At 33.3% G+C, this 53401-nt stretch overlaps 4 protein-coding genes and 2 long non-coding RNA genes across 6 annotated transcripts; 4 read left to right on the top strand and 2 right to left on the bottom strand.

Annotated features, from left to right (window-relative positions):
• The first annotated feature begins 24403 nt into the window (after window positions 1–24403).
• Window positions 24404–29752, top strand: LOC132030503 (probable LRR receptor-like serine/threonine-protein kinase At1g63430). The gene is made up of 13 exons (XM_059420156.1): window positions 24404–25093; window positions 25418–25556; window positions 25965–26036; window positions 26119–26262; window positions 26360–26509; window positions 26727–26843; window positions 27018–27082; window positions 27181–27432; window positions 27638–27843; window positions 27927–28059; window positions 28145–28302; window positions 28913–29128; window positions 29215–29752. The coding sequence occupies exons 1-13, from the start codon at window positions 25009–25011 to the stop codon at window positions 29458–29460; spliced, it is 1983 nt and encodes a 660-aa protein (XP_059276139.1). The 5' UTR covers window positions 24404–25008; the 3' UTR covers window positions 29461–29752.
• Window positions 29753–31282: 1530 nt separating this feature from the next.
• On the bottom strand, window positions 31283–32160 carry LOC132030504 (uncharacterized). Its single transcript, XR_009408058.1, has 4 exons — window positions 32011–32160; window positions 31835–31888; window positions 31567–31706; window positions 31283–31434 (listed from the first exon to the last, which is right to left on the bottom strand). It is a non-coding gene; the product is annotated as an uncharacterized LOC132030504 (long non-coding RNA).
• Window positions 32161–32617: 457 nt separating this feature from the next.
• On the bottom strand, window positions 32618–33527 carry LOC132031857 (uncharacterized). Its single transcript, XM_059421742.1, has 3 exons — window positions 33470–33527; window positions 33185–33349; window positions 32618–32821 (listed from the first exon to the last, which is right to left on the bottom strand). Exons 1-3 carry the CDS (start codon window positions 33485–33487, stop codon window positions 32618–32620), a joined length of 387 nt encoding a protein of 128 aa, XP_059277725.1. The 5' UTR covers window positions 33488–33527.
• A 6903-nt stretch (window positions 33528–40430) lies between these two features.
• LOC132031856 (protein neprosin-like) lies at window positions 40431–43249 on the top strand. Its single transcript, XM_059421741.1, has 5 exons — window positions 40431–40660; window positions 41198–41290; window positions 41402–41596; window positions 42445–42498; window positions 42617–43249. Exons 1-5 carry the CDS (start codon window positions 40475–40477, stop codon window positions 43247–43249), a joined length of 1161 nt encoding a protein of 386 aa, XP_059277724.1. The 5' UTR covers window positions 40431–40474.
• A 904-nt stretch (window positions 43250–44153) lies between these two features.
• LOC132069465 (uncharacterized) lies at window positions 44154–46398 on the top strand. The gene is made up of 4 exons (XR_009417788.1): window positions 44154–44483; window positions 45144–45188; window positions 46013–46082; window positions 46187–46398. It is a non-coding gene; the product is annotated as an uncharacterized LOC132069465 (long non-coding RNA).
• A 4439-nt stretch (window positions 46399–50837) lies between these two features.
• Window positions 50838–51604, top strand: LOC132069464 (protein neprosin-like). Its single transcript, XM_059462809.1, has 2 exons — window positions 50838–50993; window positions 51174–51604. Exons 1-2 carry the CDS (start codon window positions 50925–50927, stop codon window positions 51549–51551), a joined length of 447 nt encoding a protein of 148 aa, XP_059318792.1. The 5' UTR covers window positions 50838–50924; the 3' UTR covers window positions 51552–51604.
• Window positions 51605–53401: the final 1797 nt, after the last annotated feature.

The raw sequence follows: 53401 nt of genomic DNA, 5'->3' as shown, positions 1-53401 counted from the left end.
ACTCTTCTATAATAGTGAAAATAAGGAACAATAAAGGGTTGTTTGTTTGGTGAGATAAGGATAATAATCTCATGATGAAATGTGCGTGGGATTAATTTATTTTGCGTTTGATATAGGTATTAGTTAGTCCTAGAATTACTTTACCCCCACCATTTGTACTAAAATGGTGGAATATTTAGCTATTCCATATAGAAAGTGAGATGATTAATTCCTTGAGATATTCTTGTCTATCTCATTCCACCAACCAAAAAACCCCTAAAGATCTCTTAGATTATAAATAGCTACGCAGACAATTAGAAATACTCTCTCCGTCCCAAAATAAGCGTCAGCTTAGCAAAAACAATTGGTCCCAGAATAAGTGTCACCTTAGGAATTCAAGACAAATACTATGCCCTTAGCATTAAAGAAGTAGTTCTCTTTAAGATTGCTCAATTCTCAAAAAAGACATCTAATAAATTAGGGTAATTTATTAAACTCCACATTGTATTTATTGATTTCTTAATGAACGTGAAATTTTTTAAAGTGGCACTTACTTTGAGATGGAGGGATTACAAAACAACAAATTAACTTTTACATCAGATAATGCAGCCTTTATCATGTAAACTAGATGGCGTATGCCAGTGCTGGGCACGGGCCCAACACTTTAGATTATAGTGTATCTATGTGTATGTAGTTGTGTTTGGGTAGTGATAATATATATATATATATATATATATATATATATATTATATTGCTAATAAACATACATAAGTTTGCACTGTTTTTATGCACACACACGCGCGCGCGCGCGCGCGCACACACACACACACACACATATATATATATATAGTATATTCAAAACATGATTAATATAACATTATAGCTTGTCCTCCGTATCCAAAACTTTATTATATTAGTGTTTGCTAAGAATACAAAGTTTGCAAAAAATTATTAATACTTTTTAAAACAGAAGACTTGTTTAAAAGGAAACTGTTTTCCTCTCTTTGAGACAAAACAATAGTAATATTTAAGCATCAGTTGATATTTTGAATTTTAATTCGATTAATTTAAAGGTGTAAAATATTTTATTGTTAATGTATGTATGGACCTAAACAATACTTATTATTTAAATTAGTTTTAAATGTTTAAAGCGAAACAAAGTAGAAATTTGATTTTCTATTTAAACGAAGAACTACCATTTTTTAATTTTTAGTGAATGTTCTTGGTTTAGCTCATTTTACTTGTCATGTTGTCCTTTGCACATTTTTTTTAAGGAAATTTCAATTAGAATTATAATTTGACTAATTTACCTTATTTATTATTTGATCTCCATTTAATATTATTTTTTCTTTTCGATATTAATCTCTTTTCACATTTATTATAGTAAATATATATATATATATATATATATATATATATATATATATATATATATATTTGGAGCAAATACAACGTTAAATACCTCCACTCATGCTTCTAATATAGTAAAAAAAAACTATATTAATAGTAACTCAATATTATGTTGACTCTATTGGTAATCTATGTCAAATTGTTCTCTTGGATTTTACTTGAAAATGAGCAAAAAACATTTATTAAAATAGAACTTTTTTAGATTCTGTCAATCATGCTTCAGAAGATTACATTAATCTAATATTACGTTTAATGGTCAGTTTAAAATTTTACTAATATATAGTATCTTTTTTAACATGAGCTTGGAGGTGTTAAGAAAACTTTTTTTTTTTTTAGCTCTCATAATAACATGAGTTGGATGGGCTTAAAATAAGCATTCTAATATAGTAAAAAAATATATTAATAGTAACTCAGTATTATTTTTTTGGTAATCTATATAATTGTTCTCTTTTTTACTTGAAAATGAGCAAAAAATTTATTAAATAGTTAACTTTTTTAGATTCTGTCAATCATTTCAGAAGATTACATTAATCTAATATTACAAAATCAGCTTTAAATTTTACTAATATATAATATCTTCCTCATACTAGCAAAGGCGAGGTGTTAAGAAAACTTTAGCTCTCATATATAGTAAATCAAGTAAGTTCACCACTTAATGCTTTCATGCTCATGCTTTAGCTAATTTCAATTAGAAATAAGTTTGTTCTTTCATGTTGGGTAAATTAATTTTGTTGCTTAAGTAATGTTGTATTCACATTTATCCTGAGTCCTGACATCTATGCCTGTGAAATTAAATTAATGTATTTAGGCAATGTTGATGCATCAAAGAATTATTCGATAATCTTTGCTGGTACTGTATTTGCTTATGAGTTATGACGGGATTCGAGGAAAAACAATGCTATCTAAATTGGAGGACTTAGAGTTGGAGGAGCAACTTAAACTTCTCAACAAGCCATCAATCAAAACAATTAAAGTATGTATTTTGGACAAAAAGTCATTATATTCATAAGTCTTGTGAATGATTATTGTACTCATATGCTAATATCACTTGTAACAGAAATAATTATTCTTCCATCCCATAATTAATTTTTTAAAATATCTCCTTTGCTCACCCTCCCTAACGGTAAAATCAGCCCTCTCCTCCCAACCCCCAACCCGCCACCCCGACCGGCAACAGTACCTCCCCTCCGCACTCTTCTCTGTCGCTAACGCCAACAACCACCGGCGGTATGTTTTCCGGCCAGCCAAATCTCCTTCTCTCCTCTTTTTTTTTTCCTTTCTCTCTTTCCTCCTCTACCCTGCACCCGAAAACCCTTCCCCAGCAGGTTTCTGTTTAGGTCGGCGCAGGTACACAAGTCTCCCGCAGAGTACGGCGGTGAACAGTGATTCCGGCAACAAAAATTTTCGGCGGCGAACTGGAATTTTCGGCGGTGTGAGGTTCTTTTTACCTTGAGCTGGTATTCCGTATCAAAAATCGTTTAGCTTTACAAATTTTACCTTTCTACTTTACTATATATTTGTTTCACTTTGTTGCCTTTAGCTCTAACTGGTGCTTTAGTATTGACCTATATTTGTCTTTGATAAAGCTTTGACTAGTGTTTATTTGTTTTAGTGTCTTTAGTGAGGGATCGTAGACTACCGTCATGTTCTCAATCGGGGACTAGGGGCGGGGGGGTTAAGGGAGCTTTCCCCAGAGTTGAGAGTAGGGTCTTGAACATTGGGACTTTAACGGGGAAATTCCATAGAGCTAGTTAAGATTCTTAAGAAGAGAGGATGATTGCTTGCGTCCAAGAGACTAAATGGGTAGGACCTAAAGCTAAGAATGTGGACGGGTATAAGCTTTGGTTCTCAGGTAAGTCGGGAGACATGAATGGGGTAGGCATCTTAGTTGATAGTGAGCTAAGGGATCAGGTGGTAGAGGTTAGAAGCTTTGACGGGATGATTTAATTTGTTTTGGAGGGTGTCATTATTAGTGCTTACGCACGCGTAAAGGGGCTTGGATGAGGAGGAAAAGAGGCATTTCTCAATGGATGGTGGTGAGAGATGTACCACCTCCGAGGGTGGAGAATTTCATGGACATATTAGGGTTTTCAAGGTTGTGATGATGTGCGTGGGGTTTTGGCTTCAGAGACAGGAAAGGAGGAGGAGTCTCACTTCTGGATTTCGCTAAGGCTTTTGATTTGGTGGTAGCCAACTCGAATTTCCCTAAGAAGGAGGAGCACTTAGTAACCTTGGAGCTACGTTAAGACTTTTTGCTCCTTAGAAAGGATGATAAATGTCTTTGTAAAGACTGCAACGTCATTCCAAGTAAGAATCGTACGATCCAACATAATCTATTGGTGATGGATTTGGAGATTAAGAGGAAGAAGAAGAAGAAGAAGAAGAAGAAGAAGAAGAAGAAGAAGAAGAAGAAGGGTTGGAGTACCGGCGAGATCTCGTTGAGTTTGACTATGTCTAGTGGAAATTAAGGGAGGTGATGGCATCTGGGAGATCTAGGGAGATGAGCAAGATGTGATAGGATGGGGCCGCAGCATTAGGTAGAGGAGTTAGGGGTCGAGGTCGCCGTGGTGGGCAACGATGATGGGTGGTTATATTGAAGTCCGTTGGAGCAAAGGTTCATGAACATTATTAGAGGATGACGAAGAAGAAGCGGACGAATAGGGAAAAGTATAAGATGGCGAGAAAGGAAGCGAAGTTGGCGAGTGTCGGGGAGAAAATGAGACTTTTGAATGGTGTGGAATTTGGGCTAAGGTTGTTCGAAGCTTGCCCGAAGCGGAGAGAGATTTCGTGGACTTGATCAAGTGAAGTAGGATCAAGGACCGATGGCAAAGTGTTGTGAGGAGCTCTGTGATGGAGATGGCGGTCATACTTCATAAACTTTACGAAGAAGGGGACATAGACATTGTGTTGGGGACAGTACTGGAGAGTCGATTGGTTCTATAGGGTATAAGGGTCATGAGGTTTTGGTGTTGTTCGTAGGATGTGCAGGGGAAGAGCGACCAGACCTGATGAGATTCCTGGGGAATTTTGAAAGAGGAGCACTTGGTCGATCGTGGGTTATTTAATGTCATTTTCAAGACGATGAAGATGCCCGAAGAATGGAAGTGGAGTACAATGATTCCTTTGTACAAGAACAAGGGTGACATTCAAGTAAGAATCATACTATAGAGGCATCAAATCCGTGGTAAAGATGAGGGTGAGGATTCTGGAGAAGTTCGGATTCGCGCGATGCGTTCCTACAGAAGAAGATTCATATTGCTCCTGGTAGTAGAAGAAGATGAGAAAAGGGACTTGCACATGGTATTCATCGACTAAAGAATGCTTACGGTCGAGATTCATGGAGATCTTAAGAGGCTGTACTGTGTGTCCAAGCGATTAAGGACATGTATGATGGAGCCAAGAGGATTAGGAGACATTGATGGGTTTGCATTAGGGATCGTCTTAGCCTATTTTTATTTGCCTTGGTAATGGATGGATTGAGCACAAGTGTGAGGTGCCATGATGTATGTTGTTCATTAGATGAGGATCTTAATTGACAAGACTCGTATGGAGTTTTATTTGAGATTGGTCTCAAGTTGAGTAGGACCAAGACAGTACTTGGAGTACGGAGTTCGGTGGCGCCTTGAGGCTAACGTGGAGGATGGGTATGGTCATCCAAAAGAAAGGAAATTTCAAGTATCTTGGGTCTATTTTACAAGAAAATGGGGTATTGACGATAATTTCACATATCGTATTTGTGTAGGATGGTTGAAATGGAGGCTCGCCTCCCGAGTGCTGTGTGACAAGAAAGTGCCACCAAAACTCAAGGGCAAGTTCTACAAAGTGGTGGTTGGGCGACTACTATTATATGGGGTAAAAGTACCAAGAACTCTCACGTGCGAGAAAATGAAAGTCGCGGAAATCGAGATGCCGCGATGGATCGTGTGGGCACACTAGGAGAGATAGGATCTGAATGAGGACATGCTCAGACAAGATGGGAGGGCATCAATGGAGGACAAGGCGTGTAAAGGCTAAGATGGTTTGGGCATGTGAAGAGAGAGAGACATTGATGCCCCGAGGCGGAGGTGTGAGAGGTTGGCTATGAACGGTTTTAGGAGAGGTAGAGGAAGGCCAAAAAGAAATATTGGGAAAGGTGATTATCGGGACATGACACGATTTCAAATTACCGAGGACATGACCTTAGATAGGAGGTTGTGGAGGACTCAGATTAGGATAGAAGGCTAGTAATTAGTCTCACTTTTCTTTCGCACAAGTAGGCGTAATTTTGCTCTACTGTTTATTGCTCTTTGATTCATGCTTTTATGTGTTGGGTCTTGTCTTTCCATGTTGTTTTATCATGACTTTTTTGTTCTTGTTATTTCTCATTTTTCACATTGCTTTGATTTGCTTGTCTGTATCTGACTCTTTTCCCTTGTTTTCTTTTGAGCCGAAGGTCTTTAGGAAACATCCTCCCTACCTTCCAAGGTGGGGGTAAGATCTGCGTACACTTAACACTCCCCAGACCCCACACTCACTACTAAAAAAAAGGGCGTTTTCGACCACATTTTTGGTCGAAAAAAAAATCGACCACTCGCGGTCGAAAAATCAACAATTTAATTTTTATTTTATTTTCGTAGAATTTCGACCACACGGGGTCGATTTTTTAAAATGAAAATATAATTTCGACCACGTGTGGTCGAAATTAAATTTTGTATAAATAATAAATGGGAAACGTTTAAATTTAAAATAAAAAAAATAAACAATAAAAAACCAATTTTCGACCACATGTGGTCGAAAATTGGAAAACATTTATCTGACCACACGTACATCAAATATCTGCCACTGGCTGGTCTTTACTTTAATTTGGTCCTTTCTTTTAATTTCTCTCTCTCTCTCTTTCCTCTCTCCCTCTCCTCTCTCTACCAACACACACCACCTCTCTCCCTCTCCTCTCTACCCACACCACCAGCCCACCGCCCCACCAGCCTGCACTTTCAACCCGCGCCTTCCGACCACCGCGTACCGTCGGCTGTTTGCATTAAGAAATTCTTACATTTTCAGGTACGTTTTTCATTTTTTTTTTTCCAATGTCATGAACACTTACCAATGCATAATAATCTCATGTTATTAGCTATATTACCTTCTATATTTAGTAGATTTGATAACTTTATTTAGTGTCCAATATTTGTTTTAGGTTTATTTTAGGTTTTTTTTTTTGGATTTTGAGTTGAAATTGAATGTTATTTTTGGGCCGTTTTGGTCCTTTTTTTGGGATTATTTTGATTCTTTATTTATGTGCTATTTATTTATTTTTTGGTTCTTTATTTATATGCTCTTTATTTATTTTATGTGCTCTTTATTTATTTTTTTTTGCCCAATATTATATTTTTTTGAAGTAATATCAATAGTTTAAGTCCTTAATAAGGCAAGAGAAAATTCATCACTTTATATGAACCACATAGTGCTAATCATGATCAACCATTATTTTGTTGGTTTATCTCTTGGTTATCTAGATTTAGACACAATTAATTAGCTCTTCTTTACTAATTGTTTTTCCCTAGTTGGTTATGTATTCTCCATCATTTCGTATGTCAATGGAAAAAAATAGAAGTATATTTCAGTAGCAAAGTTTAAGTTGTCATTCTTTTTGGGCGCTTAAGTTGTCAATTAGCAAAGTTTTTGGGCTGTTTTGGTCCATTTTTTTGGGAGTATTTTGGTTCATTTGGAGATTCACACTACTAAAAAATGGGGCATGTCCGAGAGCATCTTATGAACACTGGCTAATGTTGGTACGAAGGTATACAAGGGTAATTAATAGGGACTTTATTCAAAGGTATGGTATTTTATACATCTTGGTCTCATAATCATACTCGTATAAATCATGATAATGTGGCAGGGAGGTTTCCTAGGAAACCATAATTATAGTGGTCCATCCATAATGAAGTTGAATATACAAAAAGTTATTCTTTATCCATTTAAGTTCCAACTTGAGCTATCAGAATGTGAATTTGAGATGCCATTGGAAGTTGCTGACTGTAAAGCACTATTTGAGATGCCATAATTTAGTGTTTTGTGCTGTTTTTTTTATTCTTCATACATAAGTTAAAGAAACTTTGAGTGTAGAAAAAAAGACACTTTCTTTTTCATAAGTGGATTTGTGTTTTGATCATTATAAAAATTATCCACTAATGTCGGTTTAATTAGACATAGACTAATAACTTGATTATAAGTTGAAAACTTTGACTTCTCATTCTAGATGCCTCTTCTATTAGAAATTTAATATGAAGTTCAGAAAATGAAATTGAAAATTGAAAATTGCTAAATTTTGTAACTTGCTCCATATGATGAATCTTTAAAGAAATGAATCGAAGTATATCGTATCACATATATATTGTAAGATTCTTGATACAGAAACTAGTTCAATCTCTATGCTTGTTTAGTATGTGGTTTGTCAAAAAAGGGGTCAAGATGAGATCTTCAAGATTACTTACACGAGGAAGGAGAAGAACGCCGATGGTGGGGACATGGGTTGAGACAAGGGCTGAGCGAACTTGGGTAAGTCATTAGTAACCAATAATAATCTATTTTTTGTACTAAATTAGACTACTAACATTGTATCCTTCAATTTCAGAACGAATTTCAACAACACTTTGGGGAGTTTCGAGCCACTCAGCCAAGTAGCACACCGATGACCGAAGAGGTAATACAAAGAAGAATAAAGTGGATTGAGAAGCATCAAGTTGTTCAAATTAACAAGAACACTTAATTCCTCGAGGCTAGGATGTTGGGTATGCAAGCCCAAATTAATAGTTTATGATGGATATGTTTAAATGGATATGTATATTATCTTTAAGGGTTTGAATGTAGTTTTCAAATTAGAAGTACTTTTAAGTTTATAATGTTTAAGTGTTTGAATGATGTTTATAAGTGTTTGAATGGATAATGTGTTCAAGTGTTTGAACATTGTTTATGGTTGTTGTGTTGCATTGTTGATGAATTGATGGTCTGTTTTGGTTGATGAATTTGGTTATTTGGAAAAAGGTGTGGGTCGCCAAAAGTTAGGCAAATGCCGGAAAAAATATTCATTTTCGACCACGTGGTCGAAAAACAGCCAAGATATTTGATTCGACCACATTATGTCGAAATTGTACCTTAAAAATTCAATTTCGACCGCACGTGGTACGAAATTTATCAATTTACAATTTCGACCACATGTGGTCGAAATTGTGAAAATAAATTTCTTTTAATAGTTAAATATATATAATGTTTTCGACCACACGTTGTCAAAAAAGTTAAATATAATTTAATATAAAAATAATTTTTCGACCACATGTGGTCGAAAACAATTTTCCCTTAATTTTGTGAGAATGTGATTTCACCAAGTGTGGTCGACTTTTTTTTCGACTCCCGTTATCGACCTACTCGTGGTCGAAAAATTGGTCGAAATAAAGGCTTTTTCGACCTCGTGTGGTCGAAATTTTTGGTCTAAAATCCCTGTTTTTTTAGTAGTGACTGTGGGATTCAACTGGGTATGTTGTTGTTGTTGTTGTTATCCATCCCATATTTTTTGTCCATGAAGATCTTTATAATCTCACTATTTTTTTGTTATTTGACTTAATCTCACTATTTTTTTGTTATTTGACTTTATCATTTTTTAAAACTTAATGTTGTAATTAAAAGTTATGAGTTTTCTCTCCATCTAGCACTTCTAATGTAATTACTGATATTTACCTTGAATAGTTAAGAAAAGCATAACAATAAATTTGATAAAAGGCTATTTAATTTGACCTTTGAAACTTAAATGCCAATAACTATGTAAAGATTGGAATAGTGTTTATTGACAATCTACTTACTTTTCTTTTACTTTTCCTTTTCGTAAACATTTTATGCATAACAGAAGTTACATATTGGATAACTAGATATTGTAACTAAGATTACTTATTTTATTAAGTTTTTATTTTCAAAGAAATCCGGAGATATATACAATTGGAGATTTAGAAAAGTGTTTACAATCTACAGACTTTTCGTTTTCTATTCCTTTTTGTAGTCATTTATGTATAACAAAAGTTACTTATTGGATAACAAGACAGTGCAACCAAGATTACTTATTTCATATTGGTTCTTAGAGTAAATATGGAGATATATATAATTATGTTGATTTCTACGAACAACCAGCATTTGATCATCCCTTATTAAAGAATCACAATTTTCATCCAAAGGCATGTGTCTACTTTCTCTCTCCACTTTACTTTCAACTTTGTAATAATTATATTATTTGTTAATACACAATTAGGTTTTTGATGGACAGATGAAACCTACTTTAGCTAGGCAAAAACGGAATTCAAGTACCTTTGAAGCTAATTGGTCGTCGAGGGTATGGTCCAAAGATGGTGGTTGTCCTTTTGGAACGGTTCCCATTAAAAGAATTACAAGAAGATCTTGTTAGACAAAGAAGTATGCCACCGCGTAAGATGTTTTAACTGACACTGAGTTGACAACTACGATAAGATAATGCTACATTAATTCTCTACTTTGCCTTTAATAATATAATCATGATTTCATTTAATCCTATATGTTAAGCATCACTAAATATATCATTATAAAAAAGAGGTCACATAAAAATTAATATTCATCCATCATTGCAAACAAATCTCAAACATTTTATTGCTTCTACACAGATTAACAACAAAAGTGACTCGAAAGGAAGATACATATCTTCGCAAGCATACAAGGTATATAAATATAACAATTTTATCATCACTTTAATTTTCTAGTTTTTGTGAGATTTCACTGAGTATGTTGTTGTTGTTGTTGTTTAATTTTCTAGTTTTATATTTTTTTTTTACTCAATGACCAAGCAAAGGACCAGTGGTTCAAAAAAGTAGTTTATAATTATTTTATGTTGTTTGAATGACAAATGCAAGATTTGTAATTCTTAAACCTAATAATGGACTTCTTAGGTATTGCATATCAAATTGTACTTCAATGTTCTCTACTTTTGCCTCTTTGAGCTTAGGTGCATTATATAGAATTTGTTAAATAAATAGATATTGGAATTTGGAAAAACTTTTTTGGTTGTTTATATCACCTCTCTTATACAATTATAAAATATGCAAGGATCAAATTCTATCTTGAGCTCTCCTTTTCCCACTATTTCTAATGCTCCTCTTTGTTGTTAATGAAAAAATGAAAATTACTTTAAGAGGTGTAAAAACGTTAATTTTGATATATCCAGTCATGATTTAACAAATATTTTTATTTTATATTCAGCTTGCAATAGTTCGAATTCTAAAAAATCAAAATAACAAGTTTGGGGGAGCTGGAATGGCTACTAATATATATAATCCTCATGTCGAATGTCAGCAACATAGTGTATGTCGATTGAAAATTCAGAAAGGATCAGACATTTTACAAGTTGGTTGGAGAGTAAGTTTAATATCTTGTTCATTGATAATTTTTTTTTTTTTTTTTTTAACTTATGATAGCTTTTTTTATTTGAAGTTTAATTTTTAGATGGGCAGATAGGGGGAAGGGAAATGGAAGAGAGGGGGGGGGGTGGGGGGGGGGGGGATTAGAGAATTGAATATTACACCTCTAAGAAGCAAGTTATAATGAATATATATCGATGAAATTGTGATACACTATTAACCCTATTTATTTTGTTCATTATTAAAATGAATTGAATATCTATTTCTTATTTCAGGTGGATCCAACTCTATATAGACAATAAGACTAGGCTTTTTATACATTTTCAGATATGGTATCTTATTTACTCTACTGATTTTCATTTTGCTTTCATGAAATTAATATTTCCTTCAGCTAGTTATTTACGTCAATTGAGAAGAGTTCATGTTTACTTTACATTTATTAGGCTAGCAATAAACATTGTTTCAACATACTATGCCCGGGATTTGTACTAGTAAACAATGAGATACCTATTGATATGGTTCTCGATAAGATTTCACGCCATGGAGATAGGGGTTCATGGGAGTTCACAACGTTCATCGATCGGGTACATTTATTTCTTTATGTGAAATATTTTTCTAATTTTTAAAGTTATGAATCCTAATGTAGACCTTTTTGCTTCTGAATAAAAGGATCTAGTCAATGGAAATTGGTGGCTTATACTTGCCAAAAGATACGTTCAGATTGGTTTTTGGCCTCAAAAGATCTTCACTAGCTTGGCAAGCTTTGCTAATAACATTGAGTGGGGAGGTGTTGCGTATAGCCCACCAGGTGTGCCTAAACCTCCAATGGGCTCAAGTTTTTTCCTATTTCACAAAGCAATTATGATGCTTATTGTAGGGGACTTGGCGTTTTAAATGATAAAGGAGCTACAATAGACGTCGATGAAACGACAATATATGTTGACAATCCTAAGTTGTTTCAAGTTTTGGATTATCCACATGCAGCACCTGGAAAGTTTCAACATTGGGTATTTTATGGGGGGCCGGGAGAGAGTCATCAACTCTAAATGTGATGCTATTTACTTTCTATGTCAAAAATATATGAAGTATGGTTCAGAGCAAATATCACTTGTTATGATAAAGGGATAAGTGTATAAATATTTGATTTTAGGTCACCGTTTAAGTTGTAGTCGAAGTTAAAGTTCTTTTGCAAATATACCACTGCGGAACAACTTTAGACATACGAGAGTGAAACTTTAAAAAAAACGTATTTGAAGTTTGCAAAATTCAGACATGTTTTTGCCAAAAGTGTGGGCTTTTGAAGGCCAAACTTCGAACATTTTTGTCCGAAGTTTGGTTTGACTTGCCAGGGCCAACTTCAAACATTTTATTGATGAAGTGACTTTGCATATGTGTGTATGTACACATTTTGGGAAGCATCTTTAAATTAATTTTAGTGGAAAAAAGAAAGGGAACGCAATTCGAAATCACCTAAGCTGAAGCCAAACCCAAACCCAAAGATTAAGGTATTTTGGGCCCTTCGCTCTGAGATCTGAAGGCCCAACACCAGGCCCAACAAACCCCAACCGACCGAATCACTTCTCGCTCCATTCTTTCAACTTTCTATCATGCTTGGCCCATTTATGCTATTTGATTATAAGTTGACATTGCAAACAAAACATATTTTACACCATTTGTTTTTTTTATAGTACCTGATTTGCCACTATTATTTTCCAAGTTGCCTATCAATACTGAATAAAATGCTTCTTTGTATTTGCTTTTTACAAAGTGGTAAATTGTGTAGGTATTTGTGCATAAAATTAAAATTTCTGATTATTAATTGATACATGTATTCTAAATTGTCCGTTTCTTAATACAACTCAGCTAAAGCAAATTTACAATAATTAACATAATGTTGAACTTAAATTTTTATTCATGAATATTTATCCATTACAGTATTACATAAGAAACAATACACATACTTCTTAAGCCTCTAAGTGATGACTATAATCACGACGGCATTCTGGGCACGTCATGTTCCTAGTCATCCATTTGACTAGACAAGCCATGGTGATACAATGGCTGCAGGAGAGGACTCGTACGAACTCATTCTGTTTGAATTCATTCAAACAGATGTGGTACGTACCGTCCGTAAAGTTAATTCCCTCTTGTACCGAATAATGTACCCGAGGGGATAACTTCACTATGCGCCTAATTGATTTCGTGGAGGCATACCGTCTAATCCTATGGCGTGCCTCCAAAAAAAATATTACAATTAAAATAACTAAAAGTACAACCAACCCCCCCCCCCCAACATATAAAATAAAATTTTCTATTTGGCTTTAAGATTATACCAACAAGACAAAAAGAAGTTTAAAATTCAAACTTTCCTTAACTAACTTAAGTTTCAGGTTTACATCCAAATGTCTGATTTCATTAAGGTTAATCACTTACAATATTACCTTTGAATTCAACAAAAATAAAGACTCAAACTTTAAGCAAATAATAAGGAGTCAAACTACTGCCTCTAAACAAAGTTTCAAGATTACCTCTAATGGTGAAGCTCAAATATGATTAAGCTTAACTCACTATGACTAACAACATTACATAGGAATCCAGAAAACAAAAAGTAAGTTAAAAAAATTCAAATTTTTCTTTTCTAACTTAAGTTTCAGGTTTACCTCCCAAAATCTGATTTGATTAAGCTAATCACTTGCAATATTGCCTTTGAATTCAACAAAATTAAAACAAAAGATTCAGGCTATTCTTGTTGAAGTAACGTTGAAGATTACCTCTAATATGGTAATTTTTTTCTGGTGTGTTAGGGTCTAGTTCGTTTAGAAAAATATCTCCGTGACTTTAAAAAAATAAGTCTACCCATTTTTTTAATAGGATTTGTCTTTAAGCCAAAAGATTAAATAAAACAAAAGACAGCTTGCATCGAGTATGAGGATAGCATATTCGAGACTAGTTTGTTTCGAATTTCGTCATTTTGAGCACACACTTATGTCCTTTTAAGTTTGTTTTATACCTCACGCACATTTGTTTAACTAAATATGTGATTTATATAAAGCTTATATTAAGTGACACGATATGCACGTGTGATGCACGGGATGCACGGATGTCGCACGGGATGCACGGATGATGCATATGAAAGCGAAGTTTATCAAAAATATACTTGAGACGTTTATTAAGATTTTGGATCGAGGTGAAGCGCTAAAGTTCATCGGGCTAAACCCATACATTAAACGAACTCGATTGATTATAGTCCGAGCCCAATAATGTACCTTTTGAGTTGCAATTGTTAATTTTTCGGTGCTTTGGATAGTCATTTGAGGACAAAGAATAACACTCTTATTCAGTGCGATACTACACAACTTGGCAATGCAAAAAGTTGTAATAAATGAAAACCAATAAAACAATGGTTCTTGCTACACTACCAATAAAACAGTAAACAACGCTTGAGATCTGAAAGCCCAACGCCAGGCCCAACAAACCCCAACGGACCGAATCACTTCTCGCTCCATTCTTTCACTTTTATATCATACTAGCCCCATTTAAGCTATTTGATTATAAGTTGACATTGCAAACAAAACATATTTTACACCATTTGTTATTTTATAGTACCTAATTTGCTACTATTATTTTTCAAGTTGCCTTTCAATACTAAATAAAATGCTTCTTTATATTTGCTTTTTGCAAAGTGTTAAAATGTATAGGTACTTGTGCATAAAATTAAAATTTCTGATTATTAATTGATACATGTTTTCTAAATTGTCTGTTTTCTTAATACAACTCAGCTAAAGCAAATTTATAGTAATTAACATAAAGGTGACTTAATGCTGAACTTAAATTTTTATTCACAAATTTTTTTATCCATTACAGTATTCAATACACATACTTCTTCAGCCTAATCTAAGTGATGACTATAATCACGACGGCATTCTGGGCACGTCATGGTCCTAGTCATCCATTTGACCAGATAGCCATGGTGATACATATGGCTGCAGGAGAGGACTCGTTCAAACAGATGTGGTACGTACCGTCCATAAAGTTAATTCCCTCTTATACCGAATAATGTACCCGAGGGGATAACTTCACTTATGCGCCTAATTGATTTCGTGGAGGCTTACCGTCTAATCGTATGGCGTGCCTCCAAAAATATTACAATTAAAGTAACTAAAAGTTTTAACCCCCCCCCCCCCCCCCCACCCCAATAACATAAAATTTTCTATTTGGCTTTAAGATTATATCACTCCAGTCTTGATCATCTTTTGCACGAACTCAACCGATGTAGCACCATAGGAGTACCAAAATGTGTAGAAAAAACAAATTTTAGACTTTATGAGTGTGTTTGTGTGTAAAGAAAGATCACAAGGTTGAAGAAGGAGATAACAAGTTAGTGGGTTGAGAGTGCGGGTGGAGGATATGTGAAAAATATGGCGTAAATTAAGAGTGAATCCCATTTTTCGGTGCTAATATTTAAGGGTTGGGACAAAGATAACACTCCCTCAGTGAATGGGAACATAATCCCCTATTCAATATTTTCCGGTGAAATCTTTTGTTTTTAATAAAGATCTTTTTTTCTTTTTCTTTTTAGAATTAAATACAATATATAACTCTTGTTATTGTCCCATTCATCCATTCTTCTGAAAATAATGTATAACAATTACTTGAAAAATTCTATTATAAATTTCAAGCTATATTTCGTTCTCTCTCTCTCTCTTTTTTTTTTTTTTTTTTTTTTGGGTTTGGGGGACTAGAGGGCCAGGATCTTAATTATTATACAATCTAAATACAATCTAGTATTAGTATTTGCTTTTTGCGTGTTAAAATGATATTAAAAGACACTAATCTATGTTACATTGTGATGTCGCTTGTTTGAGTGCATTGTATCATAACAAAATGTCAAGTATCATCTAATTTTCAATATAATATACTCAAATTAACGATATTTCTATGAAATTAAATGTTTTTAAAATATTATTTGATTTAATCTTTAGATTTAATTCATAATGAATGTGTGTGTGTGTACACACACACACATTTCTCTAACCCTTTTCTCATTCTGTTTTTCTTATTATGATATTTTAATTATTTTCTTTTTCATTTAGTATCTTACGTTTAATCAAAATAATATCATATATGATTTTAGTTGTGATTTTGAATTCGTCCAAAATATAAATAGAAACTTTCTCTTGTTACTTGTTGTAAGATATATTGATAAATTTAATAATTACTACTTAGCTTATTTTACATAAGCAATTGAATTATCTTCTCTTTGGTTTCCACCCCCCCCCACCAAATTTTGTGTTTTAATTTTAATTGTTAATATATATATATATATATATATATATATATATATATATATATAGACGAAAGATTCAAAACTTGGACATATAAAGAAAAATATAGGTAAGATTTAACAAAGATTAAATCTCGTTTCAATGAGTTTAGTGACTTTTTATTATTTTTTTGAAATTAATTACTTAAGGGATAATATTGGATAGGAGGGTTATCGTTCCCATTGAAAAGAGTGCGGGCTTCCCAACCCTGAAAAATAGGGGGTAAAGTGAGATTCACTGTAAATTAATTGTCCCCGTCATTTTTTGTTTTTATTTTTAACCTTACTTTTATTTAATAAAGCAAACAGAAAACGTAAAAAGGAAAATATTAACCCAGGCCTTTGAAACTTCAACTGCACAAGTGGCATGCATCTAGGTAGCCGTTGAGAATTACTGGAGGGGATGTCGTCGTCACTATCATGTCATAATTAGGTTGGTTTGCTTATTACAAATTTCAGAAAGATCCAATCGACCAAAATGCCACAAAACAAAAGTGAATAAAATAGGTTTGTATTTAGTTTTTGATTGTAAATAATGAATTATTTAATCTAATATATACAAAAACAAAACAAAAAAAGGTGTAGTGCTACCAACATTATCAAAACTATTCATTGAAATAGTAATAATGGACATAGGTGTGATATAATACCTACATAACCCTTTAAACTTAACAGATTTTATAAGTTAAATACTTAAACTTACAATAACATCAGATAGACACTTCAATTGAGTAGATGTGTGTCTTTTAAACACTTGTACCCCTAAGACCATCAACGGGAAACTCACTTGCTGCTTACGTGGCAAATGAACCAACTGGTGATTCACAGCTATAATTCACCAACCCTCATGGCATTGCTTAATACCCGAAATAGAATAAAAGAAGCAATTTTGCAGCAGATCCACAGGCTAAAAAGCTTGAAATAAGCAAACCCAAAATTCTAAAAGTTTGAAATAAGCACACCCAAAACTGAAAAAAAAAAATGAAAATTCACTCACCTTGATATCAGTGTGGACCATTTTGAATATTTCTTGGTATGTTTATGGAAGAACTTTTAGTTTCGATGATTTTTATGTGTGATAATTTGTGGATAAGATTAATTGTTTTTCTCATTTTACTCTTGCCGGGGATAAAATGGTATACTAACCAAGTAATAGTTGCTAATATCAATTTAATTAGCGTTGCTTCACGCTTTGAATATCTGGTATTTGGTTTTTTTTTCCGGCAAAAGGGTGGTTGATGATGTGGATGCTCCGTAATGAATATAGAGATAACGGTAGGGTGTCAATGAATTTCAAAATCACGACGGCATTCTTGGGATGTCATGTTCCTAGTCATTCATTTGAGTAGGCAGCCATGATGATACACATGGCTGCAAGATAGGACTCATACGTACTTAGTCTGTCATTCAAACAAATGTGACACATACCGTCCGTGAAGTTAATTCCCTCTTGTACCGAATATTGTACGCGAGGGAATAACTTCACTATGCGCCTAATAGGTTTCATAGAGGCACAAAGTCTAATCTTACAGCATGCCTCCAAAAATATTACAATCAAAAGAAATAAGAGTACAACTACCCCCACCTTAACATACAAGTTTTTAGTTGGCTTCAAAGCACTACCCCAATTTTCATTTGCAGTAACACAATCAATGTAGCATAGAGCTACCAAAATCTGTGAAAAAAGAAGAAGAAAACAACTAGTTAGAGCATAGTGTCACAAGGCAAGTTATGCTTCATAGTCCAAATCTGTTGTCCAAACAAAACCATTTCTTCAATAACCTTGCATTTTCCATGTGTTCTGAAAATCATGACACTACAAGGCAATTCGTCAACGAAATACTTATATGCTTTAATCCATTTTATTTTATAGACTAAATTATGTATTTCTTAAGAAAATCACAAAACATTGTGAGGATCACTTGCTGCATCTAAAAAATATACAAACACGATATGCACGTGTGACTTATGAGATGCATGTGAGATGCACGTGTGACGTATGGAACCGTGAAATTTTTACAAATTTGAGCTCCAAAATGGAGTGAATATACAATGGGCTTCAATCTTTGTAGGCCAGAGACATGACGATCAATTGAGTTTAGCCATTACAAGGCTCTCTGGAGGATCAAACCCATGGTCCATATGGAAATTCTTCCGGAACGAAAAAAGGAGTTCCACGGTAATTAGAAGGATTAGGGATAATAGATATCTAAATAATTTGTGTTAGTAGATATATCATATTTCTAAGAAATGATACTACATTTGCAATATAAGCACACAAAAAAAAAAAGTACAAATTTTCTCTTTAAAAAGAAAAAAAAAAACACAAATTTTCGCTTTAATTTTTTATGTCAATTCATGACAAGAGAAGCTTGTATGAAGTTATGTTTTGATAGAACCTAAATTCTGACTCGAAGCAAGAAGTTCAGTCTGAAATTTGTCAAAATTGGCTAAACTTGAAAAAATATTAAACTTTAAATATGTTTCAAATAAGGTGCTACAAGTGGTACTTTGTACAATGTCTACTTTGATACAAGCTAAGTTGAGCATGGTCCAAATTAATCCATTAATAATATATATCTCACACCCAAACCATGATAACTTAAGGGATAAAATTCACAAATTAGCCACTTTCAATCTAAAAAATAGTCAAATTAATGACTTTTAAAATTTCACGAATGAAATTTCAGAACAGTATTATGAAATTTTAAACTCCCTGATAGAGGTTTCAATTTCAAAATTGAGAAGTAGCTAACTCGTGCTCTACTAAGTTAGGCAGGTTAAACATGTCACACTATTATGGGTCACATTTGTTTACTTCTAGCCATAAACTATACGATAAACTAATCTCTTTTCTTTGTAAAAAATTACACATGCTAATTAGTACTACTAAATTACTAGCCACGTACTTACTTCCCTTATCTAATTGCTTTCTATCTCTTCTTCATCAGTATCTTGCATTTTAATTTACTTTAAATATGAAAGGGATAGTATAGCGAATGTTGCCATTTTCAAATGGTCACTAGTGTAAAACTAATCATTAAGATTCTTTAATTATTTGGCCATTAGACGAGAATAAAAAGATAAACTGAAAAAAAAAAGTCTGTCCGATAATCAATCTATGCATTTGACGCGCTTTTATTTGAGTTTATGGAGTTATAATGTCCTGTGGGTCACATGAGACTTAACAAAAACAGGTCATTATTTTTAATAACCACATCTTGCATGAAGTTGGAACATATTTTGTAATATTAAATCACTTTAATGTAAAAATATCACTTTTAAAAAGGAGACAATATGGTAGTGGGATTTTGAATCTCTTGCCTACTGTTTTTCTTTTTCTCTCTCTTTCATTTTTGTTGGCCCACATTCTAGTATTTTTTTTACCAAAGAGATGATTTTTTATTATTAATATTTTTTTGAAAAGTCAGCTAACACATGATTCAAAACTCAGTGAATAATATTGGACCGTCCTTCTACCTTTCTCCCTTTAGGACACCAAATTTTACTTGGTTATAGAGCTTGAACTATCACATGCATCAAACTCGCAAGTTATGTTACGCGGCGCCTTCCTGAGACTTCTTGGAAGGGCGACGTAAGGCTAAGCAACCGATGATTCCAAGGTTCTGTCCGCCAGCCCGGGAATCGTCGGAGCCTTCGTCGCCGCCTTTAAAACTTCAAATTTTAAGAGCCCAGGCTCGACGTCGGACGAGGAACACATTGCTATTGTCGTCGTTTCTTGACCATGGTGAACCATGGAGACCGCCCTCTTGATTTTGGAAGCTGCCGGTTAAACTACGACCGTGAATGATAGATTGGATGACCAACCGCGAGGATGCGCGGGCCGGACAAGACATTGTAATTCTTGGTGACACGGATGCGGCCGGCTCGGCAGGCACGCGACGAGAAGGGACACGGCTACGGGACTAGGACGGCCGTCGCAAATAACTTGACTAATCTCTTTTCTTTGCTAAAAGGGCTTCGGGAGAGCGTGCTAATGGGGGAGCGACTAAATTGCCTAGACACGAACGAAGCCTGTCGGGGTGCTCGAAATGCCAAGGAGCTTGAAAATTTCATCTTCGACATCGGCGTACTTCGACATTTTAATTTGTGGGAGGTGGAAGAGTCGAAGAAGGTAGCTAACGCATGTATTTACAAAGACGCCAAACTGCGGTGGCGTGTGAAGTATAAGCCATCGGCAGGGGAGGATCTCTTGAGACATGGAAGGAACTAAAAGCGATACGCTTTGGTTCTTCCCAAGAACGTCGAGTATAATGCACGGAGGAAGCTTCGAGAACTGGCAAACGAAGTCGGTGAGTATGTGCGAGTTATCTGCGCTGGGAACATAAGGGACATGAGTGACAAAGACAAGTTTTTCACGTTCATGGAGGGCTTGAAGCCACATCTTGCATGAAGACGGAGGGTCATATTTTGTAAGCTATTAAATGCCTTGGTGACTAAGTGGAATCTCGAAGGATAGACCTCGACCACCCGGTCCGTGGGGGATTCGGGGGATCGAGATCAAAAACTTTCAAGCAAGCATTCGATTCTGCGTGCGGGTGTCTCTACCTCGGCCGACACCACATTGTAAAGATTTCGTTAATGCAAACAAGCTCTCTCTTTCTTTCTCATTCTTTTTCACTTTAGTTCTCTCGGTGCTCTTGACATTGGAACGGCCCTTCTACCTCGTTTAGCGTGCGGAGGGATATTGGCGGACGGTAACCTTGGAATCGTCGGTTCAAGCCTTACGTCGCCCTTCCCGAAGTCTCGGGAAATTATCGTGCCTTCTCTTACTATTTTGAACCAAAATCGGGCCAAAAGATGAATTTGGATTTTGTGAATGATTTTAGCTCACTAGAGAAAAAAATAAGAAAAAATTATAGGGAAAAAAGACTAATACAACTGACATTTCTTTTAACTTTAATTATGAAGCAGAAGCGGGAAAAAAAAAAACCTCTCTTGTAGGGAAACAAAAAGCCTTTTGAAATATCAACTTGTGTCTCGTGTTTAATATAATAAAAAAGCAATTATATATCTATCACTAAACATATTGATTGTTAGCCATAATTACAAAACCAACATGGCTCCTTTAGTTTTTATTTCTTTTTTTGAATGTGGTCACCAACAAATCATCCCATAAACAAGTTGAAGAAGGTATTCCCAAATTTTTTTTTTTTTTTTTTTTTGTGTGTGTAAATATATTAATAAATTTAAGATGGTATCCTTTCCTTGTAATGTATTGCTTGGAAGCACTGTCATTGAGGACCCTTCATGTTTAAACTATCTCCTTGTCTTTTCTGTCACGGCTACGATATTTAATTTGAATATCATTTCACATGTATTAAAAATTATAAACAGGGCTGACCTTTATCCGGTAAGAAGCAGTAATACAAAGTAATCTTTTTATTTGAAGAGTAAATGAAAATAGAGTAAATAAAAAAGTAAATGAAAATAGAGTAAATAAAAATAATCTCCTGTCTTTTCTTTTAAATTATTGAGCATTGGAGCAGGTGAGTTGATGATGGCTTTTTGACTACTTTATTGACATTTGGTAAACCCGTAGTCATAGCAAAAAAGTCCTAGCTATGAAAAAAAAAGTTTCAAAAAAAAAAGTGGGAAAAGTTTGAATATCAGTGACAATTAAAACAGACGGATATTTGAAAATTCAACAAATTTTCATTTAAAAAATGTACACATTTAAGCTTTCTATCATGCATAATAATAATTGCCTGAAAGTTAGCATGGCATTATTGATGATTTTAAAAATTTGAACCTTCATTAATAGCTCATTTTACTCTCTTGCATACATGAATTTTAACGTAACATAATTGTCGTTACAAATTTATAATTGATTAATATATCATACCTTTATCACTTTTTATTTATTGTACAATAAAAAGTACTTATAAACCGCAGGCTACTCTTAACAATTGTATAATGTCATCGAGGATTTTAAAATGTAGAAGGAAAAATTTATATTTTGTTTAAGGTTTGTCTAAACTATTCTCAAAAACATGTCCGATGCAACTCAAATAATTGTTTCAGAAAAATAATAATATATTTATTTAATGCACTGAAAGATAGAAACATAAACCGTGCAAGTCTATGCTTCTAGTGATTGATTAAGCGTGTGTTGGTTCTAACATGCGCTGAGAATGAGGCACATGATTACTTCCCCAAGATTCGAAGACCCTTCATCATAACTCTTACACTTGATTTTCCATTTTTACCCCTTACTTTTTTAAAAAAAGAAAAAATTCCCCCCACCCCCTCCCTATTTTTAATCCCCGCCACCCCAAAACCCCAAATACATGTTTTGATACCCGTCTTGAGCCTCGACAAATCTCAATTCACGCCAGAAAGTCCTTTTTTGAGGTAAGTGTACCCTATCAAAAATGATTCCATCGAACTCAAAGTTTTTAATAGATGATGGAGGAATACTAAGCTTTACTATAACAATCTTGGACGATGATGATAATATTAATAAGTATGCATTAATTTCACAGGCAATTAGTGTATATTTACAAATACTGAATTTCAAGTGAATTATTAAATTAATTGGTGAAAGTATAGTTCAAATAAAACATTAATTTCAATTAATGAATTCTTAGCTTTCATCAATTTTTTTGACAATTAAAATTCATGCTTAAACGCAATTAGATACTCTTACACGTGATTCTTCTCGCAAATCTTTAAATTCTAGGACTTTTTTTTTTTCAATCAAACTTCAAATTCTCTTTTTACTTGAACTTCCAATTAGGATATTGTTCAAACACCTACTTAATTTCGCTCTAAGTTTTACCATCTAACACATACCCCTCCCCTTAAAATTAAAATATCACATAAACTACAACATTTTTTCACATTCAGTAACGAATTTATCTTTCAATATGACTATACAAATTATTCCTTTGTGTATTAGCTTGATTCTTTTCCTTTTTCTTTCTATTTACATAATGAAAACTCCTACTGTAATTCATATATTCTAATATTAATGTCTTTTGTTTACTCTAACAAAGCTTTATGTAATTACTACTTCCAAATCATCTCTTAGGTTTTCTCTCTTTCATAACTTCATTTATGACGTTTCCAAGAACATCAACTTCTTGTACATTTAATACATTTTCGTCTCACCAAAACTACTCGAAGAAGGGAAAATCCTCGAGTAATTAAACTCAGAAACAAGACCTAAATTAAGATCAGGAATTAGTTAGTGAGTACGACTATTATGGCAACTCAATTGAGTAAATCAATAAAAAACAAAAGATCAAAAAGGATAAAGACATATAGGGGTAAATATGTAAGTGAAAAAAAAAAAAAAAAAAGAGGTTGTCGCCATCGCATGGAATGGGAAGACTTTGCTTTACCTAATTTACTTTTTCCCAAAACAGTGATTAGCTGTTCCCCAATAAAATGATTAGCAATAAGAAAGAATTTTAAGACACTAACAAAAGCAAAAATAACGCACTAGTTGCAAATATAAATAGTTTTGTATGTAAAGAAAAAATATTATTGCTCCTTAAAAAAAATAAAAAATTTAAAAATTAAAGATCAAAGAATGATCCCATGTTAACACTTGTTCTTCTCCATCAATACAACATTTTCATAATTGATTATTCTCAAACTCCTAACATGTTAAGATTCACATGGAGTAAATTTGTAATTTCCATAGATTCACAAGAAGTAAATTTTAAAAGACATGAACCGTTTATCAAACTATTATTACAAATTCAGAATTTCAACTATCCTTTTAGTAATAACTTGGTAAGTACTCATTTATTTCTTAATTAAAGGTTTTAGATACGAACTTTTGATATAAATTGCTTTGGTTAAGGAGCGCTTTATTTTCAACGTATTTCCTGACGTCAAGTTGGATTTAGTCGGGGCCTAATACGGGTACCAGACACTAGGTACATAATCCCTTTTATTAGAGAGCGCTTTAACCTAATGTGAAAATTTTCAACTCATCTAAATTTAATCGTGCTCTAATGTAAATAACGGACACCGAGTCGAAAATTGAAAAAAGATAATACAAGACGATTGTATTTGTTGAGGAGCGCTTTATTTTCAATATTACGCGTGATATTGGATATAGTCGGTCCTTAATGCATGTATCAGACACCAGATATGCAATCATCATTATTAGAAAGTGGTTTTACCTACACAAATCTAAGGTTAATTGAGTTCCAATTCGGATATCATACACCGAGTCGAAAACAAAAAAAATAGAGAAAAATAATGTAATGCTAGAAGACAATTGTATTAATTAGAAAAAATTCAAAGTTCATCCACCAAAGCCACGCTTGTAAAGCCCACACTTCCTTCCTTTAGTCCGCCGCTCCTTCTATCACTACTCTATTATCTGCTTCTCCATTTGTCTCTTTGATTATTTTTTTCATCAAAATTTAACCATTTCTTTCCCAAAATTCTTCGTCTTTAGTTCATAAAATTGTCTCTTTTTCTATCACCAAACCTCTCTTTGAACCCAAGTTTATATACTAAGTTGGTAACACTTAATAGCAGGAGTAGTTTCCTGTCAAGGGGTTGTTAGATTCTTGGATTCACTCTTAAGCTTTGTTCTCTCTCTCTCTCTCTCTTTTTTTTTTTTTAGTAGTTTTAGCTGGAAAAAGACAACTTTATCTTCTTCTTTTTTTACTTTCTTTTTCCAGCTTTTCTTTGTTTGTTTTCATCTGTTTATTAAATCCACCGTCTTGGGTCTTTTCCTATTTTTCTCTTTCAATTTATGAATCTTTTTTTTTTGTTGTTGTTGATTCTTGAAGTTCTTGGAAACTGTTTTCTTTAGATGGGTTCTTTTAGTTCTGGATTTTTGTAGAAACTTAGTGTGTTCTTTGAGTGTTTCTTGAAGTGAAGAATTATTGGAAAAAAAAGATGAGAACTTGTGCTTTATTATTGCAAGTTATAGTTACTGTTGGGTTATTTCTTGTGATCTGTGATGCTTTTCCATCAAATGAAGGTATGTAGTTATGCACTATCAATTCAAGCTTTAGATCTTGATGTAGTTACTGTGTCAAAGTTTAAAATTTAGTCCTTTAATTGATTATTTAGTGTTATAATGTAAGGTGTTATGTAATGTTGTTTAAGAAAGATCTTGAAGTTTATGCTCTCTATACTTTCAAGGAAGCTATATATGTACTATCAATTCAAGCTTAGATCTTGATGTAGTTACTGTTTTGAAGTGTCAAATTTAGTCATTTAATTGATTATTTAGTGTTATAATGCAGTGTGTTAATGTAATGTTGTTTAGGAAAGATCTTGAGTTTTCTTGTTTTGTATACAGTTTATGCTCTCAATACCTTCAAGGAATCTATATATGAAGACCCTCTACTGGTTTTGTCAAATTGGAATGCTTTAGATTCAGATCCTTGTGATTGGGCTGGAATCTTTTGTTCTATGGCTCAAGATCATGTCATAAAAATGTGAGTTTTTTCTTCAATTATTGAGTTTTCTCAACTAAATTGCAATCTAGGGTGTGTTTGGTATGAAGGATAATGTTTTCTTGGAAAATAAGTGTGTTTCTTACTTATTTTCTAGTGTTTGGTAAGTAAGCAAAAAAATATTATTCCAAGAGCATTTATATGTAATCTAGTAAAACACTATTGCCCGGGGGGGGGGGGGGGGGGGGGACAATGAACGTGGCACGTCACTTATGGAACTTGTTTTCTCCACTTTCATTGGGGAAGTCATTTTCCTCATTTTTAAGGAACTTGTTTTCATAGTGAAATGTTTTTCAAATCCATACCAAACACACGCCTAGTGGATCTTTTATGGACTCAAGTTTGGTGCAAATGAGCCTCTAATTCGTTTCCACTGCCTCGTGTTGACAGTAACATTTCCGGCACTTCGTTGAAGGGATTTCTTTCACCGAACTTGCATCTACTCTCCTCTTTGCAAGAACTGTAAGTTGTAAGAATTACATAGTTCTGGTTGTTCTTTTAAGTGGTTTTATAAAAACTTATGTTATACATTGGCAATATGCAGAATTTTGCATGGCAATGTACTGATTGGTACAATTCCTAAGGAGATTGGCTTGTTGAAAAACCTGAAGTTTTTGGATTTGGGTGCTAACCAGCTAACAGGACCGATTCCTCTCGAACTTGGCAATTTGTCAAACATTATGAAAATGTTAGACTAACTCGAATTTTATAGGTTTATTTGAACTTGGCTGTATCTATCTTCGTTGAAGTTCCCTTAATTTTCTAGCTTGCATGTATCTCTGCAGAAACCTACAATCTAATGGATTAACGGGGAAATTGCCTGCTGAGCTTGGTAATTTGAAATACCTTGAGGAACTTAGGTTGGACAGGAACAAACTTCAAGGAATATTGCCTGCTAATAATGGATCAGATTTTACATCCGGTGTACATGGAATGTGAGTGGATTAACTACATTTTGTTCTTCTTTCGTTTTTCTTTTGAATTTTCGGTTATGTGGGTGAGGAGTAATACACAATTCTCTGTTTATCTACAAGATATTGTTGTTTGTCCTTAGAGCATTTCCGTCTACCGTCTACACCCTTATGTCGATCGCATGTATCTTTATTTAACAATTGGTTTTTTCTTTTTCTTTTTTCTGTTGTTTCTATTTAGGTATGCCTCTGGTGTCAGCCCTACAGGTTTTTGTCGCTCATCCCAGCTTAAAGTTGCTGATTTCTCATTCAACTTTCTTATTGGAAGCATACCGAAGTGTTTGGGTTACCTTCCAAAGTCCGTTCTTATTTCTGCGCCATAATTCTTGTTTTACCTTATCTTCCTGAATGCCTCTTATTTCAAGGAAATTGTCTCCAGAGCAAATATCCAAAGCAGCACTCTGATGCTTTGTAACTGTTGTTCCAATTACCTTTTCCGTTTCTGAATGGCTTTTATTTTGTGTTGCCATAGATCTAGCTTTCAAGGAAATTGCCTTCAGCACAAAGATCCGAAACAGCGCTCCACTGCTCTATGTGGTAAGTAATGCTACTCGAGCTTATTTTCTTAACAGTTACACTCAAATATATTTTTATTATAATAGGACTGAACTGGTTGTTTTGTCATCGCATTATAGGTGGCACTCCACCTCCCACTAGCCATGCATCAACAATGAATAATAAGCACCACCAGCCTGTTGAAGAACCGAGACATCAGGCTTCTTCCAAGCCCACTTGGCTTTTGGCTTTAGAAGTGGTAACAGGAGTTATGGTGGGTTCTCTCTTCATCGTGGGTCTTGTGACTGGCCTTCAGAAATTTAAGAACAAACCCTCCATCATACCTTGGAAGAAATCAGGAAGCGAGAAAGATCATATGACAATTTATGTAGGTTAGTACTATCATGCACCTGAACTTTGGTACTTCCTACTTTCAAAAGTATCTCTGGTCAAGGCAATGTGACGATTCTGCGTATTGCCTTGATTCTTTCTCAAATCGGACTTATACTTCTGAAGCATTGAGCCAATTCTTCATTTTTTATCATAAAGAAAGAAAAAAAATATTCTTTTGTATTTACGGCTGATGTTTCTTTGTAGATACTGGTATGCTGAAAGATGTCGTAAGATACAGCAGACAAGAACTTGAGGTAGCTTGTGAAGATTTCAGCAACATCATTGGATCCTCACCAGATAGTGTAGTTTACAAAGGAACCATGAAAGGTGGACCTGAAATAGCTGTAATATCTCTTTGTGTCAAAGAAGAGCATTGGACAGCCTATCTTGAGCTTTATTTTCAGAAAGAGGCGAGACTCTGTTTTTCTTCATGATGCATGACTCACTTTTGCATCTTAAGTTCCATGTTCTAACTTCTGTTAATTTACGTTAGGTGGCAGAATTGGCCAGAATAAATCATGAGAACACTGGGAAACTTCTAGGCTACTGCAGAGAGAGTAGTCCTTTTACGAGGATGTTGGTGTTTGAGTATGCATCTAATGGGACATTATATGAACACCTTCATTGTGAGTAAAGTGATGAATTAGTATTCGCGTGCACTTTAGTATATGTTTTCGAGGCGAATTCCTAACTCTTTGAATTTTTCCATAGATGGAGAAGGATGCCAACTATCTTGGACACGCCGGATGAAAATAGTTATTGGCATCGCTAAGGGACTGACATACTTCCATTCAGAACTTGACCCTCCGTTTACTATATCAGAACTGAATTCAAATTCTGTATATCTCACAGAAGATTTTTCTCCCAAGGTAAACAAAAGACCTTTATCTATCATTGACATATGAAACTCTGGTAATCATCTGTTCGTTTTACCTCTTAGCTATTGCTGAGTACCTAATGCACGATTCCTTCCATTTTTGTTCCCCTTAAGTTTGTATACCCATTATGCTCTTAAGCAGTGCAGTCACAAAAATCAGTGTTTGGTCCTAAGGAGCTATTTGGCCATGAGAAACAACAACAACACCAACATATTTGAAATAAAATCCCACAAGTCAGGTCTGGGGAGGGTAGAGTGTACGCAGACCTTACCCCTACCTTGGGAGTTAGAGAGGCTGTTTACGATAGACCCTCAGCTCATAATAAAGCAATAAAAAAGCAGGACACAAAATCATTGATTTATAAAATTTCGAAATCCAACTTGGAGTTGGATTCCAAATTTGGAGAAGTGCTCCAAACCTGTTTCCCAACTCCATCTGCATAAGTTCCAAATAAAGTGTTCTCTTCTCTCCTTTGCAAAGAGTATAACCAAACACAACTTTACATCTTCAACTCCAACTTCATAAATTTCAAATAAAGTGAAAAATATTTGGAATTTCTGGCCAATCGCCTACTTCTCAAAGTTGATTTAATTTGGTGCAGCTTGTTGATTTTGAAAGTTGGAAGTCGATAATCGCCAGATCAGAAAAGAACTCGGGTGCTATCAGTAGTGAAGGAGCAATATGTGTCCTTCCAAATACTCTAGAGAGCCGCCATCTCGACGTCCAGGGTAACATTTATGCATTTGGAGTACTGCTACTGGAAATAATCAGTGGGAGACCTCCATATTGTAAAGACAAAGGGTGCTTAGTAGATTGGGTAAGCATTTATATTCAAGTAAAAAGTTTCTGAAATGTGATAGAAGAACGCTTTGGCAGGACCTGAATTCGGCCTTTTATGTGCAGGCTAAGGAATTTCTTGAAATGCCAGAGGTACTATCGTACGTTGTGGATCCCGAGTTGAAACATTTTAAAGAGGAAGACCTCAAAGTGATTTGTGAGGTGATCAACCTTTGCATCCACCCGAGTACGAGTAAGAGGACTTCCATGAAGGACTTGTGTGCTATCTTGGAGAGCAATATTGACACTTCGATCACTGCTGAGCTCAAGGCATCGTCTTTGGCGTGGGCTGAGCTTGCACTTTCATCCTAACTGACAGAAGGCTAACAGTATATAAATATATATATCGGAAATATGTAATTGTCTACCACTTTCTCCTCTTGTTTTTGACCTCTCGATTTCGTTCACAATGTTCTAGAGTGATGGTTGAGTTCATGTAAATTTTGAGTCTGTAGGGAAAAAATAGAATTGAAGAGATGCTACTGTTGATTCTTTGTAAAATGTAAACTGGTTCTTTACCAAATGAATGAGTGTTCATAGTGAATGAAAGGCATGGTGGCTAGATTTTACTAATCTACATCCATGCCAAAGCTTTACTTCTTGAGCTGTCTGTACTGTTGAACAATAAGTTCATTCTAGTGTTTAAAATACACTAGTTATATTTTGAGATTACCGTAAAAATGTAATTGGAATTTCAAGATTACCGTTCTTTTGTCACTATTTAGATTTTGTTCCTAGCCCTTGGAAAAATTACCCTTCCGGATGAAGTTAGACTTGAGTCTAATATTTGCTTCTAAAAGGTATGTAAATTGCAAGAGAGAAAAAAAAACAACCATTTACACAAGAAAAAACTTAGTAAATATCATCACCAACAGTAATTAATTAACACCATGTCTTGACCTCACCAAGTCCTCCATAAAATACAATATGCTGAAACTTTTCATGTTCTCCATATCTCTAATGCGGTGAATCTATAACATCATATAACATAGCATCATCAACTCGTGAGATCGTTTTTTCTGTATTTATCGTCTCATCTTTAACATTTACAACATCAAGTCTCCTACAATAAGCATCATATCAGGATTTCCCATAGGTAAACAGCTGGAGCCCATTCCCATTTGCAGATCGTAAAGCGGTGGACATTTAAAAACAAATTACTGATTAACAAAAGATAATTCAAATCATATTAATAAAACATAACTCACGTAAATTAATACAACTTTCCTAGAAATATAAATTGCATAGGAGCTGTGTAATGTTTTTTGCAAAGGTAGGGTTTCGAGTGTTTGCTTGAATGTGCCCAAGCCTATTAATTAAACGGAAAGGGCTCAAATATGCCATCCAACTAATGTAAATGGCTCATTTACGTCGTCATATACATACATTTAAATATGGCTCATTTATTTACTCATGAACACTCATTTATGCCATTGCCCGTTATCAAAATGACTCATCCATGCCATTTTTTATTAAATTTTTAAGATATGACACGTGACCTCCAATTAGAGTTCTACGTCGTTTAATTAAATCAGCCTAATTTTAAATACCAAATTAATAAATAATCCGACCCGTACACCTTATGTACACCAATCATAATACAACTTATAAAATCCTTTAATGAAATATGGAAGTCGTTTTGCATGTGATGACATAAATGAGCTATTGATAATTTTTATAAATGAGTCATTTCCTATAAGATGGCATTAATGGCCAAAGGGTGACATAAAGTGTTTGCTTGAATGTGCCCAAGCCTATTAATTAAATAACAATATTGTTGTGTCAAAATAGTATGCATGGCTGGCTGGTATGTATAGCCATTTTTTACCACAGAGTTTTAGGATCGACCCTTAAAACATAATTGTTTAGAAGATAAAGGGAGAGGCACTGATAGAAACTCAAAAACAGATGACTTTCGATGCTGCCAGAATTCGAACACATGACGCATAGGAGCCACAAGACGCGCTTCGCCATCGAGCCAAGAAGTTTTATTTGTCAATCGAAATCATTTTAAATTACTTGTACTCTATTTTGTTTTAACATATTCTCTCTATATATATACAACGTAAATTTTCCTGACCAAGGGGTGTTGGATGACAACCCTGGCTGTAACGTGCGTCCGCTCCTGCCCATCGGAGGTTTAAGCACACCTGGTGGACTATACGCGACTCCTCCCAAGTCAACGTGATTAGCGAAGCTTGCGAAGTCGGTGAAAATCCTATGAGACCAAAAACCAACTTGTTCATAGTTTTCGCCGATCAAAAGCCACCAGTTTCCGACTACATCCTTTTCAGAAGGAAAAGTCCGTATTACTATTTTGTACCTTTTATATTCTAATTCATGCAAATTATATATTATTCGAAAACCAACTCAAAACTTTAAAAATAATTTACAAAAAGAAAAATAGATAAAACATACCCGATCAATGTACATTTGGATCTCCACTATGCTTTTATATCCACGTTGATTAACCTCATCAAATACCATATCACAGGTAACCCAGTATTTACCAAGATAAATTCAGGGCAAAGTATATTGAAGCAATGCTTATTACCAGCCTAGTAAACATAAAGTATGCATGAACTCTTTTCAATAATTGAGGTAATTAATAGTAGCTAACTAGGAGAACAATTATATCTTTCTCGAACACAAAACGAAAATCATTAAAGGATATAAGATAATTTACCTGGAAATGTATATAAAGTCTAGTGTTATTATCATTATATAGTGTTGGATCTACCTGAAAAATAGGATTATTAAATGGGAATTCTATCGCCAGCCCTGCCTCCAAAAGAATAGAAAAAAAGCAACCGCAAGTACTCAAAAATATTTAAATTATCAATAACAAGTCATAGAATTTACTCTCCAACCAACTTGTAAAATGTCTTATCCTTTTGAGATTTTCAGTCGACATGCACTGTGTTGTTGACCTTCAACCTGAGGATTATATATACTTGCTCACATTCCAACTCCAGAAAACTTATTTTTTGGATTATTTGGAACTCGAACCATTGCCAGTAATTGATATTTATGTTAGTAAATGACAGGATATATCAAAATTAGCCTATTTACATTGCGTAAAATCTATTTTTTTTTTAATTATAAAAGAGACGACCATTTCGAATGTGGGTCCTTTTGCTTGTTCTTTGGGTTGTCATAAACTAAAGGAAAACTCAAAATTACTAAATGAAAGGATATATAAATATTCATACTTAAGTACCTTGTAAACCTGCGAGGATATGTAACTTCTTTTTGACTCGCTGTTGTTGTTAATCTGTGTAGAAACAGTAAAATATATGAGACTTGTCGTAATGATGGAAAAGCAAACATTTTTATTGTTTTCACATAATATTATTTTTTCTTATTATAATTCTATCGATGCTTACACTATTAGATTCTACAAAACGAAATCAGTGATTTTAATTTTTTGAAATGAATTATTCAAGATGAGCAATATTTAAGGATAACATTATCTTACATTAATCAATTGATCTTCAAATATAATAGCTTCTGGTGGCTGAATATGTCTTTGTCTAATAAGATCTTCTTTTGTAACTCTTTTAATTGGAATTGTTCCAAAAGGACAACCTTCTTCCTTTAACCATATGCTCGATGACCTAATAGCTGTTAACTTGGTTGAATTGTGCAGCGTCCTGGCTAAAGTAGGTTTCATCTGTTCATCAAAAATTCAAATTATGCGCGTAGAAATTATATTCTAAATCACTATTAAAAGAATTGCAAGTAGAATGAAAAGAATCGAGACATGCCTTGTGATGGAAATTATGATTCTTTAATAATGGATGATCAAATGCAGGTTGTTTGTAGAAATCCACACAATCATATGTATCGCGATATTTCGTCTGTGAACCAAACTCATAAAATAAGTAATCTTGGTTACACTAATTGGATGTATTGCTGTCAATATGTGACTTTTGAATATGTAAAAGATTTACTCAGTAGAAGGGTTCAAGAAATGATAAACACAATAGTCACTCAAGACTTATGTATACAATGATTTTCAGCTCAAAATATATACCTTAATTATTTTGACCGCTGGCTTGTTCAAAAGTTTGAGTTGCTTCTCCAACTCTAAATATTCAACTTTGGATAGCTTTATTTCTCCTTGAACTCCGTCATAACTCAGAAGAAAATATAGCACTGACAAAGTTTGTCGAACAATTTTTCGATGAATCAGCATAGTCTAAATTCATTAAAAAAAGTTATACCTGTGAATGGTAAATATCTATCTTATATATAAAAAATTAATAGTTAAGAAAATAATTAGTTAACACAACATTAAAATACTAAACAGTGAACTTACTTGATTAACTAGAAGCATGAGGTTGAAGTGTTTGAGCACCTTTCATTTTAATTTTTCCCACCTATGGAAAAGTTATATAGAGGCATATAAGAGTTTTCAATCAATGTAATTTTCCAAAGCATGATTACTAGAATCCAGGGAGGATTTTCTGGTAATAAATGTTGGTTGTTCTCTTCTATGTATAATCCAAAAAGATAATCTAACCTTAGATTACCATTAAAATTATCATAATCCACGGAGCTATTCTGTTGAGCTATTGTATGCATGTGATATATTAAATAAGCGTAAATTGCCAACAACGGTTGTGGTGGAGTAGTAAATACTCCTTAATCCTTAACCAGAGGTTTTGGGTTCGAGCCTTATTGGGTACGGAGTCACCTTTGTTAGGGAGTGGTTTCCCCCACTATGGGACTTCCCAGTGAGAATTTAGATTTAGTCAGGCCCAATGCGGATACCAAACACGAACACTGGGTAAGAAACCAAAAATAAGTAAATATATATAAATGTAATTTTCTAAAGGGTGATTTATAAATCCAGGTTCTTAACTCTTGAGATATCGGGTAATGAATGTTGATTGTTTTCTTTCTTCTATGTATAATCCAATTCAACAGCCCATTTTAATTTTCTAAAGGGTGATTTATAGATCCAGGGTCTTAACTCTTGAGATATCGGGTAATGAATGTTGATTGTTTTCTTTCTTCTATGTATAATCCAATTCAACTGCCCATTGTATGGTTATCCTGGAGCCAAAATGGCTTATTTTTGCAGCAATTAGACAAAAATGGCATGCTTTTTTTTTTTTAAGATCAAAATGGGTATTTCGTTGGATAACTAAAGACGAAATACCCACTAAATAGCATTGTTCATGGCCGAATTATTTCAATCAAATTTTTTTTTTTTTTGCATTTCGTGGAAATGTCCATATGAAATGCAACAACTGTATATTTTTTTTTTTTAATTTCATTTTTTATACGAAAAACGAAATAAAACATGTATGGTGAAAATAATAAAATTTGTTGCATTTGCATAAATGTCCAACGAAATGCAACAATTTTTTTTTTTTAATTTCGTTTTTTATATGAAAAACGAAATAAAACAAAAAAATAAAATTTGTTGCATTTCGTTGGACATTTCACGAAATGCAACAATTTTTTTTTTATTTCGTTTTTAATATGAAAAACGAAATAAAACAAAAAAAAAATTGTTGCATTTCGTTGGACATTGCACGAAATGCAACAATTTTTTTTTTGTTTTATTTCGTTTTTCATATTAAAAACGGAAAAAAAAAAAAATTTTGCAGTTTCGTTGGACATTGCCTGAAATGCACAATTTTTTTTTTTTGTTTTATTTCGTTTTTTATAAAAACACTTATAAAATTCTTTTTTTTTTTTATTTCAAAAGATAGACACAAAAACGAAATAGGAAAATATAATAATATTTTATTTTATTTTGTATTTCGTGATACTACTAACAAAATAGCATTAAATTTTTTAGGAAAATATAATTTTTTTTTTTTGTATTTCGTTTATATAAATATTTTTATCCTATTTTGTGTGGTAGTCCAACGAAATAGGACAAAAATATTTATTTTTTAATTTCATTTTTGTTATGAGCCAAATAAAAAAAAAAAATTAATGCTATTTCGTTAAGCATTTCACGAAATGCAACCAAATAAAAACAAATTATTATATTTCCCTATTTTCATTTTTTTGTATAAACGAAACAATTTTTTTTTTTCGTTTTTTGTGTAAACGAAATAATTTTTTTTATTTCGTTTATATCCAAATCAAAAAATAGGAAAATATAATAATTTTTTTTTTAATTTGGTTGCATTTCGTGAAAATGCTTAAAAATAGCATTAAATTTTTTTTTTAATTAGGCTCAACCAAAAACGAAAATTAAAAAAAATTAAAAATTTCTTTTTTGTTTTATTTCGTTGGTAGTCCAAGAAATAGGACAAAATTTTTTAATTTTTAATTTCGATTTTTTGTATAAACGAAATCTTTTTTTTTATTTCGTTTATATAAAAACGAAATAGGAAAATAACCATGTGGGTATCATAGAGGACCTTTTTTTTTTTTTTTTTTTTTTAAGAAATGAATTTTCACAATCCTACTAAAGTTTTCAGAAATAGAAGATATGAATATACCGTGTGGGCATCATAGAGGATTGAGCAATCTTCGAATGAATCTGCTATCTACGATACCTTGTGAGTATATGATATGCCAGGTTGGTGTCATAGAGAACTCAATGTTTTCTTGAAGTAATGGACTATCAGTCCTGTATGATACCATGTCAATATATGATATACCATGTAGGTATCACTGAAGACTGAATAGTATTTTTTGAAGGAATGATCCAATGTTCTATGATACCTCATCTGTATATAATAAATACCATGTGGGTATCATAGAGGACTTGGTGTTTTTCTTGAAGGAATGAACTGACAGTCCCCTATCATATCATGTTACTATATGGTATATACCACTTGAATATAGGGCTGTTCACAGTTTTGGTTAAAACCAAAACCAAACCGAAAATTTAACCAAACCGAATAAAAAAACCGACATTTGGTTTGGTTTGGTTTTAAATTTGAAAATAGATAATATTTGGTTTGGTTATGGTTATAGTAAAAAATAACCGAACCAATACGATAATTATATACATAAAATTTATAATTATTTATATGTATAATATTAACTTTTCATAAATAATTAAAGATATTTTATACCTTTTAATTATTAATTTAATTTTGGTCTACTTATTTTTAAGGCCCATGTCTTAAAAGAATATGTCCAAGTCCAACAATCCAAGCCCAACTCTAATAAGTCGTAAGCATAAGGGTAAAAAGTAAAAATCCGACTATCTCTTTTCATTTTACATTGCCGTATATTTGATATGCAGCAAAGTTCGCCCTTGTGGGCCGTGGGGAAAAAGAACTAAGAAATTTGAAGAATGTAGAGAGAGAATTTTTTAATTGTCACTGTATGATAGTCATAAATTGAAAAACCGAACCAAACCGAACCAAAGTATTTTTTGAACAATAACCAAATGTGGTTATTATTTTACTTGGTTTGGTTATGATTTTAGACATTTGGGTACTAAATTGGTTTGGTTATGGTTTTAACCAATAACCGACCCTAAATATCATGTTATTATATGTAACACCCCTACTTGAATATCATAGTATACTGCAATAGTATACTTCAACTGCTACATATTTGATATACTATATGCTAAAATATGTTATTTTTTGAGATATAGAAAAAAATAAAATAAAATAAAATATATCAGTTATCCTTCTTATTTATATAAAAAATAAAAAAATAAAAATAAAGGAACCAAAGGCAGAGTTAGATTATGAAAAAAAAACGTACTAAAGAAAAAAAATGAAATTATAAAAAGAGAAAAAATAAATAAAAATCACCAGAAATAAAAAAAAAAGAATAATAAATAAAACTAACAAAAAAGGTGAATGAAATTAGATTATGGAGATAAAAAATAAAAAGAAAAGAAATAGATGAAATTAAAAAGGAACAAGAAATTAAAAAAAAATAAGAAAAAATAAAAAATAAAGGAGCTAGAATTAAATATGGAATCAAATTATGGTGGAAAGGAAAATAAAAATAGTATGATTTGGGAAAGAAATAAATGAATAAAAAAGGGGGGAAAAAACGAAAAAAGAAGAAGTAAAGAAGATAAGAAGTAGAGAAATAAAAAAGAAAAGAAGAAAAAAGAGACAATTACTTACAAAAGCTACAATAGGTAGCAAAGGTAAATAGTTTTGGAAGGTATGAAATTAAAAGGGACATGGAAGGATAATTATTTTGTGTGTAGTGAACATTGGTGTTCTTTCACCTAAATTAAAGACCAACCCATTTGAACTTGAAGGACAAATATTAAAGACCAACCCAATTGAAGAACAAGATGTGAAATAAAATGAGGGCAATTTGCAGGATTGGCCTTCGCTGGGGGTGGTCTTTAATTTTTACAACTCAAAATGGTAGTCTTTAAATTTTGCCCTTCAGGCGAAAATTCTGCCTTCAGACAGAATTTACATGGCACGGCGAATTTGCATGCTAAATTCCCCTATTTGACGAATTTTGCAAAATTTTGTTTTGCAAAATTCTGCCTTGAGATTTTTTTTTTCCTGAGCTGGGGTTCGAACCTACAGCCTCGGGGTGTTAGGCGAGAGGTAAAACTTAAAGACCACCAATTGTGAAGAACAAAAATTAAAGACCAGCCCAAATGAAGGGATGAAGTATTTGGTCATTGTTTCTCAAACAATACCCGACACTTGCCTAGTGGCCCAAACAACTTGGAACAATCAAACCCACTTAAAGTCATATTAGAAAAAACTATCACATTTGCATGAACGGCCCATCTTGGGGTGGTCTTTAAATTTCCCCCTCAAATCGCTGATCTTTAATTTTTACCCTTCGGCACTAAGTAACAAAAAAGTGATCGAAAATACATGTGACATCCAAAAAAAAAAAAAAAAAAAAAATTTGGTCTACCCTTTATCTATGACCTAATTTAGCAAGGCATAGGATCTCTGAACTTATGCCTTGCAATTTTTTTTCCGCCTCTGCTGGGGATCGAACCCAGAATCTCTGATTTCATAGACCAGCGGAGTAAGAGTATTTTGGCCCACAAATTTTCGTTAAATGAAAAGCAGGAACACAAATTAAAGACCAGCGATTTGAAGGCAAAAAATTAAAGACCAATCCATATGAAGGAATGTCCATGCAAAAAATTGAAAATTATCTACCTAATCCAATTTTCTTTCATTTGATCCAAAGCCATAAGGGCCATTTGCCTTTTTCTTTCTTCTTGGGCTTAATATACTTGAATCCAATTCATTTTTTTTTGTGTGGATTTCCCTTCAAATGCCTTTGGTCATTAATTTTTGTCCCTCAAATTCTTTGGTCTTTATTTTTGTCCTTCGCTTAAAAAAGTGACCGAAAATATCTGAGGTTCTGGGTTCGAATCCCCACTCAGCAAAAAAAAAAGTATTTCGCAAGGCAAGGCTTTTCACGAAATCTCTGCCTTAAGGCCTAACATTTGCCCAAAATTAGGCCTAATTTTGGGCAGAGTTAGGGGGCAATTTGCATGATTGCCCTTATTCAGGGGTGGTCTTTAATTTTTGGCCCTCAATTTTTTTCCCTTCGCTAAAATCCCTTGGTTTCGGGTTCGAATCCCTGCTCAATCAAAAATTAAAAAAAAAAATAGCAAGGTAGAGTTTGGATTCGCAAGGCTCTTCAGGTAGAGTTTCAAACTCTGCTTTAAGTAGAGTTTGCAGTCAACCTCTACCTGATCAGGAAGGGTTTGACTCAAACTCTGCTTGATCAGGTAGAGTTTGACTGCAAACTCTATTTAAGGCAGAGTTTTGCCTTCAGGCATAAGGTAAACTTTGCCTTAAGGCATTAGGTAAAACTCTACCTTAAGGTAGAGGTTTGCATTAAGGCATTTTTTTTTTTACTAAGTTGAAATTTTGCAAAACTGTGCCTTAAGGCCTAACTTTAGCCCGAATAGGCCTAATTTTGCTATGAAACTCTGCCTTGCGATTTTTTTTTTTTTTTTTTACTGAGCAGGGGTTCGAACCCCAAACCTCATGGTATTAGGTGAAGGGCAAAAAATTAAAGACCAGCAATTTGAAGGGCAAAAATTACATTTTATTTTTGTGCGGAATGTCCTTCAAAGGCACTGGTCTTTCATTTTTGCCCCTCAAATTGGTGGTCTTTAATTTTTGCCCTTCGCTAAAAACCCCTTGGTTTTGGGTTCGAGCCCCCGTTTAGTTAAAACTATATAAAAAAAAATCGCAAGGTAGAGTTTGGATTCACAAGGCAGAGTTTTGCCTCAAACTCTACCTGATCAGGCAGAGTTTTGCTACCTTCAGACAGAGTTTTGAGGCAAACTTTGCCTTAAGGCACAGTTTGAAACTCTATCTGATCAGGCAGTGTTTGACTGCAAACTCTAGCTGATCAGGCAGAGTTTGAGTCTAGCTTTACTTGATCAGGTAGAGTTTGACTGCAAATTCTACTTAAGGAAGAGTTTCAAACTCTGCCTGAAGGTTGCAGACAAATCTCTGCCTTGCGAATCCAAATTCTACCTTGGGATTTTTTTTTTTTTTTAAATTTTTGACTGAGATGAGCTTCGAACCCAAAACCAAAGGGTTCTAGCGAAGAGCAAAAATTAAAGACCAACAATTTGAGGGACAAAAACTAAAGACCAGTGCCTTTGAAGGGTAATCCTGCAAATGACCCCAAAAATTAAAGACCAGCGCATTTGAAGGGCAATCCGCACAAAAAAAAAAAAAAAAAAAAAAGTTAGGCCTTAAGGCCTAATTTTGGGAAAAATTTTGCATTAAGGCAAACCTCTGCTTTAAGACCTAACTTTTGCCAGAATAAGCTTACTTTTGCTACGAAACTTTGCCTTGCATTTTTTTTTTTTTTGATTGAGCCGGGGTTCGAACTCAGAACGTCGGGGATTAGGTGAAGGCCAAAAATTAAAGACCAGCAATTTCAGGGACAAAAATTAAAGACCACCCCCAAATAAAGACAATCGTGCAAATTGCCCAATCTAATAATTAGTCGAGCCCTACCACCTAAAGTAACAATTAGGTTTCCTGTGTGCGCGTAACATTTTGAATTGAACATCAATTTCACATTCTGATGAAAAAAGATTGTCATCGTCAACTGAAAAGCTCCATAAATTCTGCTAGTTCTGATGAAATCTACGTTTAGATTATTATTTTGGATATTACTTAAAAATGGGCAATCAACACTTATTAAAAAAAGACCTTTGTAGATTCTGTTAACCATGCTTAAGAAGATTGCGTAAATTTAATATCTTTTATAATAGTTACTTTAATCTCTTCTACACCTTTATATAAGATCTTCCTCATAGTAGCAAAGTTTTTATACACCCAGTAAATTAAGTTCAGTGTTTAGAGCTTTCGTGTTATGTTAGTTACTTTGATTTTTTCCAAAAGGCCTTACATTCATGCCTACAAAAAAAATGAATGAATTCAGGATGCATCAAAGAATTGTTCAACTAACTTTATTGGTGTTATATTTTCTTTTGAGTTATAATGGGGTGCAAGGAGAAAAAAAGCTATTCAAATTGAAGGACGTGGAGTTAGAGAAACAACTAAAACTTTTGAATAAGCAAGCAATCAAAACAATTAAGGTATTTGTTTTGGGTTCATAATATTTGTAAATCTAATGAGACATTATTATTTGATAATATCACCATTACCAGGGGAAACATTCTTCTTTCACATGTTTTTTTTTTTTTTTTTTGTAAATTTTTTTTCTCTCTCTCTCTCTCTCGTGGTAAATTTTTGCTTTATCTGAAAATCTCTCTGTACATTGTTATATATATATATATATATATATATATATATATATATATATATATATATATATATATATATATATTATCTTGCAAATATATATAATAATATATTTACGATTTTTATGAATGTCAATATATTTTTAAAAAATAGTGTGTGTGTGTATATATATATATATATATATATATATTATCTTGCAAATTTGCGGACAAAAGGCATAATAATGGCGTAGATGAAAACCTATTTCGACTTTTCAAAGTCGAATGTCTATATATTTTTAAAAAATATAGTGGTGTCATCATTTCGAAACAATTAGTAAGATGTATAATTAATGTAACTTAGGTAACTTTTTTTTTTGTTTTTGTTCACAGACTAAAAATGGGGATATATATGACTGTATAGATTTCTACAAACAACATGCGTTTGATCACCCGTTGTTGAAGGACCATAATTTTCATCCTAAGGCATATCTCTACTCTGTTTTTACTTTTAACTTTTTTGTACAATGATTTGTTTTTGGTTAAGGTACAGGGATATGGTATTGTTGACGTACAATTAAACATTTGGTTGAACAGATGAAACCTACTTTATCTAGGATGAAGCAAAACTCGGATGCCTCAACAACTAGTAGGTCATCGACAATGCGGTTAAAAAATGGAGGTTGTCCTTCTGGAACTGTTCCTATTAAGAGAACTACGAAAGATGATCTTATAAGACAAAGAAGTATGCCACCGCCAGAAAATGTCAATTTCGACGCTCAATTTGTTGGCGTAAGATAATTTATGAACAATTTAATGTTTTTGCTTGAATAATTCATACCAAACATGAGGATTCATTGTTCTAATTTTATATATATTTTAAGAATTTAAGAATTTATTTATTTATAGATAAGAAAAACAATTCGTGCACAAACATGGCAAGTTTAGTTTTCAATTATCGCGGCAAAACTCAAATATTGCTACATTTGTGCAGAGTAATAACAATAGTGAGAAAAAACGACGCTACGTATCAGGATATAAGGTACATGACTGTGAAATATTGTCATGATTTCATTTTTCAATTTTGTGATTGCTTTTCTGATCTGTTTCTTTTAATTGGATTTGAAGTAACAAATGCAATAAGTTATCCTTATAGTTTAATTTACAACTAGGAGTTCTTTTCAAAATATCAAATTGTGATGTTAAGGTCTATGCATTTGCCTTTTTCAGATCATACATGATATAGAAATAGTTAAACAAGTTTTGGAGCTTATGCATTGGCCTTTGGAACCTCATGTTGTAATTCGAAAGAAAGAAAATAACTTAACAGTTTCACTATTTTTTTAAAAAAATTCAGCGTGCAATAGTTCGAACTCGAAAAGATCCGTATAACAAATTTGCGGGAGGTGGAATGGCAGCTAGTTTGTACAATCCTCACGTTGAAGGCAAACAACATAGTGCTTGTCGACTAAAAATTTATAAAGGCTCAGATATCTTACAAGTTGGTTGGAGAGTAAGTTTAACTGACCTTGTTATCCGTAATTTAATTGTTTGATAAAAGAATATCTCTAAGATTTCAATTAGAAACTTTGTTATGAATCCATACTCGCTTATTATAATGCCGTTGTTTCGTATTTTAGGTGGATCCAACATTATATGGGGATAATCAAACTAGGCTTTTCATACATATTCAGGTAACTTAGTACTTTGATGATTTCAATCTAGAGATCATGAAACTACTTTATCTTTTGGTTCAGTTACTTTGTTCATGTGCAAGAGTTCAAGTATAAGATATATCTTTTTGTTTTCTAGGCAGGTAAAATTCATTGTTTCAATACATTATGTCCTGGCTTCATAATAGTAAACACGGAGATACCTCTTGGTATGTCATATGAGGACAATATTTCAGAACGTGGAGGGACGACATGGGAGGACACAATGTACATTCAGAGGGTACTTTTGTACTTATTTTTATTATGTAAAATATTTATCATGTTTATACAAATATATGAATTACAATTTGAGAGGAACGTAAATACTGACATTGATATTTTATTTTTCAAAACTAAGGATGTAGTCGGAAATTGGTGGCTTTTAATTGGAGAAAACTATGAACAAATTGGTTTTTGGCCGCCAAGGATCTTCACTGACTTGGCAAGTTTTGCTACGAATGTTGAGTGGGGAGGAGTTGTATATAGTCCACCAGGTGTACCTGCACCTCCAATGGGCTCAAGTTTTTTCCCTAGTGAAAACTCTGCTTATGATGCTTATTGTAGGAGCATTGCAATTATAGACGAGATAGGATGGACAGTTTACCTACATAGAGTAATCATACATGTCGATAATCATTTTATGTACAAGGTTTTATTCGAACGACTTTCAAGTGATTCAAAGTCTTTTGCTTTTGTGCTTTATGGTGGACCTGGTGAAAGTGCACCCGTCTAAGTTTTGTTAGTCATTACCATAATAATATTTATGTTCAATGTCTGCTGAATATCGAACTTTCTTGATGAATTTATAATTGGATAGTTCCTCTAGAGGTCCTTCACTAGCAATTCTTTTTGTTTTACATGCTTAATCCCGATTTGTTGTGGAGCTTAAGGATACTCAATTTGGTAAAACAGAAAATTGTTCAAGAAATGGAGATAGGCAGAAAAACATTTAAAGGCTAGACTCATTTTTCTATTAGTTCTCTTTTTCATAAATAATTTGTTATATTTCATTAATTGAGTGATAACTTTTTAACCAAAAAAGTAACAAATGAGGAAGAGGAAAAAAATAACTATTTTGATTGTTCTTGATCTGAAGAAAGTAGGAGTGAATAAAGATCGTTTATTTTTTTCTTTTCTATTTTGGAAATTCGAACATCAATGTGTGTGTGTGAAGAAAGATTCATTATATTATTGAAGAAAAAGAAAACTAAGTTTACTTAGGCCGAGATGGATGGGTTAAAATTTACTAGACAATAGGTTATAATCCAACCTCTTCAACTATAAATTCTATTTCTTTTATTATAATTTTTAATTACCCCCCCACCCCCACCCCCTCCTCTCTAAATTATGGCTATATCTAACATACATATTAACAGGGCTTTTACAGGGCTAGAAGATTTTCTAATATATAGAAGTGGCCTGAAGCCCCTCGGTTGCCATGCCAGCTTCCGAGGCTATTAGACACTAGGAAATTCAGACTCTCGTACTTTCTCCGTTTCAAATTATTTGTCGTGATTACTAAAAATAGTTATCTCAAATTATTTATCGTTTTAGAATTTTAAGGCACAAGTAATTATTTTCTCTCCATTTTATCCTAAGTAGAATTTTGTCATTGACACATATTTAGAGTAAATATTTAATGGACAAACTTAGTCATAAATAAGAGTAAAGTTAGTCAATTACCCTTCCTCGTTAAGATTTCTTAAGGGACGTGTATAGCAAAAAAACAACAAATAATTTGAGATGGACAAAGTATCAAAATTTACCATTTTCTGGTCATTATTTAGCTTCTCATCATGTGCTTCTTGTATCATCTGTGTCATCTTTGATAGCATGATACCTTTTGGACAGTTTAATATGTGAAGAGTTTTTGTTCTTTAAATTGTTTGTGGAAATTCTACATTGAACCGAGCTCTTTCGATCTATTACAGTGATTATCCATCTTCCTGTCTTATATTATATATTTGGTGTTATTCTTGGGCTCCAGTTTGTAAAGGGTTGTCATGCAAGTAGTTGGCTCTCTTTACTCTTTAGTATTACAGAGAGGTTGAAGTGTCTTCAAATTTTTTCATATTTTGTATGCAATTAGTTTCTTACTGTACCAGATGTACTTTCAGAAACTTGTTGAATTGGTTTTAGTCAATTTCAGCTATGACTCCATGAATTGTGTCATTAAAACTCTATGGCAGATATAGCCATGTGTGTAAACTTCCTCAAGAAGCTAGACATGAACCTCATAATTGGTAATTTAATTTTAAGGACCCATTTGGTCATAAGAATTATTCACTTTTTTCCGGAATTTTTTTTCACTTCTTTCGAAAATTAGTGTTTGGCCATAAAAATTCCAATTACAACTTGAAGTTGTATTTGGAATTTGAAAAACAAGAAAAACTTGTTTTCACAACCAAAACAAGTACATTTCAAAAAAAAAAATACAATTTAAAAAACTATGGCCAAACACAACTCCAATTCCAAAATTTCAAAAAACGTGAAAAAGTTTTTGGTTTCTATGGCCAAACCCCTACTAATAGAAAGCACATGTATTAAATTGGTCAGGATGATTTTTTTTGGATTGAATTCATTCTGACAATGACTGTCTTACTTATGCAAACCGTGGAGGAGATCAGCGCTTGAACGCAGTGAAGCTTACCCCTATGTTGTGGCATGTACAGGTGCATTTTGCTACGAACACTGATTATTATAACAGTTTTGCTTAAAGGAAGCTTCAGATAACCACCCAACTCACATTTTTTTGTGTAAATAACTGTTAATAGGGTGTGCTTATGTTTGTAAAGACAAGTGCTCAGCCCAATTATCAGAAAAATCAATTCTTTTGTGGTCGCCTTTTGTTATTAACTATTCAGAATACCACATGCTGATTGATACATATTGTGTCGACTGAATAACTCTAAAATTTGATGCCACTACATAATAAATTTATCCATTTTCCCCAATAATGGATATAGAAGTTGAAATTTTTTATCGATGTAGCGAAAAAATCAGAATAAACTTCTAATAGTTGAGTTTGAATGACTACGCTACTCAGGGATGGATCTTTAGTGTTGGTTATGGGTTCATTTAAACTTAGCAGCTTTTGCTTTAACTGTGAATTTGGTTACTAATGTAGTATTAGCTTAACATCTCTATACGAACTTATAAACTTCACATTCTAAATTTGCATATGTTGCTAGTTAGTTTCTGCGTGGATATTTTTTCCAACCAATATGTTATATTATCTAATGAAAAATGAAATTTTCATGTTCATTTTGCCCCAGTTTGAGTAATGGCAAAGTGCCGGCACCATACTATATCTGTAGCTGTCAATAGGTTGAACATCCTCATTTCATTAAACTACTCCTGTCTTCCCTTGATGGACTTTGCTTGAGGGGTAATGCAGTTTTGATTATTGTGTAAAATATGTTTGATTGTAGAATCTAAGCTGCAACTTGTTTTATGTTCGGTTTTGGAATTTACTTGTGTTCTTCTACTTCTGTAGATGTTATCGAGAGGCTTAACGTTTTGAGAGGCCGAGAAATGGCTTCGTTGTACTCTTGGTCTTACAAGCGGTAAGAATTGTTCAACTGTTTTAGTTTTGTTGTCAAATTTGGCTTTAAATGAAAGATATAATTACAGTCCATGGGCTTAATATTTGTTTGATTATGAAAAACAGAAACTACAAGAATGGATTCGTCTGGCATGATCTTTGTGAAGTTGACCTCATTCTTTCTGCTCATGGTAATGAATATGTTCTTAAAGGCTCAGAGCTTTTCAATGATCTGATGCAGGTATATTATACCTTCTTTATAGCAACGTATGATTTGAACCACATGATTGTTAGTGTAATTGCAAGTGTCACTGCAAGAAATAAGAACAGTGGATGAGTTTGGCTGCATTAATTCTTCACTGGAAGTCCCTTGCAAAATAGTTCTTTCCCTTTTATTCTTTCTCCACATAGGTCATCACAAACCACCTCTCTATCTTTACAAGGTAGAGGTAATGTCTGCGTACACTCTACCCTCCCAAACCCCACCTGGTGGGATTATACAGGGTATGTTGTTTCAATGTATTTGGTGAAACAGATCCACGGGCAAGAGTTGAACGCCATTCAGAGTGGCGCTAAGAAAATAATCATTTCTACTCCTACGTTTGTTTTGGTGTCAATGAGAAGGTATACGAGCCACTCCCTAGCTGTACTATTAATTGATTCCTCTGCCGAAGGTTCTAATACTAGCTTGTGCACTCAAGTTGTGATGGACCACTGTTTGAATGGAAATTTACGTACAATGGAAATAAGAGAACAGTATGTTTGAGGAAACTTAACGTATACAATGCGCATGTTCCTCATTTATGTCTTACTTATGAATAATGTAAAGTTGGTTTTTCCACATTGTTACCGCGTAAGTCGATGTAATTCTGATTCTAAGATACAAAAGAGTTGGCTTAATTTTTCCCTTGCAAATTAGAGTTAGTTTGGTTTTTCCTCTTGCGAACTAATGTTGTTGGGCTCGTGCTGGCATAGGCTCTTTTATCTAGTTAGAATAATAGACGAGATGGGACTAGTTTATGAATTTCGATCATGTGGCCAACATTAATTGAGGAGATCCGAGGGTGGAAAATTGTTTCCATTTCATTTTTTTGCACGGATTTCCCTTCAAAGGCGCTGGTCTTTAATTTTTGTCCTTCGCTTAAAATAGTGGCCGAAAATACCCCAAGGTTCTATGTTCGAAGCCTCGCTCAGTTAGAAAAAAATTCGCAAGGCAAGGCTTCGCTAAATTTTGCAAGGCATGATTTTTTTTTTTAATCTGCTGAAATTCTACAAAAGTTAGCCCTTACCCGAAGAGGCCTAATTTTGCTACGAAACAGTGCCTTGCAATTTTTTTTCTTTATTAAGACAGGGTCTGAACCCAGAACCTCGAGGTATTTTAAGCGAAGGGCAAAAATTAAAGACCAGCAATTTGAGGGACAAAAATTAAATACCACCCCAAAATAAGGCCAATGGTGCAAATTTCCTTTCCATTTCATATTGTTTTGGGGTGGGCCTAGACAAGGAATTATGGAGTCAACTATTGGTTCCTAACACGGGGCTGAGCCCAAATTAGTTTAATAGTTAACTATTTAAAGTTGGGAAAAGACATGATGTGGCCACCAGTCCAAAAGAAAAGCTCCCAAAAAAATGTCTTTTAAGATTCTTGGGTCATCGGGTGTCAAAATTTCACCTGGAGGCCATTTGTGTCCTTTTCCCATTAAAGTTATCATTTCATTAACTTTGGAGAAATGAATGCTTATGGATTTATAGCCCTAATAATCCACAACCTAATTAAGTGTAGATCAGAAGGTTTAATTGACTAAAAAAGAAGGTGTTAGACATTGCTTTAGAAAAAAAAATCAAGATCCAAAAGATGAAAGTCTCGGAAGCGTTCAACGATTATGTTGGCTAAATCACATCAATTTTCGACTATCTTATTATTATTGTTGTTGTGTTGTTGTTGTTATTTTATTTTATTTTTCTAAACCATAAGGGTCGAATGCCTTTCCCTTTCTTGCTTCATGGGCTTAATATACTTGAATCCAATTCACATAATTAGTCGGACCCAACCGACAAATCACTTTACTGTGTACACGTAATATTCTGAGTTAAAAGATTGTCATCATCTATAGGAAAAATATCATTGGATGAATACTTTAATATTTTATTCATTTTATTATCAGAATTATTCAAAGTTGGTGTGTCAAGTTCTTTTCTTCTTTCTCTTTATTTTTTTCATTCTTTTTTTAGGCCAAGAAATTGGCAATCCCTCAAATACTTTAATAGAGAATCCAGTTACTAAGCAGAGCTAAAGAGGCTACGTAAATTTCTCCAAAATTTTGATACAGGGAGTGATAATACATGGTTAGAAATTCTTTTCAGATTATATATAAGTGTGAATGATCAATTTTCATCAATTGAAAAACCTTTGTAAATTTAGTCAAATCTGATGAAATATATGTTCAGATTGTTATTTTGGATATTACTTAAAAATGAGCAATGGACATTTATTAAATACAGCTTTTGCAGATTCTGTTTTAATTACCATAGGTAAGAAGATTATATTAATTTAATATCTTGAATAGTAGCCAATTTAATCTCTTCTACACCTTTATATAACACCTCGCATTAGCAAAGTTCTCATACACCTAGTAATCAAGTCAAGTGTTTAGAGCTTTCTTGTTATGTTAATTAGTTTGATTTTTTTTTTAAAAGACCTTATGTTCATGCCTACAAATAAATGATTGAATTCAAGAGGCATCAAAGAATTGTTCAACAAACTTTGCTGGTGCTATATTTCCTTTTGTGTTGTAATGAGGTACAAGGAGAAAAAAAGATATCCAAATTAGAGGATATGGAGTTAGAGAAACAACTATTACTTCTGAACAAGCCAGCAATCAAAACAATTAAGGTATTTGTTTTGTGTTCATAGTATTTGTAAATCTTATGAGACAGTATTATTTGATAATATCACCTTTACCAGGGGAAAATTCCTCTTTCACATTGTTTTGTTTTGGTTAAACGAACCTTACTTTCTCCCTCCCATTTTTTCTGGGTAAATTTTTGTTTCATTTGAAAATTGAACACTGGTACATCATATATATATATATATATATATATATAAATATGCAGACAAATGCATAATAATGGTAGATGAAAACTTTATTCGACTTGAAAAGTCGAATGTCAATATATTTTTAAAAAGATACTAGTGTCGTCATTTCGTAATAATTGTTTATATTGATTTTGTTTTGTATTTAAAAGGTACATATGGAATATCAAGATGTATAATTACTATAACTGAGGTAAATTATTTATGATTTTTTTGTTCACAGACTACATATGGAGATATATATGACTGTATAGATTTCTACAAACAACATGCGTTTGATCACCCCTTGTCGAAGGACCATAATTTTCATCCTAAGGCATATCTCTACTCTCTTTTTACTTTTAATTTTTTGTACAAATGATTTGTTTTTGGTCAAGGGACAAGGATATGGAATTGTTGACATTTAATAAACATTTGGTTGAACAGATGAAACCTACTTTCTCTAGGATAACGCAAAACTCAGATGCCTCGACAACTAGTAGGTCATCGACAATATGGTCAAAAGATGGAGGTTGTCCTTCCGGAACTGTTCCCATTAAGAGAATTACGAAGGATGATCTTATTAGACAAAGAAGTATGCCACCGCCAGAAAATGTCAAATTCAACGCTCAATTTGTTGGCGTAAGATAATTTATGAACAATTTAATGCTTTTGCTTGAATAATTGATACCAAACATGAGAATTCATTGTTCTAATACATATATTCGTTTATTTATAGATAAGAAAAACAATTCATGCACAAACATAAACAAGTTTAGTTTTCAATTATCGTGGCAAAACTCATATATTGCAATACATTTGTGCAGAGCAATAACATGAGTAGTGAGCAAAAACGAAGCTACATATCTTCACAAGGATATAAGGTACATGACTATGAAATATTGTCATGGTTTTACTTTTCGGTTTTGTGATTGCTTTCCTAATCTGTTTCTTCTAATTGGATTTGAAGTAATAAATGCAATAAGTTATCCTTATAGTTTAATTTACAATCAGGAGTTCTTTTTCAAAATATCAAATTGTGATGTCAAGGTCTATGCATTTACCTTTTTGAGATAGGCATACATGATATAAAAATAGTTAATTAAGTTTTCGAGCTTAGGGGTTGGGCTTTGGAACCTCATGTTGTAATCCGAAAGAAAGAAAATAACTTACGGTTTCAGTGTTTATATGGGGGCTAATTTGGATAATATGTAGAAGTTAATATAAAAGTTTTTTTTATTTTTAATTTTCAGCGTGCAATAGTTCAAACTCGAAAAGATCCATATAACAGATTTGCGGGTCTTTGGAATGGCAACTAGTTTGTACAATCCTCACGTTGAAGGCAAACAACACAGTGCTTGTCGACTAAAAATTTATAAAGGGTCGGATGTCTTACAAGTTGGTTGGAGAGTAAGTTTAACTCACCTTTTTATCCGTAATTTAATTGTTTGATTGAAAGAATATCTCTAAGATGTCAATTAGAAAGTTTATTATAAATCCATATATACTCACTTATTACAATGTCGTTGGTTCGTATTTTAGGTGGATCCAACATTATATGGGGACAATAAAACTAGACTTTTCATACATTTTCAGGTAACTTGTCTTAATACTTTGATGATTTCAATCTAGAGATCATGAAACTACTATATCTTTTTGTTTAGTTATTTTCCTTCATGTGCGAGAGTTCAAGTATAAGATATGTCTTTATGTTTTTTAGGCAGTAAAATTCATTGTTTCAACACATTATGTCCTGGCTTCATAATAGTAAACACTGAGATACCTCTTGATATGTCATACGAAGACCATCTTTCACAACGTGGGGTGAAGATAGGGGAGGACACAATGTACATTGAGAGGGTACTTTTGTACTTATTTTTATTGTGTAGTTTTTTTTTTGTTTTTTTTTTTTATTTTTTTTTTATTTATTTTTTTTATCATGTATATACAAGTATATGGATCTCAATTTGAGAGGCATATAAATACTGACATTGACATTCTTTCTTTCTTTCTTTTTTTCTTTTTTTTTTTTCAAATAAGGATCTAGCCAATGGAAATTGGTGGCTTTTAATGGAAGAAAACTATGAACAAATTGGTTTTTGGCCACAATGGATGTTCACTGACTTGGAAGGTTTTGCTACGAATGTTGAGTGGGGAGGAGTTGTGTATAGTCCACCAGCTGTACCTAAGCCACCAATGGGCTCAAGCTTTTTCCCCAGTGAAAACTTTGCTTATGATGCTTATTGTAGGAGCATTGCAATTATAGACGAGACGGGAGGAACAGTTTACCTACATAGAGTAATCACACTTGTGGATAATCATTTTATGTACAAGGTTTTATTTAAACGACTTTCGGAAGGTTCAAAGTCTTTTAGTTATGTTGTTTATGGTGGACCTGGTGAGACTGCACCCGTCTAAGTCTTATTAGTTATTACTATAATAATAATATTTATGTTCAATGTCTACTGAAATATCGAGCTTTCTTGATGAATTTATAATTGGATAGCTCTTCTAGAGGTCCTTACGTAACTAACAATTTCTTGTGTTTTACATGCTTAATTCCGATTTGTTGTGGAGCGCAAGGATATTCAATTTGGTAAAAAAAAAAAAAAAATGTTCAAGAAATGGAGATAGGCAGAAGAACTTTCAAAGACTAGATTCATTTTTTTAATAGTTCCCTTTTTTAATGAATAATTTGTTATGTTTTATTAATTGAGTGATAACTTTTTAACCTAACAAGTAACAAACGAAGAAGAGGAAACAAATCATTTTGATTGTTCTTGATCTAAACAAAGTGGGAGCGAATTAAAGATCGTTTATTATTCTTTTCTATTTTGGATATTTGAAGAGTGGTGCGGGTGTGTGAAGAAAGATCCGTATTGAAGAAAAAAAGGTTTACTTAGATCAAGATGACTGAGTTAAAATTCACGATGTACACAATGGGGTATAACTTATAACCCAATCCATTCAATTCTTAATTAACTTTTTTTTCTTATAATTCGCTAATATCTTTTTTTCCTGAATTATGACTATATCTTACGTACAGATAAAATGGCCTTTTACAGGGTTAGAAGATTTTAGAAGGCCAAATACATATGTGGTCCCTTAAACCTGTTTGAATTTTTCATTTAGACACTTTAACTTGAGCTAATACCTATTGGACACCTAAACTCCTATGAGAGTGTACCAATTTGACACAATTTGCTGACGTGGGAAATTGTGTGTTTGACACTCTCTTTGAGCACGTACACATCTAAAAAATGGTTACACTTTTTTTTTTCTCCCCTTCATCTCTCCCTTTCTCTTTTTACATATTTTCTTTTCCTTATCCTCCATGGTAATGAAAACTCAAAACTCTTCTGTGCGATATTACCATCACATTCAACTACTCCAATAGCAACACATTTAGAGAATTCCTTCATCCGGTGAAAATGCAAACAGTTCAAAGCTTCCTTTAATAGAACCAAACATAAATGTAAGCATAATGAAATTAAATTCCTTTTACAGTTTCTTGTAAAAATTTCCCAATTCCTCCATTGGAGTATGTGTATATTTGTGTATCTACTTATGATGTAAAACTATAGCTGTATCTGAAGGTGAATATTTATATATATAGGTAAGATGATATCATATATAGAGAGAGGAAAAAGGAAGGGTGATTCCTTTTCTCTTAGATGTTCTACTCTGCAACTTATTTGTATTTCTCTCCGAACAGATTTTAACATTAACAAAGAAGAGAAAAGCAAAGTTGGGTGACATTCAGGTTCATTATGGATGAAAAGTTGCAGCAAAAATTGGAAGAAAATATTGGGAGAGAAAGAAAGAGATTTTACTTTGTGGCTGTCTCACAAAATTGTGTCAAATTGGTACACTTTTGGAGGAGTTTAGGTATCCAATAGGTATTAGCTCAAGTTAAAGTGTCTAAATGAAAAATTCACACAAGTTTAGAGAGCTGCATATGTATTTGGCCATTTTAGAATAATAATAGACGAGATGAGGATAGTTTACGATTTTCAATCATGCGGCCATGATCAATTGAGGAGATCCGAGGGTGGAGAGTTGTTTGGCTTTGGGTGGGGCCTAGACAAGGAATTGTGTTTGGGGCCCAATATTGGTTCCTAACATGGGCCCAAGTCCAAATTAGTTTAAGAAATCATTTCATTAAGGGAGAATGACATATATATACGTAAGAATAGGGTATATTTACAAAATATGATGAAACTTTTCAGTTTAAAAAACATAATTATAGATTTCTTACAAAACATATA

Source organism: Lycium ferocissimum, chromosome 9 (assembly GCF_029784015.1).
Source record: "Lycium ferocissimum isolate CSIRO_LF1 chromosome 9, AGI_CSIRO_Lferr_CH_V1, whole genome shotgun sequence".
Taxonomy (NCBI): Eukaryota; Viridiplantae; Streptophyta; class Magnoliopsida; order Solanales; family Solanaceae; genus Lycium; species Lycium ferocissimum.
Note: the sequence above shows the minus strand (reverse complement) of the source record. Positions and strands in the feature narration are given on the sequence as shown.

Excerpts from the sequence above, each read along its gene's own strand:
- LOC132030503 (XM_059420156.1), top strand. The coding sequence starts at position 25,009 with ATGAGAACTTGTGCTTTATTATTGCAAGTTATAGTTACTGTTGGGTTA. Across the intron at positions 25,557-25,964 it reads CAAGATCATGTCATAAAAAT|TAACATTTCCGGCACTTCGT; the intron begins GTGAGTTTTTTC and ends TCGTGTTGACAG. Across the intron at positions 27,844-27,926 it reads AGCTTTATTTTCAGAAAGAG|GTGGCAGAATTGGCCAGAAT; the intron begins GCGAGACTCTGT and ends AATTTACGTTAG.
- LOC132031857 (XM_059421742.1), bottom strand. Across the intron at positions 32,822-33,184 it reads CAGCGGTCAAAATAATTAAG|ATGAAACCTACTTTAGCCAG; the intron begins GTATATATTTTG and ends TTTGATGAACAG.
- LOC132031856 (XM_059421741.1), top strand. The coding sequence starts at position 40,475 with ATGCCTACAAAAAAAATGAATGAATTCAGGATGCATCAAAGAATTGTT. Across the intron at positions 41,291-41,401 it reads ACCATAATTTTCATCCTAAG|ATGAAACCTACTTTATCTAG; the intron begins GCATATCTCTAC and ends TTGGTTGAACAG. Across the intron at positions 42,499-42,616 it reads GGCTTTTCATACATATTCAG|GCAGGTAAAATTCATTGTTT; the intron begins GTAACTTAGTAC and ends TTTGTTTTCTAG.
- LOC132069464 (XM_059462809.1), top strand. The coding sequence starts at position 50,925 with ATGTCATACGAAGACCATCTTTCACAACGTGGGGTGAAGATAGGGGAG. Across the intron at positions 50,994-51,173 it reads ACACAATGTACATTGAGAGG|GATCTAGCCAATGGAAATTG; the intron begins GTACTTTTGTAC and ends TTTTCAAATAAG.